Below are 72,089 nucleotides of genomic sequence, written 5' to 3'. Positions count from 1 at the left end.
TTTTGTTAGAATTTTGTTAGAATTCCAGGGAGGGGTCAGGAGTGGCAGCTGGTTCACAGTTAAAAATCCAATTATCCTGAGCTTTGTGGCTCTATTGCCCTCATCCAAGTGGTTCCCCATGGACCCATCACAGACAAAAATCAATTGATTTAGGGAGTTTATAAAGAGGACTTGGGAGGTTTGGGTGAGTTCCCTTGTTTTTGCCAAGACTAACTGGTCCACGCTGACTGTTTATATAGTTCATCATTAGGAATGTTAAACAACGAGGCTCAGACCATAGAGCGTTAACATCAGCTGAGCCAGACATGATACATTCTGTAGTTTTCTAATTTCTTTCTGCTCCGGATGACTGAAACTTATATAACCAATTTTTATTTTAAGGAAGCTACTTGAGAAATGCACAAATCCCTCAGCCCTTTCCAAATGATCTTTAAGTCACACCACCCACACCTGCCTCATTGGCCAGAAACTATTTCCCTTCCAAGTAATTAGGATTGCAACGGAGAAGTAGCAATTGTGAGTTCCTGGTGGTACTTGTTTTCAGGACTTGACAAGGTCGGATCAATTTGAATTTATCAGCCATCCAGAAGCCGGGTTGTTCAGGATAGAGTAACAGTGAGGTCTGTGTTGCTCGGCAGAAGAAACAACAAGCTAGACCAAAGATGTGGCAAAATTACAGGTAAGAAGCTGGAGAAGTCCCCAGAACATCAGGTCAGCCACCTCTGCCCTGCTCTAGGACTCTAGATTTCCCATTTTGATCTTCCAAAAGATCAACAGAAGGAATTTTTAAGCCCTGTCTTGACCATCCTGATCCATCCGTCCCACCTGCCAAATTGTACCCCTCCCAGATGCAGAAGAACCCCAGTTTCATCCATGGAAACTATTCCTGACTCCTTAGACACTCACTAAACCTTTCCTTCTGTGAATTTTTAAAAGTCAATCTTTAATAACACACAATTTAGCATTCCACTCTCTCATATTCATCCTCCAATTCTTTTAGCCAATTGCTCCCCAGACATTTATTGTTTATTATAGGTCAGTCACCCTGCAAAGCACCGAGAAATCAAAGGAAGGAAAGAATATGATTTCTGCTCTCAAAAGACTTATTTTTCAACGTCAGAGAGAACATGAAAACAATTCACCTCATATAAGGCTACATGGAATAGACATGGGGAGTGAATTCAGATTGAATATGAGGTACAGGAAGGTCACTTGCAGAAGGTGAGATCTGAAGGGTCTTAATGGAAACGAAGAAAGCTAGAGGTTGAAGATGAAAAGCAAAGCAGGGGGCCATCGAGTAGCAAGGTGGGGGACTCAGGGCTAGAGTTTTGTGACTGAGGAACAGCCAATGGAACGCATGAAGAGTCACATCTAAGATGAAGAAAATGCCACGTTGTTTTATACTTGATCCTGGAAACCGTTGGGCACATCTACATATTTCTTACATATAAATCTGTATCTATAGCTTTCTCTATATCTTGACTGTGTGTGTGTGTGTGTGTGTGTGTGTGTGTGTGTGAAGAGAGAGAAACAAGTCAGAGAAACAGAGAGAGGAAAGAAAGACAGAGAGGGAGAGAGAGAGGAGAGAGAGAGAGAGAGAGTGAGACTCTTGAGGAGGCAGGGGGCTGACATGGTCAGACCTACATCTCACAAAATTAATTTGGCGGCTGATCAGAGGACGGTTTGGAGTGGCAAGAGCCTGCAGACAGGACCATTCATCCAGAAGTCTATTGCAATAGTTCAGACTTGTCACATGATGACCTGAACCAGAGGGTCAGCTTCATAAATGGAGAGAATAGGAGGTATTTGGGAGACATTTGAGAAGGTGAAAAAGATGGGACATGACAATAGCCTTGATATGTGGAGTGAGTAGAAGTGGGGAGTCAAGGATGATACTGAGGCTGTGAATCTGAGTGATTGAGAAAATGGTGGAACCCTTCAACAATGATAAGAAAAGTTGACCATTAGGGAGGACTTGGGTGGGAAAAAAATGAGATTTGTTTTAGATGAGCTAAGTTTGAGATGCCTCAGAGTTGGTGATATGAGGCTAGAGCTCAAGAGAAAGATTATCAATGGAGATATAAATCTCATAATTATCTGCATTGCCACTGCTGCTATTACTACTGCTGCTGCTGCTGCTGCTACTGCTACTACTACTACTACTATTACTATTATGACTTCTACTACTATTTTTACTACTACTACTACTTCTACTACTACTACCGCCACCACCACTACTACTACTACTGCTACTACTTTTACTATTATTTCTATTTCTACAACTACTACTACTACTTTCTATTTTTACTTCTACTTCTACTACTACTACCACTACTATTACTACTACTACTACTAGTGCTACTACTACTGCTGCTGCTACTACTACTCCCACTCCTACTCCTCACATTTTATATAGAACTTAACAGTTTTCAATGTACCTTACAAATAGTATCTTACTTAATTTAATTTATATTACAAATATTTATCTTATAAATCTTATTTTATTTTTACAATTCTTGGATGAAGAACATCCCCATTGTACAGATGATAAAACTGAGCTGGAGAGGCTAAGTGGCTTATTGACAATTGCACAGTTAGTTATATCTGAGGTAGGATCTGAGTCCAGGTCTGACTTCAAGTCTAGCACATTACCCCTGAGCTACCTCAGTGGCCTCAGGTGAACCCGTAGGAGTTGAGATCACCAAGAGATATAGTTGATGGACAGAAGACCTAGTACTGACCCAAGGGGGTTACTTACATTTAGGGACAGTATCTGATGAGGATAAAAGAAAGAATTACAAATACTTAGGACAAGAGGCAGATGAGGGTTTTGTCACAAAAACTTAGAGGGGAGAGAGAGTACACAGGAGAAGAATATCATTGACAATGTCAAAGGTTTCAGATAAGTCCAGAAGGTAAGAATGGAGAAAAGACTATTAGGGTTTAGATTTAGGAATCAAGAAATCGCTACTACATTTGGAGAGTTAATTCATAGATTTAGAGCTGGTAGAGATGGTCAAGGCAATTTAATCTAATCGCTTCATTTCATAGATGAAGAAACTGAATCTCAAAGGAGTAAGTCACAGACAGCAAGTGGTGGGACTACATCCTCTGGACAAAATGAACGGTCTTTCCCTGGCATCCCACTTCCAGGCTAAGTTAGCCTTCATGTCTTCAGTCACTAAGTTTCTTTAGATAACAACTTGTTACCCAGGTTAATGAAATAGCCTAACTTCATCTTTAAGCAGATAGTTGCTCTCTTTCAAAAGAAAGATGCTTTCTGCTCATCATCCACTTAACCCTTAGGTGGGGTTGAGTCACATAAGACTTTCTTTTTTCAACATTCAAAATTCTGAATAACATCAAATAAATTCAGATTCTGGCAGTAGACACTAGTTCCGTCAATGATCCTCTCCAAGAGAAACAAAAACACTAGAGGTAGAGAAGTGATCAATACATGAAAAAACAATAGATGCCACAACTTTAGGGTGACCTTACAGCCATCACAGAGAAGTTAGAAATGGGAAGGGGCAACAGTGTATTAACAAATATTTAAAAACGGTTTGTGTTTTGTTTGTCCAAAGAAGACCAATACAGCAGGAAGATGGTGTCCTGCCCAGCAAGTAAATTGGATTTAAGTGAGGCCAAGTTGTGCAGTCAGCACTCTCCCTCTCTTCTTGTACGTCCTTTCCTGAATAATAAACTACTAGTTTTGTTGTAGTCTTGCAATGTGCTAAATTACAGCTAAACTTCATAAAACAGAGTTTGTTGAGCTACAGACTTCTAAAGCATAGGTGATATTACATGTTATAAACCTATATAATACAAATATATCTTTTTAATATATTTTCACCCATCTCTGAGTTTAAAGTTTTAAATATTGTACAAGTTTCATCTGCATTATGGGGAGCAAAAAGCTGCCACATCTTGGGAATTAACAGATGAAGTGAGATTCTCTTACCTATCAGTCAAGATAAATTCATCACCCAGTTTTATGTGAACAAACTACCAAACCATAGCCATGGAAACAGTTCTGGAACCCTGACCCAGCCAGATGATTCTTGGAATCCCAGTGACTTGGCCCCAATTCCTAGCGACAAGTTTCTCTGTCAAAAATTTGGGGTCCAGTCAAGTGAACTATTCATGATTTTCAATCATCCATACTACTGTTCTCTTCAGTTATTGTCGGTGATTCAGAGTTTGTTCTGTTTTTATTTTGAATAAGTTTAAACACATCATTTTAATATCCATGTTCCTATCAGTGGCTTTTTGGAACTGCTCATCTAATCCTTTGTACCCAAGTTTATGAAATGAATAGCAACCTATTTGGAAGGATCAAAGTTGTTTACTTACTGACTCAAGACAAACTGAATGATGATGTCTTTCTAAGTGGGTCAGAATCCATTTCCAAAACTTGTGATGAAGTGTTCACCAAGCTATTCTTTGATCACATAAATGTGCCCATGTATTATTAAAGCAATCAGAGAGAAAGTGATAAGAGCCAGGCAGTCCTATTATAAATTAAAGTTGTCTGTACTTCACCAGTTTGGATCCCCACTGAGAAAATAAAGCATGATGATCATCCAAATGATTCCTCACCCTCTGAATTTTTATTTGATATTCTGATTCATTCTAATTCAAAAGACTGGGGCCAAGCTCAGAACAATATCTACCATTTCATTGATGGATGACTGAGTGTGAAGTTGGCCTCAATATAACCACCATTTTCATTTGCAATGTGAATCAATAGAACAGTTCTGTCTCTCCCTTTAGTAAACTTTGTTGGATTCTCTTTTGTCAAGGATCCTACGCCAGCAGATGACCCATCAGAGTTTGGGCGTATTTACCTCATATGTAAAGAGCATTTGTACTCAACAAATAGGCTTAGGAAATGACTCACCTTCAATAAAGTGTTATTCCGAAAGGGACAACCAGCATCCAACTGTGACAAGTAAAATAGGGACAGAATGCAGGCTCACATCTTTTATGTTAAAAAAATACTGAACATGTAACTTAATAAACTACTAAATAAAGAAAAGAAAAACCCAAGGAATGGTGACCAGTGGGTTACATGATAAAGAAAAGCAGAGACTGAATTTAGAGGAGATACTACCTAGAGAATAAACACATTATGCTCCTATAAGGGAGGATATGCCCCTTGACTCCCAATTTTTTCCAGGACCAAGAGAGCTGTTTGCATATCAAATCTGCACATTAAAAATGCATACAGATGAATCTCCAACATCTTGAAACATCCTTTGTTTTTCTCTCTTTGCTAGATTTGGGCAGTTATGAATCATTACTTCAGCACGGGCTCACAATAAAACCAATGAGGAACCCAACTCCTGCTTCAAGTTCACTCATGGCTTGGCTGCTCAGTTTTGGATGGATATTAAAAAATAAGATATGCATTTTAGCCTTGCAGTGATAGAAAGTTATTTCACATTTCTTTTAACATACCTCTCCATATTATATTTTCTTTTATTGCATGATGCCCAAATCACCCATAAGTTTGGTTTTAAGGGGCACAAATAAACATTTTGGTCTCCTAGAACATTATTTGGTGAACTATAATATTCTATTCTGTCTTTTAAAACTGAGAATTTGGTGCCTCTTGAGGTTTTGGAATCTGAGACATTAGTTCAAATAGAAAGCAAATCATTTGAGAGTTTGGCTTGCTTGGCTTTTATCTTTGCTTCACTAGATCCTAGAACAGTACATCTCACATATTATTAGATGTCTGTAGATTTGTGGAATCCTGCCATCCTAAGATTATTGCAATTATAGCTGGAAGGGAGTTTAAAGACCATCTAACCCAGCAATTCTTAACTTGATGTTCATAGTACCCCAAGGGCTACTGAGATATATTTTAGGAGGACCTGTGAACTTGGTTGGGAAAAAATAACCTCTTTATTTCAAAAGCTGGTTGCCTTTATAATCCTATACATTTAAAATTTTATTCAACAGTCTGTCAAAAAGAACAATGACACAGAATAACCTTAAAGATGCACTAATTTAGCCTAGTATCCACAGTGTTATTTCAAAGGCAATATAATATGTAATATATAGTACATAATAATATAATATATATGAAAGGACTTTGTGAACTGCAAAGAATGAATGCTTCTCTTAAAAGAATCTATTTCTCTTGTCATCAACATCATCAATCAACAATGATCAGTCAGCAAGTATATATGAAGTATCCACTATATACTATTGTGCTAGGCACTAGGGACACAAAGATAAAAATGCAAGACCCTGCCCTCAAAAAGTTTACATGGGGGGGGCTAGGTGGCACGGTGGATAAAGCACTGGCCCTGGAGTCAGGAGTACGTGGGTTCAAATCCGGTCTCAGACACTTAATGATTACCTAGCTGTGTGGCCTTGGGCAAGCCACTTTAACCCCATTTGCCTTGCAAAAACCTCAGAAAAAGAGCTTACATTGCAACCATATATGTACATTCATGATTTTTAAAAAAAAGCATCATTGTGGTGACAGTTATGATGACCAATGCCATCTCTCCCCATGTCCCCAGCATTCAAATGTAAGAGGAATATTTAATATCCTAAAATTTAGGCATCAATCTTGAAGATGCTCCTTGAGGCTAGTCACCAATCTAGTTAGGTTCTCTTCTCTCTGTCAAAAAAATCATATCAATCATATCAATCATATAAGGAATTAGTATCTAAATAAGTCTTGCAGGTAAATTAAGGTTATCAACTGTCTATTAAAACCATGCCAAAAATAAAGGCATCCATGATCATCACTCAAAATAGAAAGTTCATTTTTCCTTTGTTACCCCTTAATCCTATGTGTCTCTTTTATGTATAGACCTGTTAGACATATGAAACATGGCCCTATGAATGGAAAACAAATGTTGGAAATTGGGCATATTATGACATGATGAAAATACAGGCTGATACCTTTTAGCACCTCAGGTACTGTGATGTGTGCCCTTTAATTATTACACCATTTTTTTCTGTAGTATAAATCAAAACTTCTACTCAAGTATTTTAGGATGAAAGCAAATAAGAGTGGACAGCTTCTTTTCAAAACCAGTCCCTAGGTTGAAAGAGCTATGTAGCCTTGACATTAACTTATGACTCTTTGCAACCAAAAGCAAGATAATTGATTGATTTCAACTTGGAGTATAAATCTTTGTCATTAAATCTCACTCAATGAAATAGATTCAGAAAGAAGGCTTTGGCAATATCATGGTCATTATGATCTTTTGTTGATGGAAATGTAATTAAAATGTAATGTCTACTGCAGGTTGCGCCTTTCCTTATGGAGCTGACAGCATTTTAAGGATAATAATCTATATAACTATGGTGCCAGTACCATGATGAAATTAAATTAGGCATGAAAAGCTGAAAAGTGCAAAGTTGCTAATTTACAGAAAGCCTTTTATAATGGCTTAATTTGTTATGTTTAAAGATTTTTCTTCTACAATTGCAGTTGCTTAAGTATTATTCAAATTGCTGTGATTTATCTTTCAATGCCTTAGTCCAATTTAATCAACATTTATTAAATCCCTACTATGTACAACTCATAATAAATCATTAAATATATCTTCCTTTTCTACTATAAAAATCTCATTCTTTACTTTGCTTAGATCTGCTGACATCACTATTTACATTGAGGTAATAGACACTTGATTTAAATGTAATTACTGGAACACCATGAAAACCAAAACGATATTCATTCAATAGATAGAAAGTGAAATAATCTGGGAAGGGGAAGGAAAGTTGAGAGTCTGATTTCTTTGGGGTTGGTAACTCCCACTGTGGGAATTCCTTCTATTATGGAGATTGTACTAGTATTTGTTGTTGTCATTTAGTTGTTTCAGTTGTGACCAACTCTCCAAGATTTCATTTGGGGTTTATTTGGCAAAGATACTGGCGTGCTTTGTTATTTCTTTCTCTAGTTCATTTTATAGATGAGAAAACTAAGACAAATAAGAGTGAAGAGATTTGCTCAGGGTCAGTGAGATCTTCTCCTTCTAAGAGAACCAAAGAACTTCACTATGTTAGCGACAAGTTACTGTGTGTTCAACTGTGGCTGGTCAGAACAAGCTTTGGAATTCTCTAGAGGACCGGCACAAATAGTCCTTGTGACACTTGGAGTAGGGTCTCTAAATTGTGTCTCTCCCATTTCCTTTGAGCTGCTTCAATTCTGCCATAGAGCTCAGCCTCCTCACTGAGGAGGGCATTCCAAGGTGGGCGGTCTTGTGCCAATGTCTCCCATGCTGCAGAATCAATCCAAAGTTCTTAGGAGAGACCTTAAGAGCATCCTCATATCACTTTTTCTGACTCCTTGTGAGCCCTTGCCCTGGGTAATAGTTTTTTTGGCAAGTATACATCTACCATTCAAACATCGTGACCTGCCCATCATAGTTGCCCTCTCTGTAGTCATGTTGGAATGCTCAGCAGTTTAGCTGAGAAAGGACCTCAGTGTCTAGGATCCTCTCCTGCCAGGCGATCTTCATAATCTTCCTCAGACAATTTAAATGGAAGTGATTCATTGTCCTGACATGGCACTGGTGGACTGTCCAAGTTTCACAGACATAGAGCAATGAGGTCAGCACAATGACTCTGTAGACCTTCAGTTTGATGGCCAGTCTAATACCTTTTCTCTCCACACTTGCTTTCAGAGCCTTCCAAATACTGAGCTAACTCTAGCAAAGCCAGTATCAACCTCATTGTCAATGTAAACCCTCCTTGGAAAGTACACTGCCAAGGGAAGTGAACTTGTCCACAGTACTCAAAACTTTTCCATTTGTTATCTTTGATGGTTCTCCATATGGATGGGGTGGTGCTGGCTAATGGAGCACCTGGATTTTCTTGGTGTTCATTGTTAGACCAAAATGGGCACAAGCAGCAGAGAACTGATCCATACTTTGTTGCCTCTCAGCTTCAGAAGCTGCATTGATGCATAGTCATCTCTAAACAGAAGATCACACACCAACCCTCCCTCCACTTTAGTCTTGGCTTGTAGTCTTTTCAAGTTGAAGAATTTGCCATCAGTGCAGTAGCTGTTCATTTTCAGTGAAGGCGTTGATAACATAGCTGAAAACATCTTGCTAAAAAAGCATAGGAGCAGACATATCCTTGTTTCACTCCATTGGTGAGCAGATCTCAAGAGCATTATCCACTATCCAGAACCTGGGTAAGCATTCTGTCATGAGACTGACAGATAATACTGATGAACTTCTCCAGGCAACCAAATTTTGACATAATTTTCCATATCAGATCTACAAATACATACAGAGCTCTGTTCTGTTCCTGACATTTATCCTGGAGTTGTCGGGCAACAAAAACTAAATTGACTGTTCCTCAGTCCTTTCTGAAGCCACTCTGGCTCCTTAGGGAGGTGACTAAGTTCCAGGTGAAGGATCAACCTATTGAGAAGGACTGGCAAGAATCTTAGCAGTGGGCGTGTTAGGTGGCACAGTGGATAGAACACTGAACCTGGAGTCGGGAGGACCTGAGTTCAGATATGGCCTCAGACATTTTCCCTAGCTCTGTGACCTTGGGCAAGCCACTTAACCTCATTGCCTTGCCAAAAAACAAAAAACAAAAAACAAAAAACCTAAGCATTCTTGAATTCTTGAGAGATAGGCACCTCACATCTGTCATGCTATCTACAACAGCACCACCTAGCTGCCTTCTCCATTCGGGCAATACTCAAGGAGCTGGGTGGTTATATCACCTTTAGATATTGAACATCTTATTCTCTTTTTTCTTGTGAGTTTTTGATAATTGAATTCACACAATGAGTGAACTCCACATAAGTGAAACATTATTATGTCTGACCTATAGAAAGTTCTGTGACTCAGATAAGGGAACCAGTCTTTCAAGGAAACCACATGAACAGAGCATTTACTCACAGATATAATCGAAAGTTCAGGTTACTTGCAGGGTGGACTATTTTAAGTCACAAAACAATATTTTGGTGTTTTTAAAAAACATGCAAACATTCCTTTGCTTATTTTTGCATCTTCATTTATTTATTTATCAAGCTACTTGTTTGTTTATCTTTGGTGATTTGCAACATATTAAAAATTTGTATGTGATAAACTTATCAAATGTAATTTTAGCTTCATTTATATTTGTATAAATGTTGTGGTACATGTAAGAAAATAGTCTGAGGCTCAAGTCTGGCAAAATTAAGACTAGGAATTTTATTGGAAAAGGAGAAACTCTATTACCTAAACTTGACCTGCCTCAATAAATTCCCATGGCTGGCATGCTATTGCAATATTATATTCTAGACTTGAGCTCAACTTCTAATTTTTCTATTCTAGAAGTGAAATAAAATATGAAAAGTAATTTACAATCCAGTGACTTTCATGACTTTTACTCACCTTACACCCCAGGCAGACTAACGACTCCTTTCTATTGACCAGAAGAATTTTTAAAAAGAAAATGTCAATTTAGCCACCCTTGTAGTGTTTGAAAAGTCACATTTATGTGATCTGGTCAGTGTCAAATCTGAGTTTTCCTTTTCTTTCTCCAGATCTTCTGATTTTTGGAGAGGAAAGATATTCATTCAAATTGATTTTATTCAAGTCTATAACTTAGTCAATCAGTCCACTAGGTTTTGCTTAAGTGTTTCCTCTATTTCAGATGCCTTGACCATTGTCTGATTCACTAAGGCTCTTAGGATGACAGCATGCATCCTCAACTAGATCTTAGACCTTGCAAGAGGCTGTTGGATTCTGAAGCTTCTCCCTGTAAGCTTGCCTCGCAGTCAGAATGCTAACATGCCAATTCGGGGAGTTTGCATCCCTCCCTTCTTTCCATTCCCACAGCCAAAACCCATTCCCGGTCCTCATCACCTCTTGTCTGAGAGAGAGTCAGGGAGGAAGGAAGGAAGGAAGGAAGGAAGGAAGGAAGGAAGGAAGGAAGGAAGGAAGGAAGGAAGGAAGGAAGGAAGGAAAGAAGGGAGGGAGGGAGGAAGGGGGAGGGAGGAAGGAAGGAAGGAAGGAAGGGAGGGAGGAAGGGAGGGAGGGTAGAAGGAAGGAAGGGAGGGAGGGAGGAAGGGAGAGGGAGAGAGGGAGGGAGGGGGGAGAGGAGGAAGGATGAATGGAAGTAGAAAGGACTGAAAAGGAGAGGAAGAAGGGAGGGAGGAAGAACTTTTCTCTTTCTACTTCTTTTTATCTATAAAATGATAACTCCTACTAGCTATTGGACCCTTTGGCAACTCTCCTGCTATCTCAGTGCTTTATGCAGCTCTCTAAGGCTAAATTCGGAAGAGATTGTGCCACACCTGCCTGGGTAGAGGGAGTTTCTTGTGCTCCTGAAGTCCAGGGTCCTGTTCCTGATCCTCCACCTTATTTATGTAAGGTCCTGAATGATGAGGCTCAAATGAGCTAATCCTGTCAAGTGCTATCTCCTACAGGTCCAATGTAAACAGTTAGGAACAGAATTCCCCGGATTCCCCCTGCCTCCCATTGGAAGCTGCCTGTCTTTATCCTGAGGAATGCTGATCCCCAGTGACTCCAGGCTGCTAAGTAAGCTCATTTACCATCCTGACAGATTCTTGGGCTCTAGCAATCCCAGTTGAGTTGGCCAAGGGTTTTACTAATAGGCAATTTCTGGAGCAAGAGTTTGCTGAGTCCACTGTGGGTCAGACTGACAAAGGAAACCTCTCATTTAGCTCATGCGATTTGGGGCACGCAATTAGCTGAGGGTGCAGAAATGGTGTGTTCTACTAATCGACCTCATCTCCCGCCTACTCCCCCAAATAACTGCTCAAACATTCAGTCTGTGTCTGAGGCTGTAGATTTGCCAAATTTGCCAGACACCAGACTTAAGAGGAGTCTTTGACTTTGTATTCCAACTTTTGTGGTTCCAGCCTCCTCCTAGACAAACTTGAATTTTAACAGGACAGCTGGGAACATCTGGGAAATACCTCTAATTGAAACCCTCTCATCACTGAGAAATAGATCTATATAAGAGACATAAAAAACAATCTTGCAAAGTGGGAATTATATTTAAAATCTTTTTTCCCTCTTTCCAAGTAAGCATAATATAATCAAAATATATACGTATAAATATATATTTATATCTATCTAGCTATATGTATATATGTCCGTTTATGTACATGGGATAGTGAAGTGGTACTTCTAACACCAGCCATGGAGTCAGGAAGATCTGAATTCAAATCTGGCCTCAGACACTTGCCACTTACTTGCTGTGTGACCTTGAGCAAGTTACTTAATCCTGATTGCCTCACATCGAGGGTCATTTAAATATTATGAAGTCTGAAATGTCCAAACACTTGGGAAGACATATGCCAGGCGAAGTGGGCAGAACCAGAAACACATCATACTGTAAGGATGACCCACTTATGGAAGACTTAGATACTCTGATTGAGGCAATGCTACAATTCCAAAGAACCCATGATTGAAGAAAAATGCTATCCACTTCCAGAGAGAGAGAACTGATAGACTTTGAATGTGGATTAAAACATATTTTTAAAAATGCCTTTTTTGTTGTTTTGTCTGTTCTTTCTATTGCAACATGACTGATATGGAAATATTTTTTGTCTGATGTCTCATGTAAAATTGATATCAAACTGCCTGCCTTATTCAAAAGGGGTGAGAGAGGAGAAAGAGAATTTGGAAATCAAAATTTAAAAAATACTTTGTTTCATTTTTTTTGCACGTCATCTGAAAATATTTAAGCAAAATTTATTAAAATGTGTTTAAATATTTAAATTTTATTTACTTAAATATTTAAAATTTAAAGAAAATGTATTACAATTTAAACAAAATATATTAAAGGGAGAAAAAGACAGTGCTTTGCAAGCTTTCTTTTTTTTAGTTTTTGCAAGGCAATGGGGTTAAGTGGCTTGCCCAAGGCCACACAGCTAGGCTATTATTAAGTGTCTGAGTCTGGATTTGAACTCAGGTACTCCTGACACAAGGGCTGGTGTTCTATCCACTGCACCACCTAGTTGCCCCCTCCACTGTGCCACCTAGCCACCCCCCCTTTGCAAACTTTAAAGCATAGAAAATGAAATTGGAGGGATCACTCCACATCTTTCAAATAGGAAAAGACTTGTTTTCTTGATCTGAGACTCACTTTTTGAGAACTGATTTACTTTCACTTCCAAATCATTGAAGAAATGTCTTTTACTTTTTTCTTGTGTTCTCATATTGAAAAAAGGTCTTAATTAATCACATAAAATATTCACTCTTCATTTAAAATCTTTATTAAGTCAAACAGAAAAGAAATAACTCCAAAATATGTGCATATATGATATATACACATATACAATATATTATATATTTATATATATAATATATATTACACAAACACATCCATGAATATCTGTAAGGACAGACACACACAAACACCCATGTTAGCCACACTCAGGTTTATCTGGGACAGCTACATTTCTGATTTCTTTTCATTATCTTTCTGCTGAAAACCTTTGTTGAATTGATGACTGATTCTCCTCTTGCTCTAGTCTGTGGTTAAATTGAGGCTGTCAAGGAAGTCCATTTAAGTCAAACCATTTAATTATCTATAATTATCTTACCTGGGGAAAGCTATGAATCTCTTGTGGAGTAACCAGAGGCAACAAGAAATGTTCTACTCAGCCTATTATTTATCCATAAAGCCAGCAAATGTTACTGTTTATTTCCTATACAGAATAGAAGTCAATGAAGAGTGGAAAGGAGGCAAAATTGGGAAAATGAAGAAATCCCAAAGATTCTCTGTTTTAGTCCTTTATAGCATGTGAATATGTATATATGCATTTTAATTTGGCTTAAATTTGTGCCTCTGAATTCCTAGAATATTAAAATCTCTGTAGTAAAATATAATTAAATAACATTCCAAAGTGATTTAAATTTTTTCCATGAGAAATATTCATTATATATATATATATATGTATATATATATATATATATATATACATATATATATATATACATATATATATATATATATATATATGTGTGTGTGTGTTTTTCCTATCAGCTTTGTATTTGCTTTCTCAGACTCCATAATATTTAGCTGCCAATGATGAATTCTTTTTAGGAGTGGGGAACTCATTTAATCTCAAATTCACATCACAATTTGATTATGTGTACATATGTCTATAGGACAGGAATATTCCATGGAGATATTCGATAGTTTTTAGGTTGCCAATAAAAGATTGCAAGTTTCACAAAAGGTAGTGTTGCATAGTAGACTGGTTTTAAGAGCTAGGTTCAAGTCCTGCCTATGACCCATTTAGTTGAGCGTCTGGGCAACTAAGGCTATATATTATAGAGGAATCATACCTATGTTGGCAGAGAGTCCCTGAAATCAGTGAAATCACATAAAATGTCTTTCCAAACCCTATGTAATGGTGATTACCCAGAGAATTTTACCTAACCCTTTTGAATCAGAATCCTCCCTATCATGAATGGCAGCTCCCCAATGGGGAAAATACATATGATTTACTAAACAACAGCACATAAAACAGGATGGTAGAGCACACTTGACCCGGGGGTGGGCTAAGAGTTCCCCAGGTGCCAACAATGAAGCTGCCACTTGTTCCTCTCCTCCACGTGTTTCTCCTCCCACTTTCTCAGGACACGCAGAGAGATAACCAAAGGGGACAAGAGCCACAGCTATCCTACATACATCTGCTAGATGATGGGGCAGGGAAAATCCCTGGCTTCTTGCTTCCAGACTTAACAGCCATGCTTGATCTCTTAGGAACGAACTCTTGAAACTAGATGATGCCATTGGTTTCCAGCTACAAGATTTGTTTTAGACCAGAAGCTTCATCAGAATGAATTAGCAAAGTCTCGAAATTCTGGACCAGAATTCTAAAATCAGTAGTTTTCATCTAGAAGAAATGCAGGAATCTTTGAAAACCTTGAGTTTATTCAAAGGGGAAGGAGAACAACGTTCAGGAGCAGAAAAGACTTGCCCCTAGGAACAAACCCCAGTCTTGAGAGTGGAATGCCCTTCCCATGCCAAAACAATGTCCCCTTTAAAGGAGAACACTGATGAAGTTTGAATTAAGCTCTGAATTTTGAAATGAAGTGGGTACTTTTGATGTCCAAGCTGAGTGTTAATAATTTTTAGATCAAGGAATTTTCTGTTAATGTAGAAAATATTTTGAAAACTGCACCGGTGCTTTATCCACTGCACCACCTAGCCGCCCCCTAAAAGTTTGTTCTTAAAAAAAAAGGGGGGTCTAAGGGTTCTATGGAACAAAAGATGGTTAAGAACCCTGTTGTGAATGAACTTAAAACAGAGAAAGTCACAACCAAAGGAATTATGTCTCCTGGCTTTTAAGGGTATCCATCTTGACCTTTCCTTGAATAAATTTCTTTTTTTCTCTTGTTGGAAGGAGGCATAGGCATCATATTCTTTTTATAGTTCTCCTTGCCACTATGTATTTCCAATATTTTTTTTCCCTTTTTTGAAGGTAGGTCCCTCTTAAGCAGAGAAATCTATTCTCTTTACTTTGTCTTTGTTCTTAATATGCCATGCTGATAATTTCCTTAGAGGCTCTAGTCTTTCTTTTGTTCTTTGAGAACATTCAGCAATGCCTTAAAACTCAACTCTCAATTTAAAATGCTTCTGAATCTCCTAATTAGTCAAAATGAGCTACTTAGCATGCATTAGATAGCACATTCACCCAACTTTATTAATATTAACAGCTTGGACTGTTGAATCTGAATAAATTCTTAAAATCCAATTTTTTGGGTGGCTAGGTGGCACAGTGGATAGAACACTGGCCCTGGAGTCAGGAGAACCTGAGTACTTAATACTTCCCTAGCTGTGTGGCCTTGGGCAAGCCACTTAACCCCATTGCCTTGCAAAAAAATAACCCAATTTTTTTTTAGCCTACTCTGCTATTTCTTAATAATCCATTTATTTTCCCAGTTTTCATGTCACAGAATAATGCTGAAATGTGTGCTTGGGCAGTGGATGCTGCAGGGAGAACATTTGAACTATAAATATCCTAGAATCCAAGGATCCTCTAGTTCAAAAGGACTTCAGGGCTCATTGAGGACTCACCATGTTGGACCAAGAACCTGATATCCACAAAAGCTATGTTCTCTTCTTATCTCTAAGCCCTGGAGGCCCTACTTCCCCTCAAGACTTAGTTCAGGACTTTTTTGATCCTCTAGTTGCTATCCAATTTTTTGCTTACATGTACTTTGCATGTTATATTTATACCATATGTGTATTGACATACATCGATATCTGACTGTACATATATACCTGTTTATATATTTATATAAATATATAATTTTCTCATCAAATTATTGTTAATTCCTCTAGGAAATATCTTGTAAACACCCATGAGAATTCTTTGCAGCCTCAGAGTTAATAGAATTTCTCACACCTAGCAGGGGCTAGTGATTGTTGACGTGAATGGCATTAAGGACACTTTATATTTATTAAGGTGTCTTGAGAAAAATAATGGGGTACTTAGTTTTGTAGAGGAAGCTAGGTGGTAAGATACATAGAGAACTGCAGTTTGAGTCAAGGAGAATTGAGTTCAAATCATGCCTAGGACACATTAATTGAGTGAATCTGAGCTTTTATTTAGCCTTCTCCAAAATGAGGAGTTTGGACTTCAACTTTTATGGTCTCCTCTGATTCTAAATCTATCATCCTAGGATTTCCAATGGAAATTTCAGGGTTTCTCCCACATCAAATTTGTTTGTCTGGCTTGCTTCAATCTTTCCCCTTTACTTTTTATTTTTATTTTTATTTTTTATTTTTGCAAGGCAATGGAATTGTGACTTGTCCAAGACCACACAGCTAGCAAGTTTCAAGTGTTCAAGGTTGGATTTGAACTCATATCTTCCTGACTCCAGGGCTGGTGCTCTATCCACTGCACCATCCCCTTTACTTTCAAACCAAATGAGAAGATATTTGTTTCTTCTGGTCCGAGGAGAGCCCAGAGTTTGGCCACTTAGAATAGATGAGGCTTGGCCTTAAAGAACTAGTGGACCCTGACATGGAGAGGTAGATTCTCTAAACTTTGAGCTGCCCTGGTCTCTGTGAACATCCCTCCTTGAAAATGTCTCAGAGATATCCAGCAGGAATAAGTCTATCCATCAATTTTTGTCTCTGTGTTAAGACATGCAACGAAAAAGGAAATTGTTTGGTGTGTCCATACATGTGTAGGAACATGTCATAAACATACTATCGAGTGTATAGTGCTCTGGTCTGTCTCTGGGCTTCCTAACACAGAATCAGCCTTCTGTATTTCCTTTGTAGTTTTTAAGAATTTATTTTCTCTAATGCCATCAGTTTAAATCCCCATTGGTTGGATCCTCTCCCACCCCCCCACACTATTAATTGCTAATGTTTATATTATACTAAGCAAGTGAAAAAAATTATCTCATTTGATGTTCCCACCGACCCTAGGAGATAGCTACCATTATCATCTCCATTTAAATGTTGGGGAAACTAAAGTCAAGGGATTGGTGCAGGGTCTTTCAACTAGTAAATGTCTAAGGAGGGTTTTGACCCCAGGTCTTCCTGCCTTCAGATCCAGTCTTCTAGTCATTGTACTACCCAGAAACTTGCCCTTATTATTCCATAGTAAATAGCATTTCATTTAACATCAATTAGGTTTTAAGAGAGTTTTACTTTGCATTATGATTTTAAAAGTATAAATCTACCCCCCAATAGTTTTAGGGAGTATTCTCTATCCCACCTTGGTCTCTGGGCCAAATGAGAGTAAATGAAGAGAAAAGGAATAGGCAGGAAGAATGTAATCTTTCCTTTACTTCCCTGAGGGAGAGAACAAAAGGTTCTGCCCATTTCATGGCATCCATATCATCAAAACCCAAATATTCTGAGGTATAGCTGTGAATGTTCTTTGTAACAGAAGCATTTATGAATGACTGCTCTAATGACATGGACTCTTCCTGGAATTCCTTTGATATTGGGAACAGGGATAAGCAAGATCCCTTTATTAATTCAGACCTGAAGTTTCTTAGATCCTCCTAATTTTTTTTTTTTTTAGTTTTTGCGAAGCAATGGGGTTAAGTGACTTGCCCAAGATCACACAGCTAAGGTTATTATTAAATGTCTGAGGCCGCATTTGAACTCAGGTCCCCCTGACTCCAGGGCTGGTGATCTATCCACTGTACCACCTAGTGTCCCCAGATCCTCCTAATCTTACAGAATTGTTTAGTGTTCCAAAGGATCACGGACTTGATCAGGTTCACTCAACAGATACTGGAAGCAGGAATTAACCCAGAGCAGAACTTTCTGGATCCAAGGCCAGTTCTCTACCCAACACCACACACTACTTCCTAATGATCACATTTAAGTTGATCTAAACCCTTTTCATCAGAACCCTAGGATGAAACCTGCCTAATGTCGAGTCTTAAGTCATACAGGGGACAAAAATAATCTCTAGGAGAGAATTATCATTGACTCAAGGAAAGCATTTTACTTTTCTATGAAGTAGATTGATGACTAAATCGATGAGCATTGATTTGCTTTTCTTTTTTAATGTTTGTTTTTATATTTTAGGGGGTGGGAAGAACAATTTTTGAATGCAGAATTCTTCACTGTATATTATTTGCAGAAATACCCTACATGAATGAGCTAGGCACAGGTATGGGATGTTTCATACACACTTTTGAGAATTATGGCAATACAAGGAGGCTAAGTGTCTCCACAATGCTATGCTATAGCTAAAGGAGAACTAAGAATGATGGTTTTTTGTCTTAGTCTGGGTCTTTTTCTCAGTCTCTTGTAAGAAAAAAAAGAATTCTATTCCATTTTGTTTGAATGGAAAACTTAGTTTTCTGTAAGTCTTGGGTCAGCAGGAAGGTCATGCCATTCTTTCTGAACCAGTAAAACCTTTATGAAAAGTGCTCTTCTTTCTTGAATGACACTTTTTTAGATGCTGCTCAGTGTAATAGGACTAGTTCTGAATGTGACAAGATGAGACGGGAAATGACCACAAGAACAGCAACATCACAATCTTCCTGAGATGGAGAATGAGGACCAGGGCACTATTAGGAAAGTATGCTTATTCATGAACATAAGGTACTCACAACAAATTCTGTTAGAAAATGGCATAATCGTCATTGACTTTCCCATTTGCCTTTCCTTGGGATGACTAAATAATTATGTTTTGCAACATATGAAAGACAGGCAGTTTCTTTTTTTACTATAATAGAATGATTTTTTTAAGTTTAAGAATCCATTTTATGTAGAAAGCCATATAGTGTCAATTAAATATGTTCTCCCTCACCAGTTATTCTGTGCCTTGAAGAGTCAATTTGTATGGAAAGATGACAGGAATACCACAAATCAAGAACTTTGCAGAAATGAGGCAAGGGATTAGGGACATACAGTGCCATAGATTTTCAATTCAACAAGTGTTTCCTAAATGTGAACATGACATAAATTTGTTTATCTTTAACTACAATAATTGGCTACAAGGGAAAGTTTTTAGTCGGTGATGGAAGGTGTAATTTGGAGATAGTGATGCCAAAAAACTCAAAAACAAAATGGGTGCTGATGGAACATTTAAAAATAGAAGAGGGAAGAAATTTAGAAGGAGGAGTAGATAATGAGTGCAGTGTTGTTACTACTTCTGTATAAACACACACATAGAGATCTTTCACATATAACAGGTTCATGGTTTCAAATATAATCTCTCCTTATACAGAAGTGTCCATCAGTCAATAAACACCACTGTGTCCTAGGTAACATACTAAGTCTTTGGGATATAAAGGAAACAAAAAATGAGTTCTTTCCTCAAGCACCTCAGCCTAGTAGAGGAGGCATCACAATAGCCATGTACAAATATACTATAGATGGGAAAAATTGAAAATAATCAACAACAGAGGGAAGGCATCAGAATTACAGGGAATTGTGAAAGACTTCTTGTAGCTGAGAATTGAAAGGGGCCAGCAGGAAGCTGGAATGAGGAGGAAGAGGTGGTGAAAATGCCTAGAGAGAAAAAATGTTACTGGCTGTTGATGATTGCCAGATGATTTATCTTAAGAAAATAAAAGAAAAAGAAAAGGAAAACATCCCAAGTCAATCTGTTAGGTATAATAATGAGATAATTAGACTTCAAACATATTGTCATTATTATTTGAACATATTGCTCAGGGCTTATGAAGTCTCAAAGAGGACACTCTGCTAATACAGGTTAATACCTCTTCTGAAAATTGTAATCTTACTAAATAGCCTAGGGGTGGTGCAGTGGATAGAGCAATCAGCCCTCGAGTCAGGAGGACCTGAGTTCAAATTTGACCTCAGACACTTAATAATTACCTAGCTGTGTGGCCTTGGACAAGCCACTTAACCCCATTGCCTCGCAAAAAAAACCCCCTAAAATAAAAAAGAAAAAAAAAGTAAATAGCCTAGGCCTTTGATTAGTTAAGTGATTTATTTAAGGTCATACAGTTAATATATATCAGAGGCAAGAGTTGAACCCAAATCTTGTTTCTTTTCTGTATAATGTAGATATAAACAGTTATAGCTTTGGTAACATCCACTCATGAGACCATCCCTTGAGACATGCAAGCCTTGTATCATGAGAAAGAGAATGACCCCCCAGGAATGAAATCACATACTGTTTTTTGATGGTGAGATAAGTAGGTCATCGCATGCTTATGTCAATTCTATGAACGAATAAGCCAATTCTTAATGTATTTCATGAACTAAAAATAATACATTTCCTTGAAAAAATAGACATTCATCTCATATCATATTTTCAAATGAATAGATTATTGAGTTACTTTTATAAATAACAAACTCAGGGCAACTCAAATTCCTTATTGCCCTCAGTTCACTTACTGACCTGCAAAGACAGTACTGCTGTGACAACCCTTTCCAAACTTCCCAAAGCCAAGTCACCTTCCAGCATGACTTGGGCATTATTCTAGGCAGTGCAGTGTCTTTGAGAGGGCGTCTTTTGTGGAAAATGAAGACAATCTGTCAGCTGACATGTACTAAGCTCTTTCAAGGTTCGGTTCAGGTTCTGTATGGGCTGTTGAGGGAGGCATGAAGACTTGCCACACCATTTTCATGCTGGCTCATCCATCTCTGAGTGGTCTCTGAGAAGCTCTAGTATAGACCGATGTCTTACCCTCATAAACCCTCTCAGCAGATGATTAATGATAACCAATATGTCTCAACCCCATATTTCTACTCCGAGCAAGGGAAGACTTCCCATTGGAATGAGTAGATGAGCACAATTTGTTCCAATGGCCAAGAAGGTACTGTGGAGCAATGATCAGACATTGAAGATGCCAACGTCATAGGGCGCATCCTGGATCTTTATTTTTCTCCTGTCGCTGGACTTCTTTGACTCTGGACCAGAAAGTGAGGCTGAAGACTCTGCAACCTTTCCTCACAAATTCAATTCACAAACCAGTTAAGACATCACTTGTGATGGCATGGATTCTCTTTGAAAATGAAGGACAAACAACCTCTAACAAGAAATCTCTTCTCAAAGGATTTAGAATTGGAAGGGACCTGATCTCTCTCATTTTACAGATGAAGAAACTGAGGCTCAGGGATGCTAAGTGTTTTGCCCTAGTTTGTACTATTAGAAAATGTCTCTAGCAGATTTTAATCCCAGGGCTTCTTGGAGTTCTAAATACTCCATCATCCTGCCTCTCCTTTCTGACCCTTTCCCCTCCTATAGATTTACTTTATATGTATCTATCTACCATCCGATCATCCATCCATCTTCTGTCTGTCTATCTATGTAGCTATCATCTATCCATTGATCTGATTACTTTATTTATCTATCCTGCTCTTTCCCTGCCCCTCTTTCCAACCTGATAGGATGCAAACTCCTTAAGAGATATACTCACATAATCCCCAGTTCATAGAACACCATCTGGCTCATAGTAGGAGTTTAATACATTCTGGTTTAATTGAATTTGTCATACTTGCTGTCATATAACAATTGCACACCAATTGTATGACATAAAAATATACTTTTATTTTCTCCCCTTCCAATACATATAGTCCCTTTCTTTCATTCAGTTACATACAGGTACCTAAAGAAACATGCAGTAAATATAATGGACGTGTCATGCAAAACATTAAATCATACAAATCTCTTTGTTACTGCTGAGAACATTTACAAATCATGAACTCCAGAGTTAGAAGTGACCTTAGAGCTCCTCTTATTGAAATCCTTCTAGGCTCATGCATCTACCCCTCCCTTCCATTAATACTGGAAGATTGGGTCCCCAGAAGGCATCTTTCAGGATCCTAGGGGGAACATGAAGAAGTTGGGGAATCTTATCTAATATAGTCACTTATGAACCTCCTGGCATATCGTGGTATAAAGTAATAAGAATAGTTGGTACAACTGATTGCTCTCCCTTCCCTTGCACATTCAAGATCCTTGGGAGGAGTGGGCTCATACTTAGAAAGATGGCAAATAATATCTTAGAACTTTTGGTTTCTGGGAATCCTTTTCTCTTTTTGTGGCATTTTCCTAAAATTCCATTCTCTTGGACAGTCTCTGGGGGCTGATGTATTGTGAAGTCATTAGGCAGTATGACCTCACTGTGTCTCCTTTGTTCATATCTCTCAATGCAGATACTGCCCATGACCCTTGAGATTTTGGAAATACTACTATACATGTTGATGAGAAGTCCAAGTATTATGATCTTTTAATTTCTACAAAGATCATTCTCTCATTAAAAATGGAGGAGCCAGAGACTTACTAGTGTCTCTTTGTCCCTTTTCCACAACTCCCAAATGATCAAGGATTCCTTCTCTTAGATTTGGCTAAGCTTTTCCACTTCTAGACAGGTTTGCTATTGGAGTGTTCAAATCTGATTTGTCTGAGAGCTCTCTCTAAAGACCCAGAAGGCATGACTGATTCTTTTCAACCAATTACAAAACATTTTCTGATTAGAATTATCTGCTTTCATTTGGAGCTGGTTTATACATTTCATTGATTGAAAAGAAATAACCAACAATTGTTTAAAATCATTTTGTACCCTCCACTGACATTTTAACTCAGAGGCAATTTACCTGATAAAGATATTTAAGGGAAGAACATTTTATCATTTATATTAATCATGGTTGAAGGGATTTTGGTTGAAGAGTTGGACATCACTCTTAAATGTATAAGGAAACTAAGACACAGTGTCATGGGGGAAAAGAAATACAATTTGTGAGATATGTAGGTTCTAAATGGCAGAATTGGGAATTTGAATCCAGATCTTCAGTCTCCAAATCCTAGAGCACGCTTTCTATTCTCTGAATGGCAGCAAAATGGTGCAGTTGGTAAAGCTCTAGCCCTAGGGTAAGAAATTCAAGTTCAAATCTGGCTTCAGATCATTAGGAACTGTGTGAATCTGACTGAGCCACTTAACCTCTGTATATTTTAGTTTCCTGAGATATAAAGTGGGCATCATAGGAGCACCTACCACCCAGGATTGTTGTGATGATTGAATGAAAGAATATTTGTAAAACTCTTATTACAGTTCCTAGTATACAGTAGACACTTAACAGTTGCTTATTCCCCTCCCCCACGCCAATAGTCAAATTATCAGGAACCTCCTCAAAAGCTTCTCCTGTTTCCTAACTTCTTTCCATGAAACCTTGACATAGCTCCTTGTCTTCTTCCCACAATGATAGTCCTGAAGAGCTGTCTTCTCAACTCATCCCTGGTCCCTCTTACCATTAGGAACTTACCTAATTATCAAAATTTACCCTGCATAGCTCACTTTCTGGATCTCCATTTTTGCCTTGGATGCTTCTCCTTGGCTTCTGAGAGGGAAGAATGATAAACTTGGCTCACATCTCCTACTTCTGGCTTCCTCTCGGATCCTTTATGACTTAACAATAATAATCTTCTTAGTAATGACTTGAATTTTATATGTAAGTGTTTGGGTAGGAGGTCATCAGTCCTATGTGCAAGGTTAAGGTGTTAACAGTTATACAGCCCATACAGTGATGTAGTTTTTTTAACTTTAAACATATCCATTTCAATAAAAACTCAGCATCTTTTTTTAATAAATAATTTGGGAAGAGGCAATTGGGCTTAAGTGACTTGCTCACTTAGCTAAGAGTTGAAATTTCCTTTAGAACTTTGTTGTTTGTTGTTGAATCATTTCACTCATGTCTGACTCTGTGACTCCATTTGGGGTTTTCTTGGCAGAGATATTAGAGTGGCTTGTCATTTCCTACTGCAGCTCATGTTACAGATGAGCAAAAATGAGGTAAAAAGGGTCAAGTGGCTTACCCAGGGTCACTCCGCTAGTATGTATCTGAGGCTGAATTTGAGCCCAGGTTCTCCTGCCTACAGGACTGGCATTCAACCCACTGAGACCCCTAGCTTTCCCCTTTGAAACTTATACAATAATTAAAATTTATTTCAGTTCTTTAGTGAGAAAAATTGTAGAGGCTGACACCAATAAATCAATTAAAACCATTGTTTTCTCAAACAAACCTGAGTGTAGGAGCCCTGATTTTTTTTAGCATTTTTGATAAATGAGTCTTTCCACTCTACCTGCATTTCAGATGTCTTTCCTCATCTGGTGAAGTACCATCCATCCCTTAAAAACCTAAACCAATTCCTCTTCCATGAAGACTTTCCCTGGTCCCTCCCTATTTTCTCTCTTGGAACCTCACATCATACAGTATTTTGAATTGGCTATACTGTAACTGTCTTATATCTAACATGTCCATAAGTCTTTCCCCCAAAGCCTTCCATAATTCCTTGTTTTGACCAAGGATCCTCCTCACTTCATTCATCCTACATATTTAATCTGTTGTCAAATCTTCTCATTTTCCCTTTCATAACATTTCTCCTGTGCCAGCCCTTCCTCTCTGGGACACTGGCTCCCCACTTCCCACACCCATGCAGACCCTCATCATCTCACACCTGAGTTATGACCAGAGCCTTCTGGGTGGTTTCAGTCTCTCTCCCATCTTAGGTCTCCTCCACTCACCTGCCAAACTGATCACCCTAAATTGAAGCTCTGACTCTGTCACTCCCACCCCACTCCATAAACTACAGATATTCTCTGATATCTAAAGGAACAAATTCAAAATGCTCCATTTGACTTTTATTATTTAAACACCTGCCATGCATCAGGAATAATACTAGGCATTTGAGGATACAAAGAAAGGCATAAGGCAGTCCCTGGTTTTGGCAAGCTCAGTTTAAAGGCGAGACAGCATGAAAACAGATACATGCAAAATGCCTCATATGGGTTAAATGAGAAATAATCACCAGAAGGAAGAGGTTAGAATTAAGAAGGGTCCACATAAACTTCTTTTTTTTGCAGTAGGGTTCAGTGACTTGCCCAAGGTCACACAGCTAGATAATTATTGTCTGAGGCTGGATTTGAACTCAAGTCCTCCTGACTCTATCCACTGGGCCACCTAGCTGCCCTCACATATACTTCTTATAGCATTACAGTGAGATTTTAGCTGGGACTTGAAGGAAGGAAGTGGAGATAAGGAATGGGGAACATCCTGAGAAAATGCTGGGAACTAGGAGTTAGAGTTACTCATCTGAGGTGATCCTCATGGACATGTCTCACTGGAACATAGAGTATGTGGGGAGGCAGGAAGGAGATGAAGAGCGGGAAGTTGAAGGAGTCAAGTTGTGTAACATTTTAAAAGATTTGAGAGATACAATTTCTGGGTAATTTAATCATTTTAATAACAATAAAAATATATTTATTAATAAAAGATGGTCATTTGGTGCTCCCTCAGACCAAAGATAATATTAGAGGGGGGTCTCATGACTTATATGCCCTTTTGGAAGAGGAATGTTCCTGAAGCAATCAACTCTGATTGGTTAACAATCAATGAGAAGTAGCCTTTACAAAGAGAAGTGAGCTCACTGCAGCTAGGGGCTGAGAGTGACATCATGTCACTCTTGGATAGAGACTCCCTATAACCAGAACACCCTCAGCCTTGATCAGTTGAGACAAAAGCATCTATTTCTAGCCAAGCGTGATGGAGTGGAATTTACTCTGGACAAGAGATTTCTGGTAAGATTGTGGAGGTCAGATAGTGGAGATTGGGTCAATGTTCGGGGACTGATGTCTTAATGTGGACAGCAGAAAAAGCGAGGAATCTGAATCTCCTCAAAACATTGATTATTAATAATCATTCCTCCCAGTTGTAAAGAGCTTTACAATGCTGGGAGATTTTATTTTTGATTCCCGAGGCAAAAGGAACAAGGGAGTTCCTTAAGTGGATGGGGGTGGGTGATATGGTCAGATCTGCTCTTGGAAGATCAATTTGACATTTAAGTGGAGGCTGGGCTGGAACAGGGACTTGAGGCTGACACAGTACTAGTTATGTGACTCTTGCCAAGTTACATCACCCTGTTTGCCTTAGTTTCTTCAACTGAAAAATGATCTGGAGAAGGAAATGGCAAATTACTCCAGGATCTTTGCCAAGAAAACCTCAATCAAGGTCACAGAGAGTTGGACAGTACTGAAAATGACTAAACAACCACTAACATCACCACCAGCATCACCACCACCTCAAATAAGCTGACCAGAACCCAACCCAATCACTTATTTGGGGCTGTGCTTGTTCTTCCTTCCAGAAGCTCCATATTAGGGGCCACCATTCTTCATCTCAGCTTCATTGATCCTTCAAACCCTGTCATGGTGTTCCTCACACAACAGGCCCTTCATACATTTTTGCAACATTTCCCTGCTTATACTCACCAAGAGCTAAATGTCTTGAACCAAGACCTTATTTTCTTTTCTCCCACAAACTGTATTCTCTTCTAAATAGCACATTTATCATGGAATTCTTTCCATTCTCTACTTCTCCCATGCATGAAAGATTGGAATCATCTTTCAACTTCTGGTTTCTTTTGTTCTGTCTAAATATACAGAGATGTGCATAGCATATTCACATACATTCTAGAAAACGTAGAATGCACTCTTCTATTTTGTTTTTGTTTTCTATAACATCTCTTACTTCTTATCTTCTTTTTTAAAGTCCTGACATTGGCTTTGACCTCTGCATTAGTGTATACTATATTTGATTCTGGTCTTATTGGCACATTATATTTTATTAATGTAACATTTTATTTAAAAAAGTTGGGAATATACTTTTCTCTGTTATTGAATTCCATTGGTCTTGCTTCTTCCATCAATTTTAGAGACCTAGTAATTAGCATTCAATTTCCATTTAACTACTTACCATTAGATTAGCTTTTACTAGGGATATTTCCTTCAAATGAACAAACATATAGACAATTTCCACAGTAGCTTGAGGGCATAAGTCTCCCTCAACTACCTTTTTTGGAGGAGGGGATTAGGGGATAGGGTCACAATTTAGATCACCTCCTTCCCAGCATTGGTTCCACCAGGTTCAGGTCCAAAGTCATCTGTACTAACTTTTCTTGGACTAGACTCCTAGACTTCTGTTGGTCAAGGTATTACTGTTGGTTGGGCTCTAATACCCAGCTTAGATTCTTGGCCTATTGAATATCCAAGAATCATGCTCCTGGGACAGATAGAAGACATTATTCCCTGTACTTACACCAGAAAAGGGTCAACAACCACAACAGCAACAAGCTAGGCCTATTTCTCAGTAAACCATATGGTCTTGGGGATAAAGAAGGAAGACCTAGAATTCTCCTTCCTTACATAGGAACACTCACTAGGAATGAAGTAATCACCTTTTCCTTCAGATACCAAGGAAACAAAAATCCATGGCTTCTCCTGAATTGGCTGTTGTAAAGATGGTGACAGCTTCAGCAATACAGTCAATGGTAGGCCAACACCAAATGCTTCAGTCCTCCAGGCTCCTGAAAAGAGATCTCTAGCATCTTCCATGTGGATATTACCATCTTGGCAAACTGATAGTGGCTACACATGTGATAGATAACTATTACAGATGTATGTCTATAATAAGGGTCTTATGGCCCAATTTTTTGCATTTGTATGACTCTTCAATCAAGACAAAATAAAAATGTTATTTCATAGGACTTTTGATATCATCTTTCTCCCAATGTTTAATTCTCTCTTTCTAGGCTCATGATGCAACATCATTTAGGATGATGATTAAATTAGCTTGCTTTCAGATTAATTTGCTGCTTTATTTAAACTCTTGCAAACTTCAGAAATCTCTGGTTAACTGAATTCAGACCAGAAGTCTGAGATTTGGGGAAATCAACTACTAAGGAGTTAGGTAAGTAACAAGCCTCTGGGTGAAGGATTGAGTTCTATGCTCATGAGAACCAGAAGAAGAGGGATAATTCTTTCTTGCAGAAAGGAGAAAACCCCCCCAACAACTTTCAAGCCTGATGCATGAAAGATAAATTTAAAAAAAGACAGAGTCCATAGGTGGGAAGGAGAAGCAAAGAGGAGAATATTGACTTGGGGAAAAATTGTAGTCACTAAAGATAATTACAGGTAGGGGGGTATTCATATAAACTAAATGGATAAATGAAAAGAACCTCTCTCCTTGAAACTGAATTTAAGGACACAAGAAAAGAAAGACACAAGAGAAGGGAGAATGCAAGCATTAGTCAAGAAAGATACACTCCCATTTCATCAGTTTATTTATTTATTTGTTTGTTTGTTTATTTGTTTATTTATTTAGATGAATGCCATAGAACATTAACTTTGACATTAGTGATTATTGGAAATTTGCTTAGCTTAGTATTTTTTACAAGAGGCATCACTGATAGGGGAATGGTCCTAGATTCAAGAGGAGCTGGGTTCAGTTTCTGCCTCTGGAACATACTGGTTCACCTCCTGGGCAACCTGCAAACCCTGAACTACAAAGCAGCTGCCAGTGTTTGTTGACACTTAGAGAACATTGGTATGATACAGAGGAATGACAAGGGACTTTCCTACTCTCATCATCCCTCAAGATTGGTTTCACGGTATGAGGAAAAACAAATCTGGTTCTCAATGGATGACTCAGTCATAGTAACACCCTAGTGATCTTAATTGGAAGCTTTTGGTTCATTTTCAACATGCATCAACAATAATGACTTTATCCCAAAGACTTGCTTAGACAACAAAGGCTAGACTCAAACTACTCCGAGCTCCATGTTGGCTTCCAGTCACTAAGGTAGCATCGGAGTTGCCAACAAGCAGATGAGGTCCTGCATCTAATTAAAGCACCGCCTGCAAGTAATAGGGAAGAATACTGACCTCTAAACCACAAACTTTGAAAACCCAGAGAGAATAAATGAATGCCTCCCTACGCTCTTGATTCTTTCATTTGTCTGACCTGAATCACTACCTCTCAAGTCTGGAAGCCAAGTGAACCCAAGGCAGCTGACTTTTTCCATTCCCGCTTATGGAATTCTAATTAAATGAACAAGCCAATGTGTTCAATACTAATACTTTTCATCTAAAACCACCTAAACTGACAAGTCAGTGACTCAGTAGATAGTGTTGGGATCAAGAAAATCCAAGTTCAAATGCTTCCACAGACATGTCACTAGTTTGACGTGTTCAAAGTAGATCATATTATCTTTTCTCCCAAACCCACCCCCTCTTTTCAATTCAATATTACTATTGAAGAAGTTACCATCATATATTAAGAATAAATAGGGGCAGCTAGGTGGCACAGTGGATAGAGCACCGGCCCTAGGATCAGGAGTACCTGAGTTCAAATCTGACCTCAAAACACTTAATAATTGCCTAGCTGTGTGACCTTGGGCAAGTCACAACTCCATTGCCTTGCAAAAACTTAAAAAAAAAGAATAAATAGGTAAAATATTCCAGTAACTTTTCAAGTTCAATTATATTCAAATTGGAGTTCATTACAGTGTCTTAAGCAACATACACATATAAACATTTAAGCTTACATGCATGTATGTCATATAGACATACAAATACTTTAAGTGTTTGAATGCACATATTTGTGTGTGTGTGTGAGAAATATCATACACACATAATTTGGACTAGACTCAGAATTTCAGTGATATAAGAAAAAACTCACAGGGAGGAAACTCCCTCTTTCATTTCAGATGAGCCCCTGCTCTGCAATTTATAGTCATACATCAAATTGTATTAATACATTCCAGGCACTGGGTCATGTATTGGTAATAATAAAAAGAGACAAAAGACCTCAAGGAGTCCCCAATCTAATAGGGGAGATGAGAAGCAAACAAGTAGGTACCAATAAGTCTTATACTGAACAAATAAGGGAAGACGAAAGAATGAAGAGAGGACAGGGAAAGCTTTTGAGAGAAGAAAGGATTTTAGTTGGGGCTTAAAAGGAATTGTCTGATGCCCTAAAATATTTATTTATTGACTTTCCAATGTCCGAGCAGGTCTTGTATCCTGTTTCTCATCAATTCACAATTTACTTTCCACACTATCAAAACACTTACCTTTAAGTGAATGTTGTAACCTATGAAATACATGTATAGCCATATTTGGTCACACACATGGATGTCATGTTTGGAGATGATGGGCTGCCATGCTCCTCACATGTAGTCAGGTTCAATGTGTTTGTAGTCTGACCAAATTCACTTGTTACTACATATTTAATTTTATCCTTTTGGTTTGTTTAGTCATCTAGGTACATGTTGTAAAAATGTATTTTTTTCATCAAAACTTCCGATCTTCTCATTAATTAATTCCTGTGAACACCCCATCTTAGTAAGTTGGATATTTTTTAATGAAAGCAGAAACCTCTCCTAAGAGTAATTATTCTTATCTTTAATTAAATAAACATTACATTGCTATATAATTTAGTAATGAATGAAAGCCATAAAAAGATAAAACACATGCACATTCATAACTATTTGACCATGAGCAGTATCACAGCCCTCAGTATAATAGTAGTTGAGATCTTTTGACTTGTCTGAAAATTGTTTCTTACACCATTAAAGTTATTCCAGAATTGACTGAATGTTGGAATAATTTTCTTAATGTTTCTCTTCAGGGTTAATCCTTTTATCTTTCTCTTTACTCTCACAATCACAAGACTCTCTCCAAAATAGTTGTCAATCTTTACAAACTCTTTATAAAATTCTCTTCAGAAGGTTTTGGTGTAATATAGAGAAAGATGAAGAGGTTTCACATCACCTTTTCTTCTGTCTTCTCTACAAATCCCTCATGAATCTTCATGGACAACGTATAAAATACCTTTCATCTCTCTGAACTCAATAGAGAAAAGTACTTTGCATGAAATGATTTTCTCAGCTTATTATTTAAACTACCAACTTGAATTTTTTAAAGAATCATTGGGACTTAACACTACTGTGGGAGGGAAAAAAGGTCACACATAAGAATTTTTATATCAATGTCATTGTAAATTTATTTAGAATCTATATATTATTGTTTTAAAAGTTACCACTCCTGTCTGACTTTTCTGTGATCTCATTTTGGGTTTTTATTTTTGTCAAAGATACTGGGGTAATTTTCAATTTCTCTCCAGCCCATTTTATAAATGAGGAAACTGAGGCAAATAGGGTTAGGTGGTTTGCCAAAGGTTACCCAGGTAGTCAATGTCTGAGACCAGATTTAGACTCAAAAAGATGAGTCTTTCCAACTCCTGACAGACTTAAGGATATATTTTTAAAATGTACATATTCAGAAGAATGCTAGTTGGGATAGAGGATAGATAGGCTCAAAGATAAAAAGACCTGAGTTTAAACCTTTCCTTATACATATACTAGCTGATAAAAACCTAAAGGGAGAATCAGGAAGCCCAGGGCTCAGATCCCATCTCTTTCTGTTAATTTTATGATCACAGACAAATTTCTTAATTTCTCTGAGCTTCAGTTTCCTCATATGTAAAATGGGGATAATAATTTTCATATTCCCCACCCCAGAGAGCTGTTAAGGAACTCAAGTGATCTAATAAATAATGTTTTTTATAAACTTTAAAAATCCCTGGATATTAAAAATATGGAAAGATTGATTTTACAGCTGCCAAACATACTTGAATTTTAGAGAGCTGCACTCAGTTCTCACATGGTAATCTTCCATTCTATTTAAGAAGGAGGAAGAAAAAACACATGCAAAATGGGAATTAACAGTTGGGATCATCTCTGATGAAAAATGAATTTTCAAAGTATACTTTGGTAATATAAATTAAAACATTTGTTATTATAAGTTTCTTTGGCCAGAAGCAGTTTTGAAATTTTTAGACTCTGAAAATGCCAATTTGATGACCCATATGTGCTTAAATATGATACTTATCATCACCCATCTTTTATTAGGCACTTATGATGTACCAGGGGTTAGTTTAAGTAGTGGCGATACAAAAGTGACACCCACAAGGAACGTATATTCCTAATAAGTGAGAAAATACACAAACTACAATATATACATTGTCAATGGGAAGTGATCTCAGAAAGAAGGAATTAGGAATGGAGAAGAATAGGGATGAGCTCTGATTGAAGATAGGGTTTGGGCTGACCTCAAGATTCCTAGGTTATTATCATTGTCATGATCATAATGATAACTATCATCATCATCTTCTTCTTCACTATCACCATCAACATCATCATGGCATTTCTTTCTATTGGCAAAAAGCTTAATAGTGGATTCGTGTCAAACAAACATTTATATCATTATTGTACAATTGATTTGGGCATTATTAGATTAGCTCATACTATCCAAGTCTCATGTACCCAATGGAAAAACTCTGATCCTAGAATCAGAAGACCTAGGTGTGAATGATGCTGTGATTAGCAACAACTTGGGTCTTTGCTCCAAAGCTTAAAGTCTTTGAGCCTCATTTTCTCCATCTGTAAAATGAAGGGGGATTGGACTCCAATCTGTGAGAGTCTTTCCTGCCAAATGATCACGATCTCTTTAAAATAGTTTTTTTTTAAGCTGCATCAATAATAATGTCAACACAGTTTGAAAATTTAGTGGGAGATAAAAGGCAAATTGTTGGAGAGTTTGGAATTCCATCATCCAACTGGTGAGTTGGCTGAATTCTTTCCCCCTGTCCATTAATGCTCTTGACGTGAATGAGATGATTTGTCCTTTTCACCTATAATGAATGACTCATGATTTCACAAACATCATGCAAAAGTGTTAAATCATGCCAATTTTTAGGAAATGCTTCTGGTTTAAATTTAAGGTCAATCCAAAATGGTTGAATGAAACAAGAAACAGAAATGTCCTAAGCCTATCTGAAGACAAGGGATGGCTGTTTAATTAGATAATAAACTCTTGGGATAGTTGCAATCATGACTTGCCCCTTTTTTGATTTGGATTAGAGCATAAACTAATATGTTGTAAACCATATAAACGATTACCCTGAAGGAAGAAATGATAACATATGATAAAGTCTAACTGGAGAATACTGACCTAGCTTAGCATTAATCTGTTTGAAAACACAGTATGAATCCCAATCGTATATTCCACTCACACTGGGCAATTTTCCATCTATTTTCCTTCTCTTATCATCATTTGCTCTTCACAGCTGAGTTGGAATGCTTCCAGCTTAATTTTATTACATTTTGAATGGCCTAATTTTTATTCTTCACACCATTATGTGGCGGCTAATCTGGAGCCATTTCATTTCTAGTCTGAACCCTTTGCTTTCACCTTCTGGGCCAATCCATTTTCATGCTTAATTTGGACAGGTGGTAACATTTTTCCGTTAACCTTGAATGAGGGGGCTGTTAGAAGGTCTGTCAAATAAAAGTTCCATTTGCCACACTATTAGAAAATTTTAAGAAGTTAGACAGTAGTGATGACATCAACAGGTGAATGAATCCTTTAAAGTTGTCAAATGGTCATGTTTGATACCATCCATCTAGGACAAGTAACAGCTGATGCTCAATCAATATCCCGGGATGCTGATTTTTTATTTAGGTCCGAAGAAATCCAATTGGTTTAAATTGAGATGGACCACTTGGTAAAATATCAGGTTTTACCCAGATGAAAAAAGCTATCTCTAAGTACAGGAATATATATTTACTTTCATTTTTCAAGGGTATGCAATTTCATATATCAGTGTGAATTCTCCCTCCCTTGTCTTAGATTTCAATCCTTCTGCAATTTGAGATCTGGTCTTCAAGAGTGTTGTGACTAAAAAATTCATCACTCCATGGACAATTTTATCACAATTCTATCAAAACATACCTAGACTTGTTCTCAGACAATTTATTGTATAACTAAAAGTTTAGATGTATGATATACTCAATCCCTAGCATGAGGAGCTAAGTCCTGATTCATGCAAATAATAAATTGAATAAAGTGGTCTTGTGTATATAAATTCACACTATTGGAAGTTATAATAATATAAAAAATGGTAATAGTTTCCTACTCAGTAGACATATGCAATGACAAAATTAAGGGGTTTATTATATGCACTAATTGGGACTCATTTAAACATTCTCTATACTTTCTAATCTTTAAATATTCAATTTTGCTAACAGACAAATCCAACCCAGGCATTTCCTTGCCTTCTCCTTCCTTAAATGATTAGTGCCTACCACCAGAGGTTCATTCATCTCCCTGATCCTGATTAATCATAAGATTCTTTCAACTGCATTGGGTTAGTTGTGTCAACAAGGGGGTTAAAGCGCAAAGTCTGGAAGGCACATATGGGTGCTGCCAAAGCCTTTGGGAGAACTGTAGGACAAGGGTCGTTCTGAATGCTTCTGTAGTCACTAAATCTGGTACAGTATCTGGCACTTAGTAACTCTGATAAAATAACCCTCAATCTAAATATATATTCATGAATTCATATATATATGCATATCTATCTATCTGTGTATGAATATAGCACCTATCTAATTATCTATCTATTGCCTATCTACCTAGTTATCTTGATCTATCTTTTAGCCTTGGGATATTGTTCAGATTCTCTTCTTCCTTCCTTCCTTCCTTCCTTCCTTCCTTCCTTCCTTCCTTCCTTCCTTCCTTCCTTCCTTCCTTCTTTCCCTTGCTTTCCTTTTTTCTTTGTTTCTTTGTTTTTTTCTTCCTTTTTTCCTTTTGAACAGCTTTGGAAACAGCCTCAAGTAAAACATAGCAATGTAAAAAGTGATAGAGATGGTGAGAATGGCCCCATTCTTATAGAAGAAAATGTCTGAACACAAAGAAGGCCAGAATTTATTGCATACTTCTCTGAAATAACTTAAAGCGACTAACTTCTTTGTTTCTTTATGTCTTTGCTTCTTTTTGATTTCTCTTCTTATTTAGGGTCCACTGGACAGTGATCAATCTCAATTTATCCAAATCTGGTTGTATATTCAGAGATTGGCAAACTAGAATTGAAAGTGGCTATAGAGGTGGTATCCCCATAGGGAAACTGAGAAAGAGAACATCCTCCCTTACGTGGTTCATTCCTGCTGTCCTGAGACTTATACAACAAATTAATGTACATGTGTCTGTAGTTATGAAACATATAAACATACATCTAACATGCATGCTTTTTCTCTATGTAGTATATTTGTATCTATGTGTATATAGTATGACCAGATACATAATTTCATTTAAGAAGAGCCAGTGAGGAGGATCCTCTTCTATCAAGACTGGCAGTGAATGACTTGCAAACTTAGGTCTTGCAGCATTATGTAGGTCACTGAGAGTTTGTGTAACCCTCCGGAAACACAAGAAATATGTCATGTGTATTAGATGCATGTCAGAAGCTGAATTAAATGGGGGTGTTTCTTTCTTCAGGGATACATGGCTGAATAACTTTAATTAACAACATTCCTGTCTGAGGTTCTAGGGTAAAGAAATTGGTATAAAAATAGACTTTTATTAAGCACTGATGAACTTATATGTGTGAATCTTTTTTTTTAATTTTATATGTGTGAATTTTAACATGTCTTCAGGAAAGCATTATGAGAATGAATGCAGACAGAATAGCAAGATCTCTTTAAAACAGATTTATAAACACTTTCATGCAAGTTTAGAACTTGTCATCAAACAATTCCAGTAAATAAACATTTTAACATAGTGTTATCCAGTATAAACAAAAACTTCAAGGTGCTAAATGCCAAAGTCCAGGGTATGTTATATATACACATTCTATGCATGCAATTGCTATTATATGGAAATAGAATGTATGTGTGTATTTACATCCATGTGAATGTGCTTTTTAGAATCCTTCATATCAACAGATAACTATATCTCAACCAATCAGACCTGCAAGTATTTATTCAAAGCCTAATATGTGCTAAGCTTTTGTATTAGAAAACAAAGCTGTAACAGTCCTCTTTGAGCAGGATTATCTCTAATTGATTTGGCATATCTCCTGTATACTTCAAGACTTGCTTGTTATCTCTTCCATTAGTCAGTGAACTCCTTGAGAGCACAGATTCTTTTTGCCTTTCTTTGTACCCTTAGTCTTGAATACATTGTCTGATACATTTGAAGTGCTGGAGCAGTATTTTTTGGACTTATTTTAAGATTATATCTTGGAAAGCTTTCCCAAGTTGCCAGAATTCCTAGTCATAGCTTCACTAGCTGGTCAAATGTGGGTCGACAACTCCACAAATCAGGGGAACCAATGATGGTAGAACCAAGATGGCTCTTTAAAAGTATTTATGGTAAAAAAAAAATAGTAAAATTCTATGACTATCTTTAAAAACTGCCATATACATGGACCCAAATCATTATCATTATCATCATCATCATCATCATCATCACTGTTGTCATTGTCAAAATGATCATCATCATCAATGAATAAAATATTGCCAAGCACTAAATTTACTTGTCACATTGACTAGTTATATAAAGGATACAGGATAGAACTCTCTGGGTTGCTCTATAATTCTCTATAATTCTATAGTTCTCTATAATTCCTTTTCTCCCTAGACTATGGTCTCCTATAGACTATAAGTAAACAGTACGAAAGATATGTTTTTTAATTCTTTTTGGGGTTTTTTTTTTTTTTGCTAGGCAATGGAGTTAAGTGGCTTGTCCAAGGCCACACAGCTAGGTAATTATTACGTGTCTGAGGTTGGATTTGAACTCAGGTACTCCTGACTCCAGGGCTGGTGCTCTATCCACTGCGCCACCTAGCCGCCCTTGTTTTTTAATTCTTATAAACAATGAGAAAGCACAAGAATTGACTCAATGGAACAAGGCAAAGATGCTTGGGAAGAAAGCCACAAGGGTAATATTTGAAGTGCTGATTGGAAATAGCCTTGACTCATAAACCATAGCATTGACAAAAGTTATAGAGATGGTGAGAATGGTGCCATTCTTTAAAAGAAGAAAACTTTAAACAAAAAAGATCAGAATTTATGACATGCTTCTCTTAAATAGCCTGAAGAAACTAATTAACAACATTGCTGTCCAAGGTTCTGGAGTAAAGAAATTGGTATAAAAACAGAGTATCTTATTAAGCACTGATGAACTTATGTGTGTGCATCTTAACAAGTCTTCAGGACATGGGCTTCAGGGAAGCATTTTGAGTATAATTGCAGACAGAATAGCAAGCTCTCTTTAAAACAAATTTATAAACACTTCCATGCAATTTTAGAACTAGGTTTCCCTATCCACCCTCTAGAGGACACAAATTGAGCTACACAATTTGCGTCTTCATACAATGCCAGTAAATAAACATTTTAACATAGTGTTATCCAGTATAAACAAAAACTTCAAGGCATTAAATGCCAAATAATTACATTGAATATTTACCTAAATGTACTTTAGAAAGGATTTAGCTAAACAGTTGTGCAGTTTTCACTTTACCTTATTTCCCAATTCTCTCTTTGCCTAGCAACAACATAACATTAAAATCTGTCAGCACTTTATAGTAAATAATGCCCTAATATGTTTTTTTAAATCTTTTTTGGACTTCCCTCTGGTAGTTAATGTAAGTTTTCAAATGCATTCATTTTTACTGCAAATAGAAGAGAATGGACATTAATTGCTATTTGCAAGTGTGAGACTCAGATTAATAATTGTGTTAGCCTGGATGGCAGGCATCGCTGAAGTAATGTGGATGAAATAAAATGTGAAAATGAATCACTGAACATGGAAACTCAGAATGTCAAAATCATATAAGGTTTAGCAGGATTGGAGAGAATATGAAGCAGGAGATCCATGCTTTACCTAAACATCTTTTATAGCTTCCTTAGTGAATTACCTTCCAAACATGAATTGCATATTAATAAGTTGGGCATTTAAGGAATGCTAACAAGTCACATGCATCCACAGAGATAGCTCTGCTGAGACAGCAACTAAGTCAGCTTACATGAATTATAATACAGATTTTAATAACAATCTGCCATGGACTACATGGATCAGAGCCTCTCTAAACACATTATTAGTTCCATATTCATCCCACCCTGTACTCTATAGGTTCCTGCTAATTTTCAAGTATTTCAAAAGAACATAATCAGTAAAAAAAAAATGCATTTATTGTATTGTAGAGTTTATTTGGGGCAACTAGTTGGCACAGTGGATAGAGTGCTGGGTATGAAGTCAGAAAGACTCATCTTTTTTGAGTTCAAATCTAGGCTCAGACACTGACTAGTGTGAGTCTTGGCAAGTTACTTAATCTTGTTTACCTCAAATGTAAAATGAGCTGGAGAAAGAAATACAAAACCCCTTCAGTATCTTTGCCAAGAAAACCCCAGTCACAAAGATTAGACCTGACTGAAATGACTGAGTAACAAATTTATTTCATTACATAACTTACTAGTGTCCTTTCAATGTGTTTTTTGTTGTTTAATAGAAAAGTTTCTCTCACTAGGAAAACAGAAATGAAGTTTGTGTGTTCCTGTGTGTGTGTGTGTGTGTGTGTGTGTGTGTGTGTGTGTGTGTTCTTAGGTATTACAGAAATATTTGTCAATTGAGAACTGATGGCTATAAGGTTTGCAATTATACCTCCTGTTTTTCTCTCCAGAAAAATATTTTTCTTTTCCCTACCTAATAGAATAAATGTTCTAAAATCTTTATTTCACCAGAAAGGTTGTGTTTTTAATGACCTCCTCCAACTCCTTCCCAAAGGTCTACTTCTGTTTTCTAAATAACCCTGGTTCTAAGAATATGGATAATGTAACTAAAGGATTTCAGGCAAGGCATTTTCTGCTGTCCTGGTGGGATGACCTGGATTTTGTAGTTGTGGAAGAATTTGACAATGTCATCTCCAGCAAGACCTCAATATAATCACTGATGATTACAGACACATAGTTACCCTTGAACAGTCTTTTCTGGTTAAGATTTCCTTTTAGGGGTTTTCTTTATAATCAGTCCTCCAGGTCACTCCTTTCCATTGAATGTTTACCAATGGCACTAACTGTATTTAGAAAACAAACACCCCCCAAAGCCGTCTAAGACCCAAAGCAAAATATTCTAGCTCTTCTAAATTAATTAGAAATAGGATAAAATTGAGACTGTTTCCAGGCTCCTTAGGGTTTTGATGTCCCAGAAATGTGCCTTGTCTTTTTTCAATTTACTCATGGAAAACATGTTAGTTCTCTTCAAATTGATAAAAATTGGAGGTTATAATGACATATTGGCACAAAGGATTTCTTTATTACCTTATGAAACATGATGTTAAGGACTATGGGAACCTGTAAGAGCATCAATGCAAAAAAATAGTATTGGCAAGTTTGCTTCATATCCTATTGTTTGTTTGGGAATCCAATTGCCTCATTAAGTGTCTTTCCTCTTAATACTCCATTATCTCTGTTACCTGTCCATTATGTGATGTCATTTAATCAAGAGGACTTTGGGAAGAAGGAACCTCAGCTGAGTAGTCTTCTCCACTACTATACAGATAATGGTCAGGAATTCTGTTTTTGAGTCCATCTGACCTTCCAGAAGATAAGGAGAAGATCTGTGGTTTTTTGGTATTAGGAAATTCTGAGTAATGTAATGATGCCTATCGAGTCCTACTCTGCCATCTTAGAGACTTGTCTGAGACAAATCCCCAGGGTCACACAACCAATATGAATCAAAGACAAGATGTAAATCTAGGTCTTTGTGATCCTAAGGCTACATTTCTTTCCATTGCACCATGGTGCTTCCTAAGTTCCCACTGAATTTCCATGGCCTTTGTGAAGCCTTCTCTGGCAATTCTAGCCCTCAGTGAATTCTTTTGAATTTTCATCTCTATAATTTTTTGGCATTCAATACTATTTCCTTTGATCATTAGTTTTTCATGTGTATAGATTTTGCCTTTATAGCTCTTTGAGGAAAAGGGGATGGGAAAGAATGGTATGATGACTTGAGTATTAGATTTAGAGTCAGGAAGACTATAATTTGAATCCTGTCTACAGCTCTAACCAGATATGTGACCTTAAACTGTTTAGATCTTAATTTCCTCAGCTACAATTGGACTTTGGCATTAGGTTTTTACCCCTAAGACTCATAAGAACCCAAATGCAGGACCTCATGAACCTAATTTTTTTTTTTAACCCCAGTGATTGGGAAAGAAATATAGAAGTCCGGTACAGGAGGAAGCTGGCATTAGAGAGAAAATTCTAAAATGTTCAGTTTGATATGACAAGATATCTAAGTGGAAATATCTAGTAGCAGATAGTGAAGTGAGACTAAAACTTAGATGAAGGATGGCAAATTAGACTTAGGAACCATATTCACAAAGGTGAGAGTTAAATCTGTGAGAGTTAAAGCACCTTTTGAGGAGGGGGCAAAAAAAGAATTACAAGCATTGTATTATGTCAGATGTCCTCATTTAAAAGGAGAAAAGAAGTAAAGACACCCTATGAGTAATAACTGGGAAGTCTGGGAGTAGCATTAAACAGTGTATTCTAGGAAGAGAAGAAGGAAATATACCCTCAGATCACATTTGTAAGAACTTTAGGTAGAAGTAAGAAGAAAGACTGGGAAGAAAGAATTTGGAATTTAGGACAGAATGTCCTATCTAGAAAGAAATCTCTAGGTACTCTCTTGTATGGGGATGGATTTAAGGAGAAAGTTCTGTGATACTTAAGACTTCTGCTGGTGAGGGTGTCATTAGGAGAAAGATCAGGATTGGCAAAGCAAAAAGGTTCATCTATTATGGGTCAAGGAAGAAGTCTGACATCTAGTAGTTTCTTATTTTCTTTTTAAATATTATTTTTTCAGATTTCCCCTGTATCATCTTTTTTCTCCTTCCCAAGATGATTCTTTATTTCAAAGCATTTTTTAAAGCAAAAGGAAAAAATCAGTAAAAATAATGAAAACATTTAAATCTATTTATTTAGTACTTTCCCCAGTTACATGTGAAAACAATTTTTAACATTCTTCTTTTTTTTTAATTTTGAGTTCCAAATCTTCTCTCTCCCCTTTCTTCCTCATTGAAAAGCTAAGCAATTTGATAGAGGTTATATAGGTTTAGTCATGTAAAACATATTTCCATATTATTGCCAACTAGGTCATATAATGAATATTGTACCAGCCCTGCAGTCAGGAAGACATGAATTAAAATCTAGCCTCAGAAACTTAACAGTTACTAGCTCTATGACCTTGGGTAAGTCACTTAACTTTGCTTGCATCCAGGGTGATTTCCATGTGTTCTGATCCCTGGTTTCAGAGTTAAACAGTGAGGCTGCTGACTTAGCAGAGTACCCCCTCACTCAAAGCCAATTTACATGCATGTCATGGCACCACCTACTGATGTCATGGTCTTCTTCAAGAATAAAAGACAAACAACAACAATTTCTCTATTAGTCACGGTGTAAAAGGAAATACAAACCAAAATCTAAATAAAAAAACAGAAAAATTTTAAAAAGTTGAAAAAAAAGAATGTTTCAATTTGCATGCAGACATTAGTTCTTTCTGAAGTACAAAGCATTTTTCATGCTAAACCCTTTGCAATTATCTTAGATCATTGTATTGCTGAGAACAGCTTAGTCATTCATGGTTGATTGTTGCATAATATTGCAGTTTCAGTGTCCAATGTTCTGATTCTGCTCACTTCACTTTGCATCAATGTGTATAAAACTTTTCCAGTTTCTCTGAGAGCATCGTGTTTGTCATTTCTTATAGTATAATAGAATCCTATCATAATCTTATACTACAACTTTTCAGCCATTCCCCTATGGATGGCCATCCCTTCAATTCCCAATTCTTTGCTGCTAAAAAATGCTCTAAGTATTTTTGTACTTTTGGTTCTTTTTTGTTTTTAAAATTTTCTTTGAGATAGAGACTTAGTAGTGATATTATTAGGTCAAAGGGTATACATGGTTTTATATCCCTTTGGATAGCTCCAAAATGTTCTCCAAAATGAATGAATCAGTTCACAACTCCACCAATCATGCATTAGTTTCTCAACTCTCTCACATCACATTCAACATTTTTCATTTTCCTTTTCTGTCACATTAGCTAATCTGATAGGTGTGAAGTGATTTAAGAAGCAATTTTCAAATGAAATAATCACAAGTCTCTAGAGTCATGAAATGTTCTCAATCTCTATTGATTAGATAAATGAAAATAAATACAATTCTGAAGCAGAATATCAGTTTCCTGATGGAACGCTTGCATGGGTTTTAGATAATGGATGATGCTTTCATGCTTTTTCAGTCACCAAGTGAAGTCAGACCATGGGCTTGCTCCCATAGTCTTTTGTATACTCTTTTCAGTGACGTTGTCAGATGCCTTCAGAGAATACTAATAGAACATCAAGGTCAATTACCACACTGATGGTAAATTATTAAACTTAAAAAAAAGCTACAAAACAAGACTTAAGTGCAGGAAATATTGGTGCATCACTTGTTGTTTGCATATGATTGTGCATTTAATAATGCCTCTGAGGCTGAAATGCAGTGGAGGATGAATAGATTCTCTGCCACTCATGCTAATTTTGGTCTAAAATTAACACCAAGAAAACATAATTCTCCACTACCAAAAAACATATTTCCATACATATAGCCATATGTTACAGTAAATGGAGAAATTTTGAATATTGTGGATTCATTCACTTACCTTGGCAGTGTATTTTTCAGTGTTGTACAAATAGATGAGATTGACACACATTGCCAGAGCTAGCTTATGGTTTGGGAGTCTCTGAAAGAAAATATGAAAGAGATAGTAGACTGCTGATCAAACTGAAGGTCTACAGAGCCATTGGGCTGACCTCGTCATTGTATGCCTATGAAACCCGGACAGTATAACAGTACTATGCTAAGAAACTGAATTTGAATCATCTCAGAAAGATTCTGAAGATCACCTGGTAAGACAAGGCACTGGAAACTGAGGTCCTTTCTCAAGATAGATTCTACTGTAGGAGTATGATGGACTAGTCCTGGTTTCCAATTGTCAAACATGTTTGTCAAAAAGACTATTTTATGGAGAATTCCCACTGGACAAGTGTTTACACTTGATAGAAATATGATGCAAAAAGTGATACAAGGACACTCTCAAGATCTCTCAGAAGCTTTGGAATTAATTTGAGATATGAGAGACACAAGACCACTTCCTACTTGGCCAATTCTACTTTTTTTTTTTGCAAGGCAGTAGGGTTAAGTGACTTGCCCAAAGTCACATAGCTAGGTAATTATTTTGGATTTGAACTCCAGGTCCTCCTGATTCCAGGGCCAGGGCTCTATCCATGGTGCCACCTAAGCTCCCCTAAGTCTACTTTTTTAAGGAGTTCTTTTCATTGGTGGATTTTTGTGGCTGAAGAGTTTGGTTTAATGTGTTTTGTAAGGTGTTTTCTTCCATTTTTTTTAAATTTCTCTTTACAAGTTGTTGACTCTTTTCATGAGTCGTATCGCTTTCATTTCTTTGCCCAAATTTTCCTTTTTACTCTTATCTGATTAAAAAAATAAAACTTTTTTTGATATATTCCCAAAATTCTTTTGGGAATTCTGAGTCTATTCATATTTTAGTTTGGGCCTTTGAATATAGCATATTGCCTTTTGTTTCTTCTGATGTTGAGTTTTGATTTTATGTAACTTTCCATAGACAGGTCCTTTTTGCTGTTGTCTGCCAATTTTTCCAGTCTATTAATGTTATGTTAAAATTGAGCTCTGCTCCCAGTAGAAGAGGCACTATCCCAAGCTTCAGGGTTTTTGAGCAACTGTTTTCAGAGCTAGTTCTGAGGTCCATAAGGACTCAGTACTTCTAAGGTGGTATCATTGGAGAAGTGTTTTCTACTCTCCTGACCAGCGCTTTGGTCTGTGCACAACTATAAACACTTTTTATGGAACTTTGACTAGGGTCCCTGCTCCCCTTCCCAAAAAACCTCTGGTGTTCTAGTGCTCCTCCTTAACCTGGGGGGAAAAAACCTAGAACTGCAATCTGGAAATACAGGAAATATGGAAAAACACCAAAGGTCTATCTGCAATGGCATCAAAGACACTCTGTTAGTCTTTTTTTTTAACCAGTTGTCTAATCCCCTTACCATGTATAGGCTAAGAATTCTAGAAGCCCCTTTTGCTACCACTGATTAAGTTGCCCCCAAGTTCTGTGGTGATTTCCTGAGAGATGACCTGCACTGCTCTGTGCTCCAATGTCCCTGGTGTGATAGACCTGTCTTGTTGACCTTCTAAGCTATAATGAATTATAAAAGTGCTTCACCTTATCCTCTTGTGAATTCTGTCCCTTCAGAATTTGTTTTGAGGCATTGTTTAAAGTTGTTTGAAAGGAAATTGAGGAGAGCTTAGGGAAGTCCCTGTGTTTTCTGTCATTTTCCAAAACCAGTTAACACACAGAAAACAACCTGATGTTATATGAAATATTTCACATTTGTGTAGCCCAGGCTCTGCAAAGAAGAGGGCAGTTGTTTTCTCTTCTCACCTTTGGAATCAGTCTTGCTCTTTGTTCAATATTCAACAGAAACAAATTCAGTCTGGATTATTTTGTGGTTGTTATTCTGCTTATTTCAATAAACAATAATTATAGAAATTGTTTTCTTGACTATATTCACATTGATCATTCCAGGCTTCTCTCTCTTTGTTATATCCATCATTTCTCAGAGCACAGTAATATTTCATTCCATTCATTTGGTACCATTTGTTTAACTATTGCTTCATTGATAAGCATTCAACTTGGGTCCATTTATTTTCTAACAAACACTGAGGTATAGCTATTAATATTTTGGTACATATAGAGTCTTGCTTTTGGTGAAGGAACTAGTCATTCTAGTCATTTAATTTGCATAGTTCAAAATGGTAGCTTCCTGTTTTTACTAATTATCCCAACTAACTAGGCGCTTCTATTGACAAGGCCTTCAAAATTTCAGTCCTGTATGCAAAAGTCTGGTTGCTTACTAATTATAATTCTAAGTGAAATCTTTAAAAAAAGAGATGAAGGAACAAACAGAGAAGAGGAACCCCCCCCCCCAATAAGCTTACAGAATAACAAATTTAAAGAAGGAAGAGACATATGACATTCTCTCATTTAAGCCTTTATTTTATAGTAAGTAGAGGGAGAAACCCTCAGGGATCAAATAGCTTGCCAAGGGTCAAGCAGATAGTGAGCATCAGAGGCATCAATTGAACTTAGGACTCCAGTCAGTGCTCTTTCCATTGTTTATTTTGAGGTAGAGTAAACTTTTTTTAAAGAAGGATTTGAAGAAAAAGGTTATCACAGTGTAATTGTTCAGAAAGTCAAGGAGAATGAGACCTAAGAAAAGGTTTGGGAAATTAGGAAGTGGTTTTCTAAGAACTAACATTTTACAAATTAAGTATTACAAAGTTTTTGACATATATTAAATAATTCCGTGAGAAAGGTATTTTTATTGTATTATAGAAAAGGAAACAGGATAAGAGAAAATGAGGGACTCATAGCTAATAATAGGTTGACCTCAACTTCCAGCTTCATCCTTTCATTTCCTGTTTTGGCCAAGTTAAATGGAACAGTACTTTTGCCAAAGCGATCGGTGCTTTGATCATATTTTCTTCCATTTGGAATGGTCTCTTACCTCATCTATACTTATGTAAGTCTCATGTACTATTTGAGATTCCTCACAAGTCCAGCTGTTCTTGGATATCTTTCTTATATCCCATCCTCTAGTTGACAATGATTGTTCTCATGACTAAAGTTCATTTAGAAGTCATACTTTCTTTTTCTTTCTTTTTAAGATTTTATTGATTTTGAGTTTTACAATTTTCTCCCCCATTCTTGCTTCCCTCCCCCCACCCCCACCCACAGAAGACAGTCTGTTAGTCTTTACGTTGTTTCCATAGTACACGTTGATCTCAGTTGAATGTGATGACAGAGAAATCATATCCTTAGGGAAGAAAAATAAAATATGAAATAGCACAATTATAACTTTTTTTTTCTAAATTAAAGGTAATAGTCCTTGGTCTTTGTTCAAATTCCACAGTTCTTTCTCTGGATACAGATGGTATTCTCCATTGCAGATAGTCTCAAATTGTCCCTGATTGTTGCCCTGATGGAGTGATCAAGTCCCTCAAGGTTGGCCATCACCCCCATGTTGCTGTTAGGGTGTACAGTGTTCTTCTGCTTCTGCTCATCTTGCTCAGCATCAGTTCATGTAGAAGCCATGCTTTCAAGAAAGGCTTTATTTATTTCAATGCTTCAATGGGGTAAATTTGTTGAGCAATCAAAATACATTGATTAATTAATTCATTTTATTTATGTGCAGAGACTGGAATTGGAAAAAAAGGCAAGAGATGGTTATAGAAATTGAAATACAGAGTTTGAAGTCATGAAAGCAAAATTTGAAGACTGGATCAGATACTCATAACACTCAAATAAATTATATTTTTATGCCTTCATTTCTTTGCTATAGTGATGAATATTGCTATGCTGTAAGCTCCTCCTAGGCAAAGACATTTTTTGGTCCTCTTTTTTTGCATTCCCAGAGCTTAGCAAATTGTTTGGTGCATAGTAGATGCTTTTAAGTCTTATTTTTTGTCTGACTGTAACATCTCTCTTACAGGTATATATATAGTAAGACCCAGATGAGATAATGTGAAGCCTTTTGCAAAATGCTAAAAGCTAACAATTGGATTTCTCAGAGCACAGCATTTATAAAAGTCCCTATTATGTGCTAAGCACCATACCAATATCTCATTTGATACTCTTAAAAGCCCTGAGAGGTAGGTATTGTTATTATCTCCATTTTAAAGTTGAGTATACTGAGGCAGGGGATTAAGTGACTTGGGCAGGGTCACATAGCTATTGATTAGCTAAGGCTGAATTCTAATCCTGTGACCTTCCTGATTCCAGGCCAAGCATTCTCTCCTCTATATCAACTAGATGCAAAGGATATAGGTTTGAAACCTAACTCTGCTTGTTACATATGTGATCTTGGACAAGTCTTTTCCTCCATTATACCTTCAGTTTCTTCTACTATAAAAAAAGAGTTGGACTAAATGGTTTCTAAGACCTCTTACAACTCAAAATCCATTATCTTGATAAATATATATCGATTTGGTAGATCATTAAAGTTTGGAAAAGTATAACACAGATACGTGTTTCAGGCCGATTCCTGGTATTTTCAAAATATGGCTTTTTGCCTTTGAGACTTCATATATCTAATGATTCTATGGAGCACAAAAATACACATGAGGTGTATCCAGAAGAACTGATTAATTAGCTGTCATCAGAGAGAAAAAAAAATCACCTCAACAGGATCTGTCATAGGGACAGTTGGGAATTTCACACTTCAATTATTCTTTAATTTTGTTAATTTCCAAGAATTAATTTAATTTATTTAAATTCTTAAAACTCATTTATTCTTTACAGTAAATTTCTTATATATCATTTATCATTATCATCCTTATTTGTCCTTGGTACAAGGACTCCTTTGGTAGTTGAATTTAGAGTTTTATCAATTATTTTAAGCTTTGAGATCTTGGTAGAATAACTGATTATCTATCTATTTATGCTGAGTAAAAAAATGAAATCATGATGATATTTCCTAATTCAAAGGATCTCAAGGTAACAATGAATCGGATTCATTAGGACTGATCAGACAGTCCTCAGCATTTCTCATCCCTAAAAGATGTGGAGATACATTGTTTAATTTGGGTTTACCTCTAATTAATTAATTAAGGTTTTTGTAAGGCAATGGGGTTAAGTGACTTGCCCAAAATCACACAGCTAGGCAATTATTAGGTGTCTGAGGCTGGGTTTGAACTCAGGAATCCTCCTGACTCCAAGGCTGGTACTCTATCCACTGGGCCACCTAGCTGCCCCTGTTTTGTTTTATTTTATTTTATTTTATTTTATATAGCAAAAGTGATTAGTTTAACTTAATTGTTTAGGGCTCTGTTGAATTTCAAAGTTTTTATCTGAAGACATCTTGTCCTAGAGTAAACTTTTTTTAATCCATATGTATGTTCAGTTAAGGAGTCAAACATTTGTGAAGAACCTACTCTGGGTGGCAGCATTCTGGCATATCCTGAATGAGGACCAAGTGCAGAACTGTAATGAAATTATGAACTCAGAGATCATTTGATCTGTAATGAGAAAAGGAGAATTATTTGACAATAGCATGGGAAGTATATTAAGCAAGGATCAAATTCAAATGTACGCATTTCTACATCTGTCACAGGGAGGGAAGGGATAGAAGGGATAGGATAACAAGCTATAGATAGATAGATAGATAGATAGATAGATAGATAGATAGATAGATAGATAGATAGATAGATAGATAGATAGATAGATAGATAGATAGATAGATGATAGATAGGCAGACATATTAATAAAAAATAAATACAAATAAGTAGGGAGGTAATACTAGCAACTGGGAGATGGGATGGTTGGCACATGAAAGGTAAGAGGGTAGACTGAATGACCTTTGTGATTCCATCTACCTCTGAGATTCTGTCATTTTCCTGTTGCTCTAGAGGAAAAGGGAGAGAGGAAAAGGTAAATAATGGTTTAATTGGAAGAATTTAATGGGATTAATTGGGGGGATGACTTTAACCTGAAAACCTCATTTTCACTCTTTGCTTTAGTGCCCTCCCCACCAAATCATTTCTCAGAGGAACTCACAAGAGGAAAAATGGATGCTACTAGTCATTAGTAGTCCCTCTCATCTTTCCTTCCACCTCTAATGCTTGGGCAGATAAACTCAGTTGTTCAGTAATAGGCAATAGAAAACAAAAAGTGAGAGTGGATGATATCAATCACAAATTCAAAAAATGCTCCAGAAAAATTGAGAGCTTCCCAAGTGATTTTTTTATAGTTCATAGGAATTTTTATGGTCATTTCACAAGATGGAATCAATATTTCTTTATCTACTCTTCAGCTTGAATCTAATTATAGCATAAATCATATTATTTTACTCTTAGAAAATAGGCACCAATTAATATCACCAAGAGTATTAAATTAATTTATAATTCATTAGATTAAGTACATACAAATCTATATGATTTATAAATATTTTATGTAATAAAATTCTTTTAACTACTTTTACAGTCAACACTGGCTGTGAAATTAATTTCTGTTGAGATGACAATGGGCAGGACAAGGACAACAATGGACCATTATTTTTTCAATCAATTAATAAGTTTATAAAATATGCTAGACATTTAGAAGACAAATACAAAAATGATATAGTTTTTGCCTCCAAGGAGCTTCCATTCCACTGGAATATACAACTTGTTTAGAGATAAGAAAATGAATGCAATTCACATCCCACAGCCTCCAGGACTATGGTTTCTCAGGAATCAAACTTAATCTTAATGATTGGTTTTAAATATTTTCTTCCTGTTTCTTTCCACTAGATTTAAGTCCTTGAGTGCAGGAATTGTCTTTTAGCTCTTTTTGTATCCCAGGGCTTAGCACAGTGCCTTGCACACATTATCCACTTAATAAATGTTTATTTATTGATTTTTTTGTTTTGTCTCATGCCTCCCTGGTGGGTTTAGCTCTAAGGAAACTTTTTGAATAAAGTATAAGTAGACCTCATTCCCAGATTTTCCCATGAGGAGCTAATAGATTATCAACTGAAACTCATTGTTTCTGGATATTGGATATGGCACAGTCTTTTTTATTTTTTACTTTTTGTTTTTTGCAAAGCAATGGGGTTGTCAGCTAGGTAATTATTAAGTGTCTGAGGCTGGATTTGAACTCAGGTCCTTCTGACTCCAGGGCTGATGCTCCATCCACTGCTACTTCCCCATCTAGCTGCCCCATGAGACAGTCTTGATTTTCCCCAAAAAAACATATATACAAGATGCAAAATATTCAGGGGCAGCTAGGTGGCACAGTGGTTAGGGCACTGACACTGGAATCGGGATGAACTGAGTTCAAATTCATTTTCAGACACATAATAATTGCCTAGCTATGTGACCTTAGGCAAGTCACTTAACCCCATTGTCTTGCAAAACAAAACAAAAAGATGCAAAATACTCAAAGAAGCCCTTGAAGAAAACCTTAATTTGAAATTTACTTGAACAAAAATTTATGGGACTCAACTTGCTCATTAGACTCATTTATTTTCCTACCCAAAAAATAAAGTCATTTTAAGAAGCGAAGCTAATGATCCAGAACTCTCAATACATCTTAAGAGTCTCTTTTTCCTCAGTCTTCTGTTCTTCATCTTTGGCCACTATGCTTCTTCTCCCTTCTCCCTGCAGTCCCTGGAGTCCTTTTTGCTATTGGTAACTTCTCTAACCACCATTTTGAGGATGAACCCCAGGTAGACTTCCCCCTCTGTAGCCCAGACTCTTTAGACTTTGCCACCATGCTTCATGGGGGCACATTCCTCATTTTTGCAGCTTCTTCCATGTGGTGGATTGTAAACTCCTAGAGGGCAGGAACTGTCTTTCCTTTGGCTTGTCTTTGCATCTCCAGGCACCCATCCATAGCAGGGACTTAATAAGTGTTCATGGACTTATTTGAAGTGTTCCATGATGAGCTCTGCCAATTCTTAGCAGATGAAAAGAATATGAGTTGAGAAATTAAGAGCTGCATTCTAACAGTCTCTTTTTGTATTTTCTTCCCGAGGGATAGTTTATCATGTCACATCATCTATTTAAGCTGCTGCAGGGCAAAAGTCACACCAGATTAATTAACGTCATAGAATACCTCTCAGAGAGCCATCTGCCTCAGCCCAGTTTTTACTATTTGATAAGAAAGGAGATGTCTACTAATTTAAGTGACAAGAATATGGTGGCCTCCAAGTCCCTCCTCCTCCAGCGACCTTGTCCAGGGAGGCAGACGCAGTGGAACAGCAGCTAATTCTCTTCTCTTGGGCTGTATTCATGTCACTTGTGGGTTTTTAAATTTATTTTTGACCCAGGTATTCTATAAAAGTTATGAAAGCCATGTCGTCCGCAAGTATTTAAACAACTTCGTAATAGTGATTTTTTTTTCTCCAAGTTTTCTCTTGGATTGAGGAAAAAGAGGCTCTTGGGTTGATGCTGGTTTAATAAGCATTGAGTAAGTGTGCACTGTGTGCATGGGAGATTTAAAACATAAAACAGATGACTTGTATATATACATATGTTTATCTATACAAACACACAAGCACATCTGATAATCTTATATGTGTGTGGAATAGGCAAACACAAGCATCATGTGCACATGTGTGTACAACCTGGAGACACATATGTACACATGCATGGCTCTATCAGTGTGTGCAAACATGTGTGTGAACATATGTGCACAAACACATTTACATCAATACCTAGGTTCGGTTACAAATCTGACCTCAGACCCCTGCTCACTGTGTGACCCCAGTAAGTCACTTGACTTGTGTTTGTCTTCATCCACTGAGAAGGAAATGGCCAATGACACCAGTCATCTTTGGCAAGAAAACTCCACGCTGTATTGGTGCCGGCCAAGAAGTCAGACAAAACAAGTGAACAAGCAGGGATCTATGGTTGGGTATGTATACACATAGGTGTATTTATGTTGTTTATATGCATGTGTGTCTATAGACCCACAAATACATGTATACATGGAATTATATATGCATATGTCAGTGTCTCTATAGACACACATATATGTCATCACACATGAACATAGCTGTGTATCTATGGACACACGTACATGTCATTATATGCATGAATCTATGCATATGTATTTGTGTGTTGTGTGTAGCTCTGTCTAAGTGTACACATATACATAACATGTATGTACAGACTTATAACTAAATATGCATACATGCGTGTACATATTTAAGCATATGTTTATACATATATGTGTGTCTATATATGAATATATATATATACATGCCCACATGAATAAATAAATAAAAGTATTTAAATACATGAACACACCCATATATATGTATACATTTATATAAGAAATGTTAGTGGCCCTGACTTTTTAAAGTTGCGACTTGCCTGATTTCCTTCATCTGCTCCTAACCAAATCTTTTAATTCAGCCAGACTAAGCTCAGTCTGGTTCCATGATTCAGGTTTGGAATTCCATATTCTCAGATCATAAAATTCATTCACAGGAACTAGCCTGTATAAAATAGGGGTTACCTCTAGCCCATCTTCCTATTGCGTGACTTCCATTGAGTTAATTCACAAGAAAGAACCACTTCCTGGGATCAGTCAGACTCTAATCAGTGTTGCCTAGGTTCTCATGGCTTTAGTTTGAACCCCGTTTACCAGATCTTCTTCTAGGAAGCCAACCGAGAATAGAAATGGGACACCATCCACCACCTCTCAGTCTCCTCGTCATCACTGAACGGTACCAATGCCAAAGATCCTAATGTTCAGCACCGAACCTTGTCCACCTCGTTTCAAAGTCAAGAAGTATTGTAAGAAGGGAGATAACAGAACTTTTTCTCAGGGCAGAAATATTTTGTCACTCAAAACCCCAAAGAGTTCTCTTTCAGTTTTTGAAAGCATTATTCCAGCCATAACTTTATGATCTAGTTATTCTCTGAGGAGAAACAGCAACAGAGAGGAAATACAAATAAATGAGAGACCAGGAAGGAACATGAGGACGATTCCAGCTGAGTCAGGTGCCTGCTTCATGGAGTCAAATAGAACATTTGCTACCAGGGAGCACAAAGAATATTACTCAACAAAACCATCAGAGCTCAGCCCTCTACCATTCCCACAAATTGGGAAGAAATGGATTCAGTGAGAGGGAGGGGAATCAGTTTCTTTTCCCTCCCAGAATCTTTTGGTAATCATGTTGTAGTGGCCAATAAAAATAGCTAATTGTATAATTATCCAATTTGTGGGTATTTAATGCATTTGTTATTGGTTAGTCTAATGATAGCATGAAAAAAACCACCACCACCAAACAACATTTTTCTTTTCCTTTCATTTGAAAAGGGAAGGAAGGTCTCAGTACACACACACACACACACACACACACACACAAACACAATCTGAACCTAGTTCTATCTATGAGAGAATATGAACTCATCCAGAAATCAAAACACTGTAATTTATTTCTTATATAACAATAAACTAGTTTACACTTGTATAATGCCTAATGATTTCCAAAGTATATCACATATGCTATTTCATTGGCTTACTGAAATGACCCTACAAGGTGAGAGGGCCCACCGTTTTTATTTTCATTTTCCCAATAAGGATACTGAGTCTCAGGGATCTGAAGGGACTCACTAAACAACACAAACCTACAGCTGTCAGAGGCTGAATTTGAACCAATTCAAACCTCCTTCTTCCAAGATGATTATTTTTTAATGTCAAATAGTAATTTAGTTCAACCAGATCCAGAGAATCTGATCCATTAGTATTGTTCTATTGAGTAAAAGCATCTATTTTCCATGGTCATTTCTCTGAGATTTCCTTCTCTCATTGTTTTTTTCCATTAGGAGGGAACTCTTTGCTGAAACAAGGAAAATCTCTCAATTAATGAAGATTGTTTTCTGATCCTCAACAATTTAGAATTTCATGAGAATTGGCATTTTGTCAGAAGAAAGATAATTGAAATCAATAAAGACTTTCTCTCATCTTAATCTCTACATCCTTCAAAGCTCAGTTCACATTTCCTACCTTCCCCATGACTATGTCCAAGGCTTTAGTCCATTTTTCCTATCTCTAAACTTTTATTATTTCTGACTCTCACTGTCTCACTGTTTATTCAGCACTTACTGAGTGTTAAACACTATGCTAGACACAGGGGATTCAAATGTGAAAAAGAAAACCATGCCTTGCCCTCAAGGGGTTTTCAATCTAATGGAAGAGGAAACTGAAGAATTGGTGGGAGGTAGAGAATAAAGCCACCCAGGCTTGATGCAGTCCAGTCCAAAGCCCAAGGCTGGGCCCTGGGGGCTTTCCTCAAATAGAAGCTGGTGGACAAGCTCTTTATTCCACTCTGAAGTCCTCAGATCAGAGGAGCAAGGAAGACTGAAGGTCCAAAAGAGCTAAGAATACTGAAGCTGTTAATAATCTCCCTGGAGGAGAGGGCAGGGTGAAAACCTGTCCAAAATGCCCTAGCTAGTGGGAAAACACAATATTTCAAGTAGATGGGACTCTGGGGTTGGGGGAATGCATAATAAGTGTGTTGGTTTTGATTAAATAAGTCCTGAATTGCAATTCTGACATATAAATATTGATATTTCACCTCCTTGGACTCCCGTTCTTCATCTGTCGTTCTTTAGCCTTCATCCTTGAAGAGAGTCAATGACACTAGAAAGAATATCTTGCCTTGTTAAGGGAATTGGATTTAAGCAAGGCAGAGTTATACAAAGTTATCAGCTTCACTCATTTCACCAGCATCCTCAGAGTCCAGTGGTAAGACATAAATCAAGAAAACTGAGGGGCGGCTAGGTGGCATAGTGAATAAAGCACCGGCCCTGGAGTCAGGAATGCCCGGGTTCAATTCCAGCCTCAGACACATAATAATGACCTAGCTGTGTGGCCTTGGGCAGGACACTTAACCTTGTTTGCCTTGCAAAAAAAAAAAAAGAAAGAAAGAAAGAAAGAAAAAAGAAAACCGGTGATGGTTTCAGATGCTGTGGGAGACACTGGCTTTTGAAGCTAATGTTTTATGTGGTCTCAATTTGACTGAGGCAAATCCCATTTAGTAATTAAGGGCTGGACAAGAATTGAGGCAAAAGTGGTCTAATTTGCCTGGGAGAAGAAGATCATCAGAGTTTCTGGGTAGATCAAAAGCAAACTCACTCTGAAGCATCAAGACCCCTAAAGAAGTGGGACTAGATGTCCTCTGACCTTTTTAACTCTAAAGCTATCCTTACTGGGTAGTTGACAGTTGGCTAAGGGCCTAGTCTGCGTGGAACATTCCTAGGAGTATAAGGCATAGTTTTTGCTCTGGAGAAATTTGCTGCACACGTTAAAAAAAAAAGCTCTAATAACATGTGGGCTATTTACAAAATGTATTTATAAAAGTTCAGAGACAAATAAATGAGTGACTGATGGGACCTGGAGTGGTCAAGGAAGGCCTGGTGGGGACAAGAATTGACTTTGGCTTTGCAGAAAACAGAGGTTTAGGATATGCAAAAGAGAGGGATGAAGGTATTAGTGATGCAGAGAAAACTGGGCACAGCAGTGATGAGATCAGTTGGAGATAAAATATAAATCTTTTGTTTGTATTGTAAAATATCCAATGAAGGACTTGGGTCCTTCCCAGGTCATCATCCCCTCCCATGGACACTGGGAGAGAATTTAAGGAGAAGGAGGGAGGGGCTCAACTCCTTTTACCACCCTGTGTCCTGCTGAAACCTGGCCACCTGGCCTGGCCAATTCAATTAGCAATCCACATGGCTGTAACTTCCTTTAATAAATGTCTATTTTCTTTCCAAAACCTGCATTCCTGTGTCTTAAGTCACTATTCTTCAAGGAGCAGAACCGAACCCAAGAAACAAAATCAGCTATGACATTAGTTTGTTTTAGATTTTCTTCTGGTTGAGGAAATTTGAGTTTTTGGGTTTTTTTTTTTTTGCTGGTGCAAGTCTCCTGGACTTTCTTTGGCCACTTAATTTGAATCATCAGAACAATTAGATTTTGAGTTTTCCCAATCTGTCTGAAATCTCTCATTTCTAAATTGAGTGGGCTATGCCCTTGTCCTGAATACTAAAAGACAGCTCTGTCAATGTCCCACCAAGGCAAACAATCTTCCTTGGCAAAACCAACTCACTTCCATTCATTTCCCCTATTAGAATAACAACTCCGTGAGGTTAGGGAGTATTGTTTTTTGGTATTTGTCAAAGTGTTTGGTAGTGTTTATATCACATCATATCATATTATTATATTATACCATATTATGCCATATTATGTTATGTTACATTATATCACATTATATCATATCATATTATATTAATAATGTATAAGTAATATATTCTATAAATGTTTTTCATGGATTCAATCCTCCATCTATCCATTTATCTATTCATATATCCAACATTCCATTTATCCACCTATCCTTATATCGACTAGCCATTCATTCACCTTAGGGTAAGCAGTTCAAGATAAAGAGCCAGAAGGCTAGAGTTTGCCACAAAGATAGAGTTTAGGGGTAGAAGAACTGTTCTGTAAGCTGTAAGGGACATGAAAAATGTAGCTCACTAGCTAAAGACAGCAGAAGAAGAGGGTAGAGTGTAACTTGAGGGTAGAGTCAGTTTAATTTTTCTCTTTGGATCTCCAACTCCTGGGATGGTGCTTTGCCCAAAGACCATGCTTATTAAGTAAGTCCTCATTAAATTGAATCAAACTGATTGATTAAAAGTGCCCTCACCTGAATGAGAAGCAATCTTGGGAGAGACGTATAGGTGCAAAAGAAATTTATTGTGGGTGACATAGTGGAGAACATCTTACAAGACATCTTACAAGACCCTTGAGATATAATTGACCTCTTAAGTATTCCTAATAAATCATGATCTAGATTGTTTGGCTGGTGGCAACATCAGACTTTCCCAGATCTTTCTACCATCCTGACTATTGTCTCCTCTCCATGGGTTGCATTACATTGCAAAACTGGCACACTAATCATAAGTGCAATTATGGCATTTTCCATCAAACATCTGGAACCCTGTCATGTGGCATTGGAGAGTTCAAGAATTATCATGTGCTATCTTTCAAGAGAGGTCAAAAAAATCCCCTCATAAATTATCTAACACAATGACATTGTTAGAAAAGGATAATGCCAGGATACTTGCAGGTTTATTTGCGGTGTTTTCGGGTCAAGATGGGGGTTGGGGAGAGGTGGTATCGAGATTTTCAATATTTTTAAAGGAAGACTACATTTCCTTTTGGAGAAAAACACATTTCTCACTGAGGAAACCATCATGACACACTTTTCCTGAGACAAGAGAAAGAGAGAACCACATGTTCACCTATAATTTTAGAAAGATGGATGAGATACTGAGGCAGAGTCTGTCCTCACCACTTTGAATCCCCAGAAAGGAGGCGGAAAGGGGGCACTGTGACTTTAAAGGAAACAGATTAACTTTAGAAAGGCCAGTTGAAGAAACATCTGTAAGGTCTGATAATAGATTTACTTCCTGAAATTTGGGGTAGACTGGAACTGTGTTGGGCAGGAAGTTCATGCGTCTTATCGCAGGCTTGGAAAAACGATATAGAATGATACAGGGAAACTTAGGTTGAATACTAAAATGCAATTCCATAATAAAATGATTATTTGAGAAAGCTTAGTCTTAAATAATAAATGTAACATTTAGTTATAAGAGCCATATTTTATCTTTGCCATAGTCTAGTGCACAGGAAAACTCTAATCTATTCTTCATTCTCTTGGTGGGGACCCTTTCAGGGGAAGGCATATGCCTTCCTTATTAAGGCAAGGGCTCTTATCTCTTGCCTGAATTGTTAAGTCCAGGATCCAATTTTAATGGAAATTGCATTTAATGCTCCCAGAGCAGCAGTTTTGATGCAGAAATTTCTTCATTTAACCATAAAAAAACTATCAAGGAGAAGATATTTTGTAATCAGAAGAAAAATGAACCTTTGTGCTTTAAACATATAAATGTTGATCCCCAAGACTAAACTAGAGGGATAGCCAGCCCCTTATGGTTACCATGCAATGTAGTATCGAATGAACTGGGGAATTTCTCTTTTGGAATCTGATGCTGAACTTCATATCAGTTCTCTCTAAAGAAATGAGACACTTTCTTAGTTTTCTCTGGCAATTGGGACCCATACTCTTTCCCTTTTAAGTAGGTTGTTAAAAGGATATTAAGTTAGCATTGCTAAATTGCCTAATTAGGTTGCTTAAAAGAGATTGGCCTCATCCACACAAAGAAGACCAAGTGGATGAATAAAAATACATCTTTTGTTTATCAGACACTGTTTGGTATTAGAGATATGAGATAAAAAACTGACCTCAAGGAATTTATAGTCTATGGGATGGAGAATGCCTATTATAGTTAGACAACCCTCAGTGTCTGTGTGTGTGTGTGTGTGTTTATGTATGTGTGTATAGAATAGATACTGTTGATGGACAACATGCTAGACTCAGAACTGAACATGAGGAAAAGAGCAATCTGACAAACCTTTGGAAAATTCCATATTCTTTTTTTTAATGACTACAAGTATTCTGCTAATATTTTTGTATTAACTTTGATTAGAATTTCAGACTCTAAATAAAAGAATATCATCTTCTCTGATGCATTTGAGCATTTAAGACTGATGCAGAGAAAAGATGTAGAGAATTATGAATGTAGAAATTGGGTGGAGATGTAAATTGACTACCACCTACTCTTGAGATGTAGAAAATTATGATTGTGACAGAATCAAAATTTGTAATCTTAAAGATTGCTAATCTTGTCAAAATGGGTGGAGATTCCCATTTGTGATGTAAATCCACTGCCATTGATTCATTGTTTAATGTAAAATTTGTATCCAGATCTCCTTGGGCTTCACCCTCTACCTAATTCTGGGTCTAGTAAAGGGGAAGTAAATCCACCTTTTGCCCTCAGGATAAGGACAAGTCTATAAAAATGTGGGTGGGACCTCTGCTCAGGGCCACTGACCCCTTCAGCTCAGCTTGACTGTTCTTTTGTCTCTCTTTATCTACCATTTTCTTATGTGTTGTAACTTCTTTAATACATTTTTGTTTCATTTCCACCCTAGCTTTCCTGAGTCTGAATAATGATCCCTCATAGGCAGAACCCAACTCAAGTAACCTGAGGCTACAAGATGAACATCACCCACAAGACAATGGAGAGGCATATGATGATCATGAACAGATTGAAATCACATTGTAAATTCAAAAGTGCAAATGAGAAATGGCACAAAGAATGACATGGGAAAAAGCAACACATTGATCACGTCTATAAACAAGGGGGTCTATGTTTTCTATTGCTATTCAGGAAATAAATGTCAAATAAACCAGAAGAAACATTTAATATGTTGGGTGTGAATGCCTTTTGCCAGATAGGTGGCAGACTACGGACAAGAATCATCCTGGGTGGCCAGTCATGAGTAGATTGAGAGACAAAATCCCCATAGCACTAAGTTCACAGATGGATCTTTTAAAGCATAAAAATAAAAGTAGTATTCACTTCTAGATCAGACAAGCAATCAAGGTATATTTATTATACTGGGCAGCTAGATGGCTCAATGATAGAACACTGGGTGTAGAGTCAAGTAGTCTTGGATTCAAATCTAGCCCCAGATACTTAGTAGCTTATGACATTAGACAAGTCATTTAAACTCTGTTTGCCTCAGTTTACTTATATCTAAAATGGGAATAATAATAACTCCTACCTTCCAGGGCTGTTGTGAGATGATATGTTGAGATAATAGAATATGAGATAAATGAGATGATAGTTGTAAAGCAACTAATATATTGCCTAGTTCATAGTAAGAGCTGTATAAGTGATAGACACTTCATCTTAGAGATACAAGACATATAAACTGAAGTTCCAAGAATACGTGTGACTCGCCTAGGTCAGAACGTGCAGAACCCTGACTTGAAAATTGATTTCAAATCCTCCACCTTTTCCACTGCACCACAAACAATCAGCAATCATTACTGCAATGCTTGCTCTGTGCCAGACACGATACTAGATAGGTTCCAGAGATGGAAGAACAAAGAACTTCCTATGGCATCTGTGTCTTTCCTTACATAGGAAAAAACTATTAGAACTGCTTTAATTGTAAATGTTTTTCAAGTATTATAATGTCAATATGCTTATAGCAACTCTTCTGCACATTATTCATTATACACACATGTATGTGTGTGTATGCCTGTGCATTTGTAGGGAAAGAGAGGGAATTTTACATACATAGAAGCTATAATTTATACACAACAATATTGGTCCATTTCTTATTCTAGTACTTCACGGATTCAAGATTTCATTGGTTTAAGGATTGTGTGTGTGTGTGTGTGTGTGTGTGTGTGTGTGTGTTCCAAAATACATCATAGCCAATAAAATAAAAATAGCCACAATTTGACAATGACAATAACAATGACATCAACAATAATTAAATACTTAGACTTACTCTTTGGAAGATCAGCTTGGTGGTTGAGTGGGGGATGAACTGGAGTGGGGAAGAGACTCGAGGCTGGGAAAGCAGCAAGGTATAGCAATGGTCTACACTTGATGAAACCTATGGATCAGAGGAGAAAAAGGAAGACTATATAAGAAATGTTGAAATGTCTAACTGATTGGCTATGCAGGTGAGAGGGAAGGAAGTGTGTGAAGACCTGAGAAAATCAGAAATAGGCTGAGATGAGAATGCAGGTAGGTCTCTAGAGGATTCCTCCACAAAATGAACAGTATTTGAATAATTCACTAATGGGCAAAGGGGATTGGACTTTATTGAGAGATATTCCATTATGAGTGGGCCACACGGGTAATGGGTTGTTCCAGGGCAAGGAGAAACCAGAAGGAGGCAATGGTAGATGAGGCTTATTTTTGAAGTCTGGAATCAAGGATGACACTACTTCATAATCTGGGGAGAGTAGGAAGATGGGGGCAACCTTAACAGGTTAGGGAAGTTAAGGAAAGGTAAAAGAGTTGGGAGGACAAATAATGAGATCAGTTTGGGACATATCGAATTTAAGATGCTTATAAGGCATCCAGTATGAGATGTTCAAAAAACAATTGAGAATGAGAGCCTGGAGGTCAGGAGAAAGATTAAGACTTGAAAAATAGATCTGAAAATTATTTGTAGAGTTGATTGTTGAACCCATGGGTGAGATGTTCAAAAAACAATTGAGAATGAGAGCCTGGAGGTCAGGAGAAAGATTAAGACTTGAAAAATAGATCTGAAAATTATTTGTAGAGTTGATTGTTGAACCCATGGGGACTAATGAAATCACCAAGAGATATTTTATAGAAGTAGGAGGGAAAAGTCCCAGTAAAGAGTCTTAAAGGAAACCCATGACTAGAAGGCATGATTTGAATGAAATTTAAAAAAAAGAATATGGGAAGGACTGTTCACATGGGTAGGAAGAGAACCTGGAAGAGGCATTGTCATATAAATCTAGGGAGGAGAATAACCAGAAGGAGATGATCCACACATATATGTATGTATGTGTATGGATATATGTATATTATATGTATATTTGTGCATTCTGTATGCAAATTTATATGTCTATTATATATATGCATATAATTCAGGAACTTATTTCCTAAGTTTCCTCTTCTTTTTTCTAGTTATGGTATGAAAGAGAAGCCCAATGTGGGAATTTTTAGCACAGACTCTGAATGTACAGTTTCAGTAGAATATCAGTTTTTATAAAATTATTTTTCCTTTCAATCTAGAAGCCCCTAGGCATCTAAAAGAAAACAATGGTACATTGAAATCAACCTTATAATTAAAGTCACTTCTTGATTATTTTTTTCAAGGAAGAGGCACCAATAGCAGAAATCTATTACATTTCTTTTACTGATAATTTCTAATCCCTTGACTAAGAGTTCTCATTGCTCACACAGGAGGTGGAGCAAACCACTGGCTGGAGGGCTAGAGACTTGGAATCTGATCCTGCTTCTTCCACTAATTAGTGATGGACCCTAATCTAAGGAAACCTATTCCCTTCTCTCAGGCTCCGTTTTCTCACCTGGAAATCGCATACGTGATGTAGAATTTGAAGCTCCCTTTTAACTCTATCTACAATGAGAAAACTCTCCTTGTTGAAAAATGGTAAAATGTTCTTTCTTGTTTGAATGTTGCATTTCCCCTGACATCCTTTCAATGTGCTTTCATTAAAATTCTTTTAGTAGTTTTGAAACAACCCAAATGTCAAAGAGCAGGAGATAGAAAGAGGAGATAGGAAAACCTTGATAATCAGCTGATGACTCCAATCACTAATCTAAAATGGGGAAACAGGAATGTTCATTGCATTGTTTATATTCCCCTGCCTCCTGCAAGAAGGATGGAGGCAGGGTTGTGTGGAGACCAGTTCAAAAAAACTCTCATATTGTAAATTTTTGGTATGAGCATTTGCGTCTCAGAAATTGGTAAATGTTACATATTGGGATTGCTTTATTGTTGGGTTGATTTCTTGCCTTAAGAAAGTAATAGAAAAAAATATTAATAAATTTAAAGTATGTCTTATCTACATTTTTTTCCTGGGAAGTTGTTTGTTGAATATTTCTGTCTACTGCTGTATGGGGGTAGAATTTGATAGAAAGGTTTACATTTGTTTCTAAGTTACACTTTGGTATACATTTTCTGGCACACTAGCTAGAGGACGTAAATGAGAATGACACCAAAAGACTTTTCATTGGTATTGTCGAAGGAAAACACATCTTTGAGATTCTGCTATGACCATGACCAAGGAGGATCAGTGGTAAGGCTCACTTCATCCCAAGCATGGCATTTGCTCCTGAGCAAATGTGGGGCATGTTTTATGTTTGCCTAGGATAAAATTGCAGCCCATTTGAGTATTTAAACATTTTGTGGAAGTAGACCTGGGCCATGAGGTATTGGAGGTCTTCCCAGCGAGGGTATCATGGAGGTCTGTGTCCATGCCCAGTTTGGAAATCAAATTTAAACAATAAACTCCCTTCCCTTCATCTATCTAGTCCCCTTCCCCAAGAGGGGTTTCATCACTCCCATCAGAAATTTCATTCTATGAGTATCTCCTGGGTGGTGGAATTCCTGTGGCTAGGGCGATTGTTTATTCAGTGTAGTTGGCTGCTTAGGGCAATCCAGACTGCCAACTTTTCTCTTTCTTCTCATATTATCTAATAGAACTGTGCAAGAAAACCAACTATTGTGGAAGACCAGGGAAAACCTCTGAATTCAGGACCAAGGCAGTTACACGGATAATCGTGGCTTAGGGTCCTCAAAAGGCACAATTGGGAAGAACACTGGAGAGCCACCAGTACAGTTTTCTACACTGTCTTGGAGAAGAGGAAGCAGGGGCTCCGAAACAAGAACCAATTTAGCCAAAGGCCTTCTTGTTTACCCTACTACCACCCCGAGATAATAGTTCCCATTCTTGTTATTCTGGCCTTATTACTAACCATGCTGAACTAACAGCTTTGTTGTCATCTCTCTTTGTGATCCCATTTGGAGTTTCCTTGGCAAAAATACTGGAATGACTTGCCATTGCCTTCTCCTGCTCATTTTACAGGTGAGGAAACTGAGGCAAACAGGGATAAGTGACTTGTCAAGAGTCACATAGCTAGGCAGTGTCTAAGGTTGAATTTAAATTCATGAAGAGGGGTCTTCCTGATTCCAAGTAAAGTATTGTATCTACTATGCCAACTAACTGCTCAAACTAACAGCATCTTGGCTCCATTTCCTGCCCCATGTGCCCTCTTCCCCCTTTCCAGGTATGTAATAGCTCTAGGACTATTTCCTCTAATATCTAAGAACCCACTTCAAGAACCCCAAATGTAAGACATGTCCAGTAGCTATTCAAGGCACTTTGAGTCTCTCCTCTAACATCTTTATTGCAGGACTTCTTATTGAAGCAAGCAAATCGCCTCCCCCACTGATTTCCAAGTTACCTTTCAATCTGAGTCAGTAGATTACATACAAATTGAGCATGTGGATAAATTATAAATTACCCTCCTAGGGAGTCCACTTTGAAGAGATTTATTTAACAAAAATAAAGGAAGTCAGCTTTAGATTGTATAGATAGCATGGATGCCAGCTAAATTTAAATGCTCAATAAACATGTCAATGCTTCATAAATTGCTGCTAATCTATTTACAAAAATAACATAGGGGAGAGAGAACTGATTTTAGAGCCAAGGTGACCAGGGTTCAAGTTCCATCTTTGAAAAAATCCTGACTGTGTGAGTCTGAACAAATGCCTTTATCTCTGTGTTAGCCTGACAATTTTCTAGGACCCTAAGAAGATTCTGATTACCTTGGGAATGGAAGTTTGTTCAGCCAGGAATTACATGCAGGAATAAAATCACAGGTCCAACCAAGCTCTATCTCCATATTAATGTACTAATTATCTAAGGAACATTTAGTTAGATGGCAGAGTAAATAGAGCTCTGAGCCTGTATTTGGAAAGGCTCATCTTCCTGAGTTGACATCTGGCCGCAGACACTTACTAGCAGTATGAGCCTGGGCAAGTCATTTAACCATTTTGCCTCAATTTCCTCATTTGTACCATGAACTGAAGTAGGAAACGGCCCCTCACTGCATTATTTTTTAACAAGGAAAGCCCCAAATGGTGAGACAAAGAATCAGCTAGGACTGAAATGACTAAACAAGATCAATAAAAGGATTGTTCTGGGTCCTAAAAATAACCAGTGGGAATAATAGCAAAACTAGCACCTAGGCAGAACTTAGAATACATGTTCTTAGTTTAAGCTCTGATTACATCATCATTAAAATCTCACAGATGATGAAACTGAGGGTTGGAAATGTTCAGTTACTTGTCTTTTGTCATAAAGTAAATTAGTGTTACTGACAGAAGGAAAGTTTTGATTTCTCCTGATTTCAAGCTCACAACACTTCTCATTAAAAGATACAACAATTCCTCATTAACATTAACAACACAATCCCTACCCTCAAGGTAATTACACCCTAATTGGGGGTTTGGCCTGTTCACAAATTCATCTAGTACAAAGTACTATTGTGATAAGAAGAAAACAAATCAAGATCTCTCAGAAAAAGTGAAATATGGAGAGATTCCTTTCAAGAGTTTATAGAGGAGCGGCTAGGTGGTTCAATGGATGGAGAGAGCACTGATCTTGGAGTCAGGAGGACCTGAGTTCAAATCCGATCTCAGACACTTAATAATTATCTAGCTGTGTGACCTTGGGCAAATTATTTAACCCCATTGCTTTATAAAAATAAAAAAAAGTTTATGGAGAAAGAGAGCTTAGCTGGGCCGTCAAGGAAGTGACATTTCTTTAAGCAAAAATGTGGAAGTAGAGCTTTCCAAGTATGGTGGGTGTGCTTATGGGACTCTAGCAAGTTGTGTGTGTGTGTGTGTGTGTGTGTGTGCATGTGTGTGTTTGTGGGTGCTGTTACACAAGGGTAGAATAAGCAGGATGCCTAATATCTAAGTTCTCTATATCCTCTATGTCAAGAATGTGAAGGGGAGTAAAACAAGAGGAGATTGAACAATGGTTTGTAAAAGTCATGTAATCAATTCACAATATTTATTAAACATCTCCAATGTGCCAGGGAGGAGCCATCCAAATGGAAATTGATTTCCAAGTGGAAATTCCAAGATACCATGAAATTCAAGAATGAAGACCAGGCTAGAAAAGAGGACCAGATCTAGAGATTCTGGAGAAATTGGCAAAAAAAAAAAAAATAGGTTATTACTGTTGTTATAGCAAAACCTTTGCTAATAAGGTGATTTTAAATTTAAATTTTAATAGTTGAATGGAAAAATAGCTTTTTTGGATCTATGACTGAGTTGTCAATCTGTGTTGAAGTACAAATTGCAAAAAAGCTATGAAGTGAGAATGTGGGTACTAGTTTATATTAGGGCATCAATGACAATAGGGTAATACATGGTTGTTCTCCCAGTATACTGGGTCTCAGGATTACCTTGAAGACTGTCTTTTTGCTAAGCAGACATAAAAGATTAAGGAGAATCGAAACACATTACCTCCATTTTAATTCTGTGGGTTCATTGTCAATAAACTCTGTTGAGCAACCTTGGTGAACATGGGCTTGAGTTAGGCACCAGATGGCAGTGATGGACCACCCACCCAGAGGCCTAGTATTTCTTCTCTACCTTATAGAAATACATTTCATACTTTTAGAGACAGAGAGAAGCAATGGCAAGAACTGTTACACCTGGCAGTTATTCAATCCTAGAATCCAGAACTATAGGAATTCACTTGACTTATCTGGTTTATTTTTAGTTTTGGAGGGTTTTTTGCAAGGCAAATGGGGTTAAGTGACTTGCTCAAGGCCATACAGCTAGGTAATTATTAAGTGTCTGAGGCCAGATTTAAACTCAGGTCCTCCTGACACCAGGGCCGGTGCTCTATCCACTGCGCCACCTAGCAGCCCGGACTTACCTGTTTTTAAACAATAACTCCATGAATAATGGGGGAAAGAGGATGAACCCAGACTGTTCCAACAAACTTTGTCTATTGTCACCATTCTTCTGCTATTTGGTTATTTGTCTTTGAACTAGTCCCTTGGGTGGCTAGATAAAGCACTGGGCCTGGAGTCAGGAAGGTTCAAATGTGACTTCAAACTCTTACTTGCTATATGATCCTAGGCAAGTTTGCCTCTGTTTTCCCACCTATAAAATAGGATTATCAATAACATCTACCTTCCAAGGTAGGGAGGATTAAATGAAATGATTCTGAAAGTGTCTGATACCATAGACACTATAAATGTCAGTTATCATTAATCATTTCATTCAGTTTCATAATTTTTATTAACTATCCATTTGGGACCATTCACTGCATTAGTTACTAAATATGAATATGAAAAAATATCTAATACTTTCTCTCCTGGCATAATGGAATGAGACTTGGAATGAGAGTCAATAAAAACCTTGGTTCAGATCTCATTTCTAATGGGGCAGTTAGGTGGTGCAGTGATAGAGCACTGGCCCTGGAGTCAGGAGGACCTGAGTTCAAATGTGACCTCAGACACTTAATAATTACCTAGTTGTGTGGCCTTGGGCAAGCCACTTAACCCCATTGCCTTGCAAAAAAAAAAAACTAAAAAAAAAGAAAGATCTCATCTCCACAACTTGCTGGCCATGTCATTATGGTTAAATATAACCTATGAGTTTCTTCAAGTATAAAATTGAGATTCATGACCCAAACTGACAGGAATGTTACCTTCCATGGGGGAAAAATGCGTTCTGATGACTGATTACGTAAAGGAGAAGAAAAAAATATCAGTTAAACTGTAACTTTTGAAAACAATGCCTTAAAGGAGAGCCAACCAAATAAAGACCTCAACAAAAATGACTTATAAAAATAAAGTAAATAGATGAGTGCGCTTGTATCTACTGAATTCATTGTCTTTGAAACTCTCCTTTATCTATGGTGGTTAGATTGAGAACCCAACCTTATTTATATGTTTTTTCTAAGGACTCAGATATCAAAAATGTGGTTGACCCAAGCCCAACTGAGAAACCTCACACTGGTTTTTCAGCATTATTTACTTCACTAGATCTTATAATTTCTCCTTGAAGAGACAGGGCTTCAGTATGGGTCCTTTCCCACACCCCAAGGGGCGTCATATTCTTCTTATGATCATACTTGTGAAAATGGACTCAGCGTGCTATTTAAGTATTTCCTGTTTTGCCTCATTTTTGTATATTTTTGCAAGTCTATGGGTTACTTGATCTTTCAGATTTAGTGCATTATTTCCTGTGATGAGTCTTTGTGTATATTAAAGGCAAAATGCAGAACGTATTTAAAATAACTACTCTAATCAGGCAGAAGACCATGCAAATAAGAGAATGATGATTAAGGACTCTAACAGAGACTCCAGTTATCTCTAGATATTTAAAACAAAAATCAGGAGAGAAATGGACAGTTTAGTCAATCAACCTTGCAACTAGTTTGAGGGAATTTATTATTTTTCTTTCTACAGAATTGCCTAGGAATTTTATTTTCATTGAATTTAGCAGCCTTGCAAAGTTTAGTGTATATCCATGGTTTTGGAATTGCCCGGGTCTTTACCTTCCAAGAAAAATGAGTAACTACCTCTGATTGATTTTTACCCACCTCCTTGATCTTTATAGTCTCAGAGAATCATACAATTTCAGAAGGAAACCGCCTAGTTGAAGTCATTCCTGAACAATAACTCTAGGGTTACCAGAATTTTTTTTTTCAATGACCTCAAGTGAATAGAAGTCCAGTTTCTCTGAGGCAACTTGCACTTCTGGATATCTCTAATTGAGATTCTCTTCTTCTTAGGAGCTTCTACTGATTATTATCAATGAACTTTGGAGCTCTTCCCCATAATGGTCTTTTAAATACTTAAAGAAAACATTTCTAAACCCCCTCTGTCTTTTCTTCTCTAGGCTGAAGGCTCTCATTCCTTTAATATGATCTTAGTTCTGATTGGCTCACATTTAGCACCATTTCCAGTCATCCTGATTCATATCTGGCCGCTGGATCCAGATGATTCCAGAGGAGAAAGTGAAGCTGTTGACTTAGGCAGATCTGTCCCCCCACCCCACCCCACCCCACGCCATTCCAATCCAGGGCATGTGACTGTCCTGTCAGCTCCCTGATATCATGATCTTTTTTGAAAATAAAGGACAAAAACCAAGAAGTCCACTGGTTACTTTCCTCTACATACTATAAGGAAGGTTCATAATTCTTCCTGGCACATAAGAGATGCTGAATGAATTCTCATTCTTTGATCAATTCCTGCATTTTACTTCTCAGAACTTAACACAATATTTCATCTGGGGTCTCACTGGGCAAGAGCCATATCATAACTTTACTTCCTTACTCTCCTTGTTTTGGATGATCTCTTAATGCAGCCTTAGTTGCATGAATTCCTTTGGCTGGCTTTGACATACTGAGGATTTCCATTACACCATTAAAATGCCATCTTTTTTTTTTTTTCATTTAATCTATTGGGTAGACATATCTTTCCATCTTGGGCTTGTGAAGCTGATTTCTTGAACATTCTTTGCGATAGTCCACATTTTATACTTCCAAAACAAATAAACAAAACCACTGGATTAAGAATGGTGGTACACCATTTTTTTCCCATCTCCCTTCCTTTCCTTTCTTTCTTCCTTCATCATTCTTTCTTTCCTCCTTCCTGCCCTCCCTCCCTCCTTTATTTTTTCTTATTTTCTTTGCTTTTTTGCTATCTTCCCCCCTTTGTTCCACTCCCTTTCTTTCCCCCTTACTTTTTTCTTTTCTTTCTTTTTTCCCCCTGTCTTCCTTCCTTCCTTCACTTTTCTTTCTCCCTCCTGCCCTCCCTTCCTTCACCTTATTTTCTTTGCTTTTCACTATCTTCCCTTCTTTGTTCCAGTATTTCTTTCTCCCACTCTTACTTTTCTTTTTTCTCTTTTCCTTCCTTTCTTCCTTCCTTTCCCTTTTCTTCTTTCCTTCCTTGTTCCCTCCCTTCCTTTTTCACTTCTTTCTTATTTTCTTTGTTTTTTACTATCTTCCTTCTTTGGTCCAGTATCTCTCTTTCTTCCATCTTACTTTTTTCCTTTTCTTTCTTTTTTCCCTTCCTTTCTTCCTTCCTTCACCTTTCTTTCTTTTCTCCCTCCTGTCCTCCCTTTTTCTTCACTTTCTTGTTTCTTTGCTCTTCACTATCTTCCCTTCTTTGTTCCAGTCTCTTTCTTTTATCTTTTTCCTTTCCTCCCTTTCTTTCTCCTCCCTTGGTCTTTCTTTCCTCCTCTTGCCCTCCCTTCCTTCTTCACTTCTTTCTTATTTTCTTTGCTTTTTACTAACTTCCCTTCTTTGTTCCAGTCTCATTCTTTCTTCCCCTCTTACTTTTCTTCTTTTCTTTCTTTTTCTTTCTTTTTTCCTTCTTTCCTTTCATCCTTTTCCATTTTTTTTTAGAGAACCACATTGTGCCATTTGTATCACTCAAGAGTTCAGATAAAATATCATGGCTTGAATGATTGGAGGTAAAAAAAAATCAGGAAGAGGAGTTGGAAGAAATGTCAGTTAAGGGTGAAAAGAATTAGTGGCAGTTTCTTGGTGAAGTGAAAGGTTCCACTGTGACTCAATCACAAAAACAGCAATGGAGGCAATTATAGTTAATACCCATAACTCCTCTTGACTTCCTCAGTGCTGATAAGTCTTTCCTTAAATAGAATCCCAGAAGACCCAGGTGATGAGCATCCTCACGAGTCACCTGTCATTAAACACAACCCCAGGAGAGCAGCCTCTCTCCTGACAATTAGCAGTTTCTCTGTGTCGGCACTGAACTGTGCCTCAGTAGTAAAGTTCACTTCTTTTCTTGAATTGTACTAGTTAGGGATTGCTCACTTTTTTGCACATTAAGATTGAATTTTGACACCAGGGGCTGTGAGTTCTCAGGATCAGGAGCAAGAATAATCCTAGGGTTTGAATTTGGACTAGTGGTACCCCCACTACTATTCAAATAGAATGTGTTTTTCTGTCTTGATCATGTTGACATCAGAAAAAAAAATAAGGGGCAAAAAGCACACAGTATCTTTCATGTCCTTAGAATCATTAGGCACTTGGACTTGTAGAAGTTATCATTAAAATAAAATAGACCAGAATTTTATAACTCATACCTACATATTAACATTAGATCTGGCCAGTTCAGATATGGCTCATCATCCCTCTAAAGGCTGCTCTGCTAATTCCCCCATCATGAGGGCATACCAGGAAAAAAAATCCTTCACCATTTAAAAAATAGAACAATTAAAGAAGATAAAATATTGTAACAAGGAATGGGTTTTCAACAATAATAGATTAGACTAATCTTTATGTAGTCTATTCAATTAAAATATCGCTGGTCATGCCACAACTGGCAATGACCGAAATGCTTAGTAGTATTCACAGAACACAGGAAATGCTTCTGTGACTTATGAGGCAGGAAGAGGTCAGAACCTAGATGGAGTGGAGGCATCCTCCTTCTAAAAGTTGTAATTATTTACATGTTTTTGAAAGCAGAAATATACACAGAAATAGTCCAAAGAGTGGATTGATTTCTTCAAATTTGGATTTTTTGTGTGTTTTTGTGTATATGTGTGTGTGGGGGGGCAGGGATCAAAAGGCCATCAGAAATAGCATCATTCTATGGGATAAAAGATCAAGGCATTGGTTACAGGATATACTTAGAAACTGAGTAGAATGGAACATCATGTGAAATGGGGCTTCCTAAAGAGAACAGAACTTGGAAAGGGAAATGACAGAATGAGTGTCTCATAACTGTGACATTTTTGTCCTTCCTGCCCCACTCCAACCCTAACATTAGCTTTCACTACATCTAATACTTAAGCCAACTATGTCTCAAATAATTAAATGGGGATGGGAGGAGAGAGACTCATTGTCTTGTTCTTCTAAGAAGGTTTGGAGTGCTTATGTATACAGAGTAACTGGGACCCTTCTATTACATAAGTCCCCCCAAAAGTTAGCTCTGATTTGAGGTATTCTGTGGGTTAGAATCTATTCAAAACTAGTTTGTAAACTCCAACTAATGGTTGTACTTTTAGCAGCTAGCCACAAACAAAAATAGATCAGAACAAAGGCCATTTAAACAAATAACTGTGCCTGCTCAGGGGGTGGGGATAGTCTCCCAAATAAATTCTCTACCACCAATGATCTATGACATTCATACAGGGAGAACATCCATGATGACTTCCCATGTCTGAAGGGATATCTTTGGCCAGGTAACATATATGGAAAAAAACATTCAGAGATAAATGAAGTTCACATACTGCCACAGCCAGGGAAACTCTCCAACCTTACATTGAAGAATTGCCAGGATATTCAGGAGAAGGCATTGTGTTGAACTGGTTAAACCAAGGACTACAGGAGGGACAGTCAATATAATAACCTGGAAGGCTAGGTTGGAGCCAGGATGGAAAGGTAAAGTAACTTTACTCTCCATGATTACCTTGTCTATGTTGAGCATGTCTTGGTCTTTCATACATTTATTTGATTTTTAACTCTCCTGGGTCACCTGATGCCCTGAACTTTCTTTTACTGATATTTGGTGGCTAGAAGACCTCACCTCAGCAATGGCTAGGTGATTTTCTTTTAGGGCAAATATGAATCAGTTGGTCTCACACCTAATCAGCAAGCCCCAAATCTCCCAGTAAAGTCATCCAGGCCAAGATCATTGATTTCATTGATTATGTTTGTTTGAGGTTGTGTTGAGGTCATATGTGCTAGATTTTGTCTAGAACAATTAGAATATTTCCTACGATTCCTGGTAAATTCCTGATTTTATCTGTCCCCAAAACCTTCTTAGAGCTCTCTTTACCCTGGAATCCCATAAAGGTTGCATCTTGACTGAACACTGACTCACTTTGCCTCCAAGATCCTCTTTGGTTTATAAGGATATGAATAAAATC

Source organism: Macrotis lagotis, chromosome 6 (genome assembly GCF_037893015.1).
Source record: "Macrotis lagotis isolate mMagLag1 chromosome 6, bilby.v1.9.chrom.fasta, whole genome shotgun sequence".
Classification (NCBI taxonomy): Eukaryota; Metazoa; Chordata; class Mammalia; order Peramelemorphia; family Peramelidae; genus Macrotis; species Macrotis lagotis.
The sequence above is the reverse complement of the archived record's forward strand: the minus strand, read 5'-3'. Positions refer to the sequence as shown.